Source organism: Camellia sinensis, chromosome 14 (genome assembly GCF_055761805.1).
Source record: "Camellia sinensis isolate YWXY chromosome 14, ASM5576180v1, whole genome shotgun sequence".
NCBI classification, from domain to species: Eukaryota; Viridiplantae; Streptophyta; class Magnoliopsida; order Ericales; family Theaceae; genus Camellia; species Camellia sinensis.
The window spans coordinates 141,717,641-141,789,729 of NC_138974.1; the positions used below are offsets into that span (position 1 = coordinate 141,717,641).

The 72,089-nt window shown below is 37.9% G+C and overlaps 3 long non-coding RNA genes across 3 annotated transcripts; 1 reads left to right on the forward strand and 2 right to left on the reverse strand.

Annotated features, from left to right (window-relative positions):
* Positions 1-21,544: 21,544 nt before the first annotated feature.
* On the reverse strand, positions 21,545-23,678 carry LOC145806752 (uncharacterized). The gene is made up of 3 exons (XR_014350238.1): positions 23,556-23,678; positions 22,569-22,626; positions 21,545-21,803 (listed from the first exon to the last, which is right to left on the reverse strand). It is a non-coding gene; the product is annotated as an uncharacterized LOC145806752 (long non-coding RNA).
* Positions 23,679-27,709: 4,031 nt separating this feature from the next.
* Positions 27,710-29,843, reverse strand: LOC145806753 (uncharacterized). The gene is made up of 3 exons (XR_014350239.1): positions 29,721-29,843; positions 28,734-28,791; positions 27,710-27,968 (listed from the first exon to the last, which is right to left on the reverse strand). It is a non-coding gene; the product is annotated as an uncharacterized LOC145806753 (long non-coding RNA).
* Positions 29,844-34,781: 4,938 nt separating this feature from the next.
* On the forward strand, positions 34,782-37,604 carry LOC114304763 (uncharacterized). The gene is made up of 3 exons (XR_014350240.1): positions 34,782-34,987; positions 35,779-35,823; positions 37,279-37,604. It is a non-coding gene; the product is annotated as an uncharacterized LOC114304763 (long non-coding RNA).
* Positions 37,605-72,089: the final 34,485 nt, after the last annotated feature.

The following is a 72,089-nucleotide window of genomic DNA, read 5'->3' on the forward strand; positions in this document are numbered from 1 at the left end:
GATGCGGGTCAATGGTGGAAGTACGAGAAGGCTCGTGTTAGTGGGACTTGGGAGGCATTTGTGAATGCTTTTCAGGAGAGGTTTTTGTCTGCAGTAGCTAGAGAGAAGCTGAGGGATCAGTTTAGCCGGCTTAATCAGCAGGGCTTGTCAGTGGCCGAGTTTGAGGCTACTTTTACCAGTCTGTCCAGGTTTGCACCGGAACTGGTGGCGTCTGAGGAACGCCGTTGCTATGAGTTTGAGCGGAAGTTGAGGCGGGGCCTCAAGTTGAGAGTTGGTGGGTCCTATATCCGGGAGTATAGACACCTAGTGGACGCTGCAGCTCATATGGAGCTTATGATGCAGGAGGAGGATGAGGGGCAGAGAGGCTCCAAGAGGAGCCAAGATAGTCAGAGTGATGGCAGGAGACAGAGGGGTTCTAACCCTCAGCAGTCGCAGGGTGGTGTTGCTAGATCGACCTTCCCAGTGCCGAGTGTAGGCTCAGGGAGAGGTGGTCAGGGGGATTTCACCTGTTACAAGTGTGGCCAGTTGGGTCACAAGGTTTCTGTTTGCCCGCAGAAGGGTGGGGGTCAGAAAGTTGCTTCTTTTTCAGCTAGACTGCAGAGTCAGAGTTTGGGCAGGGGGCAGCTCTTGACTTGTTATCACTGTGGACAACCTGGGCACATGAAGAGGTTTTGCCCACAGTTGAGTGCCACTTCGGGAGCGTCTGGTTCTAGGCAGACGCAGGGTTTTCAGCCAGCTCAGTCTGTGCAGGCCTCGAGGGCCAATCCGGGAGTTTCGTCATCCCAGTCTGTGCAGCAGTCTTTTGCACCGAGAGGTGAGCAGGTAGACCAGGGGCCTACGGGGCGCGTGTATGCTGTTACCGCGCAGGATTTAGTACCGGCTCCATCGGTGGTGAGAGGTACTTTTCTGTTTTGCAACTCGGTTGCTAGTGTGTTGATAGACACGGGTGCATCTCATTCTTTTGTATCTGCTGCATTTGCATCTGTTTTGGAATTGGAGTTAGCACAGTTAGCATCTCCTATTTGTGTGGTATCGCCTTTGGGTGGTGAGTTGATCCTGAAACAGGGTGTTAGAGGATGTGATATAGAGGTCGCCGACTATAGGCTTCCTTTTCCGTTTGTTGTCATGCCCATGAAGGGTTTTGATGTTATTTTGGGTATGGACTGGCTATCGTCATACCGGGCTGTTATTGATTGCTACCGCCAGAGGGTCACGTTATGTACCTTGAGCGGGGAGTGGTTCCATTTCTTGGGAGACCGGGTTGGTAGTGTTTTGCCACCGGGGTATGATTCGCGAGGGCGAAGTGAGCTTAGTGGTTTACTTGCTAGCTTTGAGAGTAGCGAGTGTGTTGAGACTCAGAGTGTGTTGCCGAGGGTGGTTTGTGAGTATTCGGATGTTTTTCCCGAAGAACTTGTTAGTTTGCCACCTCACCGAGAGATAGAGTTCTCTATTGATTTAGTGCCTGGTACGGCGCCGATTTCTATGGCACCTTACCGTTTTGCTCCAGCAGAGTTGGTTGAGTTGAAAGTTCAGCTCCAGGAATTGCTCGATAAGGGCTTTGTTCGCCCTAGTGTTTCACCGTGGGGAGCGCCGGCCCTCTTTGTTAAAAAGAAAGATGGTGCCTTGAGATTGTGTATTGACTATCGGAAGTTGAATCGGGCTACGGTTAAGAATAAGTATCCTATGCCCCGTATAGATGATTTGTTTGACCAGTTGAAGGGTTCCCGTTGTTTCTCTAAGATAGACTTGAGATCGGGTTACCATCAGTTGAGGGTCAGGGAGGAAGATATTCCGAAAACGGCATTCCGTACGCGGTATGGCCATTATGAGTTTCTGGTGATGCCATTTGGGCTTACCAATGCACCGGCAGTCTTTATGGACTTGATGAACCGGATTTTCCGGGAGTTCTTAGACCGATTTGTGGTTGTCTTCGTGGACGACATTCTTATCTATTTGCCTACTGAGGAGGAGCACGAGGCACACTTGAGAGTGGTGCTTGAGTTACTTAGAGCCCATAGGCTGTATGCCAAGTTTGGGAAGTGTGAGTTCTGGCTGGGGGAAGTCAAGTTCTTAGGCCACGTGGTATCCGGGGAAGGGGTGTCTGTTGATACATCCAAGGTTGAGGCAGTGCAAGATTGGGCACAGCCTAAGAGTGTGTTTGAGATCCGCAGTTTTCTGGGATTAGCAGGGTATTACCGTCGGTTTGTGAAAGATTTCTCCAGGTTAGCGTCACCATTGACTAGACTGACTAGGAAGGGAGTCAAGTTTGCGTGGAGTGAGACTTGTGAAAAGTCGTTCCAAGAGCTGAAAGTTAGATTGACCACCGCTCCGGTGTTGATTATTCCGGAGAGAGGGTTGGGTTATGCGGTTTATTGTGATGCCTCACGAGAGGGTTTGGGTTGTGTGTTGATGCAAGAGGGGAAAGTGGTAGCTTATGGCTCACGTCAGTTGAAAATACACGAGAAGAATTACCCCACACACGACCTAGAATTAGCAGCTGTGATCTTTGCCTTGAAAATCTGGAGGCACTACCTTTATGGTGAGAGGTTCGAGGTATTCTCGGATCACAAGAGTTTGAAGTATCTGTTTACACAGAGAGACTTGAATTTGAGGCAGAGGAGATGGATGGAGTTCATCGAGGATTATGATTTTGAGTTGCATTATCATCCGGGAAAGGCCAATGTTGTGGCCGATGCCCTTAGTAGGAAAACCATTAGTGACGTAGCTTGTATAGCCATCCGGGAATGGGAGATGTTGGGAGCACTTGGCGAGTTTGATTTGCTACTGGGCGAATCTGTCGAGGCTGCGGCCTTGTTTTCTGTTGTTGCGCAGCCTACACTTGTGATTAGAGTGTTAGAGGCACAAAGAGGTGACCTTGAGGTAGAATCCCTCCGAGAGAAGATCTCCAGTGGGAAAGTTGAGAAGGGTTTGACGGTGTATCCCGACCTGAGTGTGAGATACCGAGACCGTTTGTTTGTACCGGAGTCTTGCCGAGAGGAAGTACTCCGAGAGTTTCATCATTCGCGTCTTGCGGTGCATCCGGGAGGTACTAAGATGTATCAGGATTTGGGTCGCCAGTTTTGGTGGCGGGGTATGAAAAGAGATGTGGCTGTTTTCGTATCGAAGTGCCTTACCTGCCAGCAAGTGAAGGCCGAGCATCAGAGGCCAGCGGGTTTGTTGCAACCCTTGCCTATTGCCGAGTGGAAGTGGGAGCATGTCACTATGGACTTCGTTGTGGGTCTTCCGAGGACTCAACGGGGTAGTGATGCTATTTGGGTGGTTGTAGACCGGTTGACTAAGTCGGCACACTTTATTCCTATGCGCGTGAGAGACTCGGTAGATCATCTTGCCGATTTGTATATTCGGGACGTAGTGAGATTGCACGGGGTCCCAGTGACGATCGTCTCAGATAGAGATCCTCGTTTTACTGCTAGGTTGTGGCAGAGTTTGCAGAGTGCCTTGGGCACTAAGTTGACCTTTAGTACGGCTTATCATCCTTAGACTGACGGGCAGTCCGAGCGTACTATTCAGATCCTCGAGGATATGCTTCGGGGTTGTGTCCTGGACTTCAGTGGGACGTGGGAGAGGCACTTGCCATTGGTAGAGTTTGCCTACAACAACAGTTTTCAGTCTAGCATCGGTATGGCACCGTTTGAGGCCTTGTATGGCCGACCGTGTAGGTCTCCAGTTTGTTGGGCCGAGGTGGGTGATGCACCTTTGTTGGGTCCGGAGTTGGTTAGGGAGACGACGGAGAAAGTTGAGCTTATCCGTAGGAGGCTTGTTACAGCCCAGAGTCGGCAGAAATCTTATGCTGACCGTAGGAGGAGACCTTTGGCGTTTGAAGTAGGTGATCATGTCTTTCTGAAGATATCACCTAGGCGAGGTCTGATGAGGTTTGGAAAGAGTGGGAAGTTATCCCCTCGGTTTATTGGTCCTTTTGAGATCCTTGAGAGGATAGGTGAGGTTGCTTATCGGTTAGCCTTACCACCGCAGTTATCCGGAGTGCATGACGTGTTTCATGTGAGTATGCTTCGGAAGTATGAACCAGATCCATCACATGTGCTGGATTGGAGCGATTTAGAGGTAGATGAGGATGCCTCGTATGAGGAGAGACCGGTTCGGGTCTTGGATAGGCGGGATCAGGTCCTGCGTGGCAAGACCATTCCTTTGGTGAAAGTCTTGTGGAAACATCACGGAGTGGAGGAAGCCACTTGGGAACGTGAGTTGGAAGTCCGAGAGAAATATCCGGACTTGTTTGTTGATATGTAATCTTGTATTTAAATTTTGCATGTTGTTGAACTTAAGAGCTTTTATATATGTCTTAAGTTGTGAAAATTGGAAGTATGTTTGGAACTTGCCTCATATGGAAGTTGAATGTGACATTATATGTGTTGAATATATTGTTGAAATTGGAAAGATAGTGCATAATGTTAATGCAAGTTGAAAATACATATGTTGTTTACATATTGTGATATGTCTCTTGTTAAAGGGATGGGATGACCAGTAATGGGTCGAATTGTTGAATGTTAAATTGTAACATTGTTTTAAATGGAGGAAAACCTGTTTTTGAAAACTTGTGCTTAATTTCGGGGGCGAAATTCTTTAAGGGGGGGAGGTTATAGCGATCTCGGGTTTACCCTTGTTGTATAGTGATCCAGACTTGTGTCTGTAGATGTTGGTAGTTGACTATTATCTTGTTTGCATCCTCTTTACTTCATATTTGAGTTATGGGATGTGTTGGGTGGGTTTGTTTCAGGTTGGTTGAGTTTAGAAACCAAAACTAGTTGCCCAGATCTTTGGCCTGTCCGCTCGAGCGGAGATGTTGGCGCTCGAGCGTGGAATACACCCATCCAGTATTTGTTGTGCAGTGTTGTACGCTCGAGCGTAGGGTTGGGAGCTCGAGCGGAGGTCTGGTTCTGCAAAAGTGCTGAGCGAGTGCATTCTGCGCTCGAGCGGGAGGTTGGCCGCTCGAGCGTAAGTCTGTGAGTGGCCGCTCGAGCGGGGTGTTTTACGCTCGAGCGGGAGACTGGGTTTAAGTCCCGAATTTGTGCCTTTTCAAATCACTTTTTGCTTTCTCTTCTCTCTCTTACTTTTCCAAAAAGCCATTTTCAGAGCTTCTCACTCTAAATCGGCCCTTCTCTCTTAGATTTGATCTAGTAAGGATCGTTTACTCACCTTTTGTCTTCACAAAAGTTGTGTTGATCGTCGAGAGCTTCCTTTTGATCAGAAAATTTTGAGGTTTGGAGCATTTTGGTTTTGATCTTCATCTCCTTTGAGGCTCCGGGTTTGAGGTAGGGATATCCTACTCCTCTCTATGGGTTTTGTCTTTAAATTTTGGTATTTTGAGATGTTGGGCTTGGTTTGGTAATTTTGTAAAGGTTTGGGGCTTTTGTGCAATTATACAAAAGTTGGGGTTTTATTCATAATAAACCTAGATGCATGTTTGGCATAGAAAAATGGAATGATTGCTGAATCATTGAAGAAAATGGGACCTAAGGGTTGAAATGGTAATTATGGAAAATGGCCTAATTACATTGTTTAATTAATTGGGATAATTAATTGGTGAGAAATGAGGAAATGAAATGTTGATTGAATATCCATTTGTGCATTTATTTTCTGTTTAGAAATAACTGCTTTGGGCTATCGGTGGAGGATAGTCGTGATTGTTGTAGACAATGTATGTTGATTAGGCAAACTGAAACTAATCAATGGAATGTGTTATGGAACTTGACAGTTGCTGGAATACATTAATTGTTTGTATTGTGTGATTGTATATAGAACCAATGTGTTTATATACGTTATGTGTAGAGGAGGAGATAGGGGATGTACTCCGCGGTTTAGGGGAAGATAGGGGATGGACCTCTAAACCGGATAGGTATTTGGAGGAGATAGGGGATGTACTCCGTAGACAGAGCTCATATGCTTGTCTAGAGAAGTGAAGATAGAGCTCATATGCTTATCTTTGTGAAGTGTGGATACAGCTTGTATGCTTATCTGTGGATATTGTTGATATACATATCTGTTGAGATTGTGGATACAGCTTGTATGCTTACCTGTGGATATTGTTGATATACATATCTGTTGAGATTGTGGATATAGCTTTTATGCTTATCTGAATGTGAGATATAGTTTTTATACATATCTGTGGAAATGATGATAGAGCTAGCATGCTTATCTGTTGAAAAAGGGAAAATGAAAAGTAAATGGGACTTGTAAGTCGTTGACATAAATATGTAATTTATGTGATTGTATCAGTGTTGACCAACTATCAATTGCTAATGTTTTAGTCATTGTCCATGGTTGGTTTAGTGTATTTCTACTGGGCTGTGGCTCACCCTATATGGGAACATCATTTTCAGGTGCAGGAAGCATGCCACCTCCAAGGACATAGCTGGGAGGCTAGTGGCGGGCATAGTTTTGTCGTTTTACTTTTGATGTATTACATGTAATTTCAAGCCAAGGGCTTAATGTGTAAACGAGTTAGACCTCTTTGTTGTAACCAAGTGTTAACTTGGAAAGCTGTAAGCCCGTAGGGCATTTTGTTATGAGATTAACATGTAATACTTATGTAATGGAATTCTAATGAATGATAGAAGGTGGTTAGTTTATCTATCAACGCTTGTCTTATTTGTTGGGTTTAATGTTATTATTTTGAGGGCGTTACAGATTCTATAACTAATGCTGTTGAATATGTATATATAGGAAATAATGTCAATCCATCTCAACTATTATGGTAAACAACCATCAAATTTCATTGTCTATTGTAGCACTCCAGAAATTTCTTCTTCTTTTTCTCATTGCTCAAGCGATAGACTGGTCACGCAAGCGGTCTCATGAAGCTCCCAGTCTTTTGCAAGTCTGAGATTCTGAGAGTTGACGATGTTCGCTCGAGCGGTTTACCTTATCTGGTCTGAACTTTTGGGAGTTCATATTGTTTGCTCGAGTGAAGGATTGGTCGCTTGAGCGAAGTGTCCAAATTCAGCACATTTAAAAGTCACATTTGGTCCACTTTTTCTTTATTCTCTATTGCTTCTTCTCTCTCTTCTTCCTCTTTTCCATCATTGTTGTGGGTTTCAAGCTTTCAATCTTGGGTTTCATTTATTTTCTTTCATTTTCTACCCCACGTTCCTTATATCAAAACGAATAGCATGTCGAGGGCTTTCTATCCATTCGAGTGAATGGCATTTTCATTGAAGTTGGAATTTTGGGTTCTTCCTCTTCTTGCTTAAGGTAGGGATTTTCTTTACTTCTCAATAATATACTCTCATAGATAGATGGATGGTAAATTTCTATTGCATAAAAATCTCATTTTGAAGAGACTTTTCTAAACACATGCAAAGGAAGCTAGGGTTTTCAATTTATGGAGATTACGTGTGGAATTGAAAAGGATGATGAAAGTGTGGAGTAGTTAAAATATGAAATTTAAGATTAAAAGTCCTAAAATTTAGTTTAACCCTAGTTATGGATTTACTTAAATATGAGAAATTTCCTTAATTACCTTTCATTTCATGAAATTGAGAGTATGATTGGAATAAATTAGTACTTGTAATGAGACTAAAATTTTTTCTTGAATAATCATAGGATATAAAGGTTGTGCTTGGAAAATTAAAATCTAGAAATTTAATCAATACAATTTGAGAAGTGTATGAAAATAATTATGTTGCATAATTGAATATTAAAATTTGATGTTAATGTGGAGAAGTATTGAGAAAAATGGAAAACAAGAATAGTGATTGTTTCTAAAGATAACCTTTATGCTTATGGTGGATGTGTTGTTAGATTAATGTGTGATGGAAAATAATGAATGGTGTTGTTGGCCTTGTCGGAATTGTAATAATAAATAACGTGATAAATTGATGGATGGTGATATTGGAATAAGGGTCTGTTTCCTTCCAGCTTATGATCGGTAAAGCGTGGCACTTAATAAAGATTCTGCCTTCCTTCTAGAGTAGCACCTGGTAAAGCGTGTGGTCTGTTGAGATATGTTGAGGGTCCGTTTCCTTCTGGCTCATGACTGGTAAAGCGTGACGCTTAATAGAGGTTCCACCTTCCTTCTAGAGTAGTGCCCAGTAAAGCGTGAGGTTCCACATTCCTTCCAGCTCGTGATGGGTAAAGCATGGTGTTTAACAGAGGTTCCACTTTCCTTCCAAAGTAGCGCTTGGAAAAGTGTGTGGTGTGAGGATGTGGTTTGGTAATGGAGCCAGTTTCTATTTGGATTTATGTGAAACAATTATAATGAGATTATATGTGTGATTGTGATAATGCGAAATGAATAGTTTAATTGTGCAAAGTTGACCAGCTGAGAATGAGTTGATTCATTTTAGGTGGGTTATGATGGGGTGATGGCTTGGTGTGAATTATGGTAGAATGATTGGTTTCTGTATGGTTGACCTGTAACTCATGTTAACAAGGGATTCTTGAAAGAACTTTTGAAAAACCATCCTAGAATGATACTGAAATGAATGAAAGAATTTTCTTTGAAAGTTTTCATGGATTTCTTATGAGAAAAGTATTACCTATATATATTGTATTTTACCAAGGCCATAATAAAATTAGTTTGGAAAGGTTGATCACAACGTCCACAAGAAGAGTTGTCCTTAGGACTTCAAACAAAAGTGAGAAGGTGCAGGTGATCTTCAATGTTAAAGGTGGCTCGATACTTGACATTTGAATACTGATCAACAGGATAGATGCATTTTGTATGAAGATACTAGTCGCAATTTGCCATAGTGATAAAACCAGTATTTTGAGCTAATTTCTTCCTTGAAAATCTCACATCAATACTCATCCTCTGCCTTGTCTTTGATGAGGAAATAAGTGAGGATGAATGGATGTTCGTCTTATCTATGCTTAACCATACCTGGCAAAAGGGTACACCTAATGCATAGATTGAATTTGCAAGGACCACATACAACGAACCCGAATTGAACAAAAAAATCACATGAAAAGGGCGTGCTTGTGAGCTTCATGTCTGATTGTGCATAGTAGGGATGCACATGTAATATCGAGGCAAAAGTTGTACATATTATAATGGAATTTAATCAAATTGCAAACTAATCCACTTTTTAGATGAAAATTTATGACCAATAGAAGTGGGTGCTCTGGATGAAATGGGTGTTGTAGTTTATCGGGTAACTCTGCACACCACTCATGTTGTCACGACCCAAACCCGCCCCTAGAGTTTTAAACCAAGACCAACCAGTAATCCCAGATAACTTGGCCTAAAAAACAAATCAAACAATCATTAATAAATAACGAGGCTTAGCGGAAGCAATAATAAAAATATAATTACGTCCATTGAGCAGTGCATATATGCAAATTTTAATTATAGTTAAGACTTCAACCTTCATACATAGATTCATAAGTACATAGTTATATCACAACATTTTTAAACTCTTATACATAACATTCATTCAAAACAAGTCTCCAAATAACAAAAACAAAATAAAATAGAAGGGTTGACAAGGCTTGGCTCCACTTGAGTCCAAGTATGCCCCATCATGGAGGCACTCCAAAAGTAGCTTCACAAAGAGGGTGGACTCCCGAGGCATCACTAGACTTGACGTTCCAATTGCTCACTTACATATATATATATATATATAAGAGGGGCGAGTTAAAGCCCAGTGAGTAATATCAGTATAAAAGGTTAAATGATTGAAGTATAGCACAGTTCAAAGCATAACTTATAAGTTTTGAAACGAATCATAATCACGCATTTGACATAACAAAAATTCATGAATCAAATCCCATACGTGGTACATCCAATAGACCAAAGCAAAGGGGCCAATCAAGCCTAAATCAAAGGGACCATCACGATCAACGAAGGGACCATGTACTAAATGAATAGACCATATAGGTCAAGCAAAAGGACCACACGGGTTAACATCAGAGATCTTTGTAAACAAATAACGAAGGGCTATGGTATTTTTTCCCCCAGGCAAGGGCCTCACTAAAGGATGCCACGTCTAACGATCTATTTTGGGACACCACTCGAGTGGTATATAGGTCGCTCGAGTGGAGATATGAAGCTCTTAATATCTTTCTATTTGCAAGCGATACCGCTCGAGCAGTGAAATGGTCACTCAAGCGTAGAAATAAGACTCCCAGTATTTTCACTATAGCTTTACAAAACTTCTAAGACCCTGCGTTTGCCGCTTGAGTGGTGTAAAGTTAGCTCGAGCGGTCTGTTCGGGACAGTACACCTAAAAGTCGATCCAAACGCTTTTTTACTCACTTTTTCCATATCTTTTTTTCTCTCTCTCTCTCTCTCTCTCTCTCTCTCTCTCTCTCTCTCTGTCACCCATTTCCGAAACCCTAGTCCCTAAACACTTGATTCCCTTGATTTCAACCAAGATCTGCCTTAGATCTTCAAAGGGGCTTATAGAACAAGCCTAGATCAAAAGTCCTACCGATTGTTTTCTCATTTCTTCAAGTTTGAAGTTAGGTATTCATCTTTTGTCATAAATCATGAGGTAAGGGTACTTTTAACTCATTATATCTTTGATTTGAGATAAATATGTGGTATTTTCATTGTATCTATATAGATATCTTGTTGTGTGAAGAGTGGTGTGTTATTTAATGGGTTTGACCAAAAAGGGGCCATCTCTTATGAAATACTTAAAGAGTTTATATTTTGTGTTGATGATTATGTTATGGGTGATGAGAATTGAATTTTAAATGCTTTGAAATGGAAAAGCCCCAAATTTCTTAAAACCTTAGCTTTCAAATTGGCTCAATAAAGGGGATTTGGTTCAATTGGTCTTCTAATCATGAAATTTGATAGATTGATTTGGTTCTAATGTAGGAACATGAAATGTTGGAAACTTTTATCTCAACATCTTGAAATGATGATGGGTATATATGACTTGGAAAATTACCCTAATTGGAAATGTTTAAATTGTTGGATTGTTGTAAATTGAAACCACCTTAGAGAAATTGAGATTTGTAAAACCATGCATCATATACATTCATTATTTATACAAGGCTTGGAATTGTTGATGTTTGGAACATGTGGAGGGAGTTAAATAGTGTATGAGGCCAAGTCATGAGTCGGGTCTTTGGTTTGAGTTATGTATTTTGGTACCTACGTGGGGAGTCAAGGTGCCTAATTGCCCTGTCTTATGCATATCGCCAAACAAATGTGTGAAGGATTTTTGGGTGCCAATGAGCTAGCCATTTTTAGAGTCGGCAAATGTGGAAAACATGATTTTGGGTGTTCACGAGCCTACTGTTTCTAGAGGAGGCAAATGTGGAGAAATGAGGTCTTGGGTGCCCAACGTCCCACCATGTTTGGAGTCGGCAAATGTGGGATTATATTTTGAGATACTTCTACGTGTATATATATATATATATATTGTACTTGTAGCTTATGGATTTTATTCTGGACATAATGACATATTTAAACCCCGCGATTTTGAAAAGAAATAAATTTTTCATGATTTTTTTTTTTTTAATTTGATCTCCATGGTTTTCATAAAGGATTGGACATGGGTTTTTGCATCTATTGCATAGCATGATCATATGTATCTTAATTAATTATAATTTGTTAATGGAATTTCTTATTGAGCTATTGCTCACCTCAAAACTAACAACCTTTCAGGGAATGATGTGGATGTGCCACCGAAGTGACTAACATTGAGGAGTAATTGTAGATGGGAGTGCGGAGTGTCACAGCCCCAAACCTGCCCCTAAAGGTTTAGGCCATGACCAGCCAGTAATTAGGCCTTCAAGACAAATTTTCAAAAATATTTAATTAATATCGGGGCCTGAAGTGAAAGCAAAACAAAATGATATTGTCCATTGAGCTGTGCGTACATGTTGAACCGAAATATTTAAAACATTCAGACACATTTTTAATATATACATATACAAATCTTAAACATCTCACACACTACATATGAGACTTCTAACAAAATAAAAAGCTTAGCAAGCTTGACAAAATAAATTTAAAGCCTTAACACGAAGGCACTCTTGGGTGGCTTTACGCGAATGGGCAAACTCCGAAGCAAACTCTAATGTTGATCTTCCAATTGCTCGCCTACATATACATAAGGGAGATGGGTGAGTTAAAGCCCAGTGAGTAATACCAAAATAAAGAGGTTAATGAATGAAGTCCATAACAATTTAAAAGCATGTCTTACAATTTCCAAAGTGAATCTTATATCATTTTCAAAACAAAGTATTTGCCATATTTTTACGTTTCCAAATATCATATAACTTCATTTTCAAAACGATCATTTATCGTATCGAAATCCATACTTTTTCAAATGAAACATATATCTAAATCAAACAAAGCCTTTTCTATATCGATTCCATTAACAAAACATTATATGTGGTACATCCAGTCGAATACGAAGGGCCCAAGGGTACAATCAAAGGGACCGTGAAGGTTAACAAAGCAAAGGGCCTGGAAGCGTACATCAAAGGGGCCATTAAGGTCAACAAAGGGACCACATGAGTCTAAGCAAAGGGACCCTATAGGTCAAGCAAAGGGACCACTCGGGCCAACATCAGAGATCTTTGTACTCATATAACAAAGGGCCTTGGTATTATTTCCCCTAGGCAACGGCCTTATCAAATAAAGGGCCATGGTATTGTTTCCTCCAAGCGAAGGCTTTTTAATGGATGCCACAAATACATTTCAAAAAGAGACATTCATTCATTCATATAAAATAACATTTCATAAACATGATTCATGTAACAATTTACAAAATACTTTTCGAACATATCTTTATAGATATATTACTCATAGTGGGATTGACTCGAATATAATTCATCGGACTCCCAACCTACACAAAGTTCACAAACAAACATATCGAAACGCAATATTACTCTCTTGATCACATATAACTTCTCTTATTATTTCTTCCTAAATAAACTGAATTCTTATTTCATGTATTCTTACTTTACTTATTCTTTCTTTTCAAATAAACTGATTTCTTACTTTGCTTCATAATCAATTAACTTATGTTGGTTCTTAACTTATTAATCCTCAATGAGTCATAATTCAATGCCTAGGAATGCTCAAGAAAATATAAGGATGAAAATATGAACAAGATGAAATTTTACAAAAACATGCTGAAGAGGCTTGATTGCTCAAGCCACCACTTGGTCGCTCAAGCGAACTGCACAGTCTGCAAAAATGCTAGGAGCTCGTAAAGTGCGCTTGAGCGGTGACTATATCGCTTGAGCGGTCTAAGAACATATCGAAACACAATATTACTCTCTTGATCACATATAACTTGTCTTATTCGTTTCTTCACAAATAAACCGAATTCTTATTTCACGTATTCTTACTTTACTTATTCTTCTTTTCAAATAAACTGATTTCTTACTTTGCTTCATAATCAATTAACTTATGTTGGTTCTTAACTTATTAATCCTCAGTGAGTCATAATTCAATGCCTAGGAATGCTCAAGAAAAGATAAGGATGAAAATATGAACAAGATGAAATTTTCCAAAAACATGCTGAAGAGGCTTGACTGCTCGAGCCACCACTTGGTCACTCAAGCGGACTGCACAGTCTGCAAAAATGATGGGAGCTCGTAAAGTGTGCTCGAGCGGTGACCATACTGCTCAAGCAGTCTAAAAAATTCTAGGTTTCAAAAATCAACAAAAATAGTTTCCAAACACATTTTCAAAACTTGGGGTCTTGCATGGCTTGATTAAAAATATGAAAACACTTCAGAAAACCTAAATATATGATCAATTTCAAATTATTTACATTGAAACTCCTTTAATTTCAAAATTAAACTTAATGTTCATAAACTTATAATTTTTCCAAACTTTTTTTCTTCTTCCTTTAAAACATGAATTAAATCTTCAAAACCTATTGTGTATGTAAAGATGGAATCCAATTTCATGATAAATAACAAAAATCAAACTTAAATGATGAATTACAAAATCAATCTCTTTCACTCAATTTTTAATCGAAAACTTAATTTATGATCATAGATGTTCCAAAATATGTTTAAATTGATAAATCTTTTAAATTAAATTACATACATGGATTAAAAATCAAAATCAAACTGATTCCTAATTTTCATAATAAAATCAAAACCTTATTTAACTTTACGATTAACTCAAAATTTCATTAAACTTGATTTTTATAATTTTTTTTTTCTTTTTCTCTTCAAAATATGAACTTGAATGGCTCAAATCCTTTCCAAACTCATGGTGTATGCAAATATACATCTTATATATATATATCAAGGTTTCCAAACCCAAGCTCAATTGGAATAATTCTTACAATTATTTCCATGTTTATTAATCTTAACCATGTTCATGAATTAATTCTTTAATTTCTCCAAATTACATGCATGTAAAAATGAGACTCAAACTTATGCATGACTACAAAAATTAAACCCAAAATAATTAATTTCCAAATTTATTCTATAATCTTAAACCTACCTCAATTTTCTTCATCTTCTTACTAATTTCTTTTTAATTACATGAAATTGAATTTAATTACTTCTTAATTTTAGCTTTTAACTAAATTATCTATAAAATTTAAGTTTCAATTTCTTACCTTAAGTTTTCAATGGCTGAATTTCTTGATAAGTTATTGAACTCTTCAATACTTCACTCTTCTTTGTTTTTCTCCTTGAGTCTCCTAGCAAACATGAACTCTCTCTCTCTCTCTCTCTCTCTCTGTTTTTTTCATCACAAATGAATACACAATGCGCACACACTCTCCTTCTAAGTCTTCAATAATAAATAAATGAAACCACTACTTCTCATATATAGGATTTCTCCAACACAACAAAACAACTCCCTACCCAATCTTTCTAGAACTTTCTTAATTTTACTCCATCATTTTATTTTACGATTAAGATTAGATTAAACACTAGCTATCCATTAGCTTAATTAATCATAATTCCCACGTAACTAAATTAACCTGATTAATCCCAATTAAAGCTCAATTAATTATATTTAATTTTTATTAGTTTGAATCAGATTTTTAATTGAACTCTCAAAAGACTCCAAATATCAAATTAAATTTATTGCCATCATCAATTTTGGTTTCCCAAATCATTAAGGCCTTCAATTTCATATCACACCAAAATTCTTGTCAATAAATTACATATTCAAATTGGACATGTCATAAGCAAATTTAATTCATAATAATTAAAATTCTCAATCCTCATAACTACCTCATAACTTAATTAACCCCAACTCGGACCCAATTAATCACATATCAATTTTACTAAACTGAATTGAATATTTAATTAAACTTCCTTATGGTCCAATACTTGAAATTAAACTGATTCAACTCATCAATTTTACCTCTTTAAGCCATTTAGATGTTCAATTTTCAATTCCAATATAAATTCTTAATAGAATCACATACGAATCAGATTCCATAATTCTCATAAATTTCAAATTAAATCAGAATAATGACTAATTAAAATCCAAATCTCTTTAATTAATTAAATGCCAAATATTATATGTGGTGGGATCGTCACACAGAAACTCCTACTTATGTTATGTGATAAATCCTTGGGCTACTTTTATGTAGAGTTGGAGTTCCATCTTTTGTGTACTCAAGGAAAATCTTTCAAAAGATGTAAGCCCATTGGGCATTTTGTTTGTATTATCTCTTAAGCTTTAAACTATTATAATTTTTTTTTTATTTATTAATGTATTAAAACAACGTTGTAATCGCATGAATAGTTCAAGGGGAAAGAGAGAACTTTTGAGTCACATAATTGATTATTAAATGCTTGATTTATGTTGTTGACTCTAAGGTCCTTGTATTAGCATCGAAAATTGTGATGTAATATCAAGGCATTACACCACGATTACCTTTCAAATAAGATATTCAATCATTCACTCAAAATAACATTTCAAAATAACGTTATTGAAGTAATTCAAAATATATTTGAGCATATCTTTACAAATATACTACTCATAGTGGGCTAGTATTGTATAGGCTTCAGGTGACCTACATAAAACACATAACAAAGATACACAATGAAGTACACATAAGTAATCAAGTATTGTATCTTAATTCAATTCTCTTAAGTGTGTTTCTAGCTTATTCCATGACTAAGGATGTCTCAATAATGCCTAAGAATGCCTAAGAGAGTATGATGATGAAAATATACACATGAAAGTGTTTGTCAAAATTTGATGAAAATAGGGTGTTTGCTCGAGCACACCTTTGGTCGCTCCAGTGGTGTGGCCTGACTACAAAAGTATTGAATGGCGTCAAAGTGGACTCGAGCTATCGCTTAGTCGCTTGAGCCAAGTGCAATGCAAAGTTGGGTTAGCTCGAGTGCACACTTGGTCACTCGAGCCAACTTCAAAGGTCTACAAAAATATTGGGAGCATGCAAAGTGCGCTCAAGCGACGACTTCATCGCTTGAGCGAAGTGGTCGAATTCTAGGCTTCCCATAAATGAGTTTTGAGTTTTGAAACACAAATTTCATGCCCAAAAGCTTGCATAGCTGGAGAAAACATAATGAAATCTTTGTAGAACATTAATACTTGACAGTTATCAGATCCTAGTCCAAAATCTCTTTCAATTTTCCCAAAAAAAAAAAAAAAAAAAAAAAAAAAAAAAAAAAACCTAAAACTCTTCAATCTTGCCATACATGTAATGAATTCAACTCTTTCCTTTTCAAAACATGTTCATAGATGATGGCGAGTGTGAAATCATGAAGGATCTCCAAACATAGCACATATAACTTCATGCATGTAATGATTTTGTTGAAAATTAAGTCTAAGGATGATGAATTATGCATACATGTGCACAATTAGCTCATTTCTTCCATAATCAAGTTGATTCTTTCATCTTATTGTCAATTACATGGATATTACTCTTATTATTACATGAACCCAACTCCTACATGAATTATTTGCAAGAATTATGGTTAAATTCCATACCTAGAGCTTGAATTGAAGGTTTGATTGCTTAATCCTCTCAAATTCCCTCTTAACTCCACCATTCTTCTTCTTCTTCTCTCTTAGAAGTTGAGCTCTCAACTCTCTTTATAAATTTTCAGCTCAAGGATGATGAGAAATGAGTTCATTAAGCTTATATGACATATATATAGGCTTGATTAGGCTAGGCTAATTAAATAGGATTAAGGCTAATTAATCTAACTTAAGCCTAATTAATCCAAATCAATTCTAATTATTTTAATGCGAATGAAATTTTAATCAAACTTACCCTATAATTCCATATATTTAGCCTATTGAACTAGTCAATTTTGGTTTCTGTATCTCTATAATTCTAAAGTCGATACTCTAATAGATATTCCATAAACAAATAGATAAGCACAATTTAAACGCATAATTATGCAAATGTACGTCGGGTTCGTCACAATCTCCCCTCCTTAGAAAGTTTGGTCCTCCAAACTTAGTTACCTCCATTTGGAAATAGATGTGGGTACCATTGTTGCATTTCATCATCTTTCTCCCAAGTAGCCTCTTGTTCGTAGTGTTTTTTTTTCCACTCTACCTTTACCATTGGAATTGATCTATTTCTCAGTTGTTTCATTTGTCGATTAATGATCTGTACTGGCCATTCTTCGTATTTCATATCATCATTTAAGGCTATCCGGTGGTTGTCTATCACATAAAATGGATCTTGAAGATAACCGCGAAGCATTAATATGTGAAACACATTATGCACCTGTTCCATTCCTAGTAAAAAGGTGACTCGGTAGGCAACTGGGCCAAGTCTCTCTAGAATCTAAAATGACCTGATGTAGCGTGGAGTCAATTTTCCTTTTCTACTAAATCTCGTTTGCCCTTTCATTGGTGTGACTCTAATAAACATATGATCACCCGCTTCATATTCCAAATCCTTTCTTCTCTGATCTGCATTGCTTTTCTGTCGGCTTTGAGTAGTCTTGAGCCACTGTTAAATGATCTTTATCTTTTTAGTTGTCTTTTGCACAAGTTCATACCCATATAAAGCCCTATCCCCAACCTTTGTCCAACAATTCGGAGACCTATACTTCCTACCATACAATGCCTTACATGATGCCACGTTGATACTAGCTTGGAAACTGTTGTTGTATGCAAACTCAGCCAATGGCAAATAAGTTTCCCAACTGCCTTGAAATTCCAAGACACATATACGAATTATATCTTCTAGTGTTTGGATAGTTCTCTCAATTTGTGGATGAAAGGCAATGTTGAATCTCAACTCTATGCCCATTGCTCTTTGAAGACTTTGCCAAAATCTAGAAACAAATTTAGGATCCCTATATGAAATAATAGATACTAAAATCCCATATAGGCGGATAATCTCATCAACGTAAATAATAGCTAGTCTATAAGCATTGAAAGTAGTCTTTACGGGAAGAAAGTGAGCAATTTTGTTAATCTATTAACAATAACCCATATAGAATTCATACCTCTAGACGTACGAGGTAAGCCAACGATGAAGTCCATGGTTATGTGCTTCCATTTCCATTCTGGAATAAGAAGGGATTGAAGTAAACCTGCCGGTTTTGGTGTTCAGCTTTAACTTGTTGGCACTGGAGGCATTTGGAGATTAAATCGACAATTTCCCTCTTCATGTTGGGCCACCAATACATTTGTTTCAAATCTTGGTATTTCCTGGATGTATAACAAACATTGACTTGTGGGCTTCCTCCAAAATTCTTCTTTTCAATTCTACATCATTAGAAACACAAAAGCTTCCCTAAAACTTCAACACTTGATCTTCAATGGTGAACCCCAGTCTGGTTTTACTCTCAAATTCATCACAGTTTCTTGAAAAAGTGATCTTCTCTTTGTTTTTGTTTGATTTCTTCGATGATTGCCTATTTTGCAGACATTGCAACCAAAAACTATCATGCCCATGAAGCACAACTTCTATGTCGAGTCTGTCTAGATCTCTCCAAAGTTCCCTTCGGTCTACAAGCAAGCATGCCAAAGTCCTCACATTCTTTATACTAAGTGCATCATCTACAATATTAGCCTTACCCGGATGATATTGAATCTGCAAATCATAATATTTGATCAATTCGAGCCACCTCCTTTGACGTATGTTCAATTCTTTCTGTGTAAAGAAATACTTCAAGCTTCTGTGGTTCGTATACACTTCACATTTTGCTCCATAAAGGTAATGGCGTCATATCTTCAATGCAAATATCATGGCAGCAAGTTCTAAATCATGTGTCGGGTAATTATTCTCATGTGGTTTTAGCTGTCAGGACGAGTAAGCTATTACTTTTCCATTCTACATTAAAACACAACCCAAACCTTTGTGAGACACATCACTAAAAATTTCAAACCCTTCAGTACCTGATGGTAAAGTAAGGACTAGGGCAATGGTTAGTCTTATTTTCAATTCTTGGAATGCCAATCCCCTTTGATCCATCCATTCAAATGGCTCTCCCTTTCGAGTTAATTGAGTTAATAATATGGCAATCTTGGAAAAGTCTTTAACAAATCTTCGATAGTAAACCCACGAAACTTCGGACTTCTATTTTATTAGTCAGAGTAAACCAATTAACAATTGTTTCAATTTTATGTGGATCTACAGATATACCATCTTTGTTAATGACATACCATCTTTGTTAATGACATGTCCAAAAAATGTAACTTCATTCAACCAAAACTCACATTTCTTAGATTTCCCATACCATTGTTTCTCCCTGAGTGTTTGAAGAATTACTCCTAGATATTTTGTAATGACCCCAAAATGCGTATAAGAAATCACTTTTATTTATCTATGAGATGATGTGTTTGTATTTAATTATATCTATTAGAATTGGAGCATTATCAGTTGAGTTAAGGACTTAAAATTTGAATTACCGACCTTTATGGGTTCAAAAATCAAAATTGAGTACTTGGGTATGTTAATGGGAATTTTTGGAATTATTTGGGAAAATTAATTTGAAATTTAATTTTTCTGATTCGTTGATGGACGTTGGGTGATTAATTTTATACTGCAAATTAAAGGCCTTAGAAGCTTCAGAAACCAGAACAGGGGACATATTTATGATCAGCATAATTTTTAGAGTTATCTGAAAAGTTTAATTGAAATTTGATTTTTCGCGATTCATAAGGCCACGTTTGGCTCTCTTTATTGTGTTATGTTGGTGTGTGTGTATATTTATATATATTGGGTGCTTTATGAATGGGTGGACTCATTATTTAGAATCAAAATCAAAAATATCTAGAGAAAAGGGGGGAGCCACGTGAGAGAGGGGGAAATTGAGAACTCAACAAGAAGAAAGATGGAGAAATTAGAAAGGATTAAAGATTGAAGGATGTAAGGCTTAAGGTATGTGTAATTCATTCTAATTGGTTCCTCTCCTTGATAATTAAGTAGGAAGTTCTTCATGTTTTACAAATTAGGGTTATGTATGGAACAAGTAAGTGGTGAATGATTAATTAGAATCATGTTTCTTGAGCTTGACTATGTAGCTAAATGATCATGTGTGTATATATATGTCTATGTATGTGTGAAGATGGGAATGTTATGAAATGAAGTTATGTTTGTAAATTAAGATCAAAGATTCAAATTGTAGGAAGTTGATCTATTTTATGGCTTCTAATTACATGATTTTGACCCATGTTTACCAATTAAAAGACCCTATTTTGAGCCTTGAACAAGAGCACCAAAAATTGGATTTTTGCTGAATTTTCGAACAGCTTTCTGCCCAAATCGCCGCACGTGCGGGGCTTCTTGCCGCACGTGCGGAAGACAGCTTGTTCAGCCAACTTTGATCAAGCATATCTTTTGCATTCGGACTCCGTTTTGAGTGATTCTTGAGCCTAAAATCAAGCCCCGGAAGTCTAGTTTCTAATGGCGCCAGTCTCACTCTCAAATTATAAATACAGGAATAGTTATGCCCAAATTAGTGACGACTGGTCACTTTTTATCAACCGATTTTGCCCCTTTTCTTCACTTAAACCATTTCCCATCGATTTCTCCTATTTTCTAAGGCATGGATTACACCTTATTAAAGCATAATGAGTGATACCACCATGACTAATTGATTAAATGACTAAAGAGAATAAGTAAAGGATCGAGTATAACCTCATATTATGTGTTGTGCTTTGTAATTGTAGATCGAGACGAGGACATTGTACCATTACCATCGGGAACCGCTCACTGTGAGTAGTAGTACTGTGGAAGTCCGTTTAATTACTGTTAATGATTATTATGGTTAACGTTCTGTTCCTTACAAGTAAGTATGTTAATATTATATTGATTGGAAATCTAAAGGTATTATTGGGCAGTGCATTCTGTATACTGTTGACAAGAATACTAATATTCTGTTATTTGCAAGATAGCTATAGTGGTTCGTGATGAACAAGTGGAATGTATGAGCATTATAGAAGTATGGTATCCGCGTATCTTTGCACTCATACAATTTGTATACTGTGCTTACCTTTTAGTAATAATTATCAGAATGTTCAGTTAAACTGAAAGTTAACTATGCTAACTCCTATGAATGATGCCACGATTGTCACACCCCAAATCCGGGCATGACCGGCCGTGGCCCACAGGGACTTAGCCCAAGGCACACGTAAGCCTAAACACGAATCCAATCACATTGAACAACTGAACAATAGTCCAATAATAAATAACCAAAACTCAATCCAGACATGCCACAATTATAAACGGCAAAATCAACCGTAATCAAAAGCCATCCAAAATTATGGGATATAAACAACCCACATATCAAAAATAATCCTAAATGAACTTCGATAAGAATAAATATAAATATGCACAAACTTGACATAACACTCTAAACTAAAGGAATGCCCTAGAGGTCCATGCAATTGAGTCCCCACTACGCCATGAGTCTACTCTAAGTCCTTCTAACACCTGGAAATGGTAAACAACTAAGTCAGCTGATAGCTCAGTGAGTAGCAACATGGATAGTAAATACAATTTTGAAAACAGGGTTCAATTCCAAAATAAGATATATATCACAGAAACTAGATTGGCATACAGTTTGGTAAATACAATCTGTTTCAAAAAGAAGGTTCCACAATTCAACACTTAAAATACTCATGTCTCGCAAGAACATGATAAACGACATTTTTCACTTAAAACAGATTATAACATGAACACCAATAATTTTCTGGGTACCAATAAAAACAAATAATCTGCCACACATTTCTCAGGCTATAAGCCCCGTTGGATCCAATACCGAACTAAGAGTCATCCTCAGGGTGGCACCTGGGCCTTTTCTCAAAGACGATCCGATTGAAGGTCACCTAGTTGTTTTTAAAGGTCTGTTCCTTACAATCGTTGAGCACTAGAGTCATCACGGCCCAACCCGGATCTGTTCCCTAGTGGCCAGAGTCACCACACACAGTGGAATAATTTCCCTGGACTAAATACACACATGGTCCCAATAATCAATACACATCAGTTTTGCAAAACATGGTGGTTCATCATTATAAACATGAGACCAAAACAAATAGTTTACAGTATGCCAAGTTCACACATGTTTCAGAAATAATTTGATCCAATTGATAATATAATAATTTATCAAAGCAGTTTAGTCTTGAAACAACAATTTGATTTTCCAACAATTTAGGGTAGGGAAACATTTATAAAAATACGTAGCATGAAACTACTCACCTGAAACGAAATGATATAATCCTTGAATCGAATAGAGTGTAAAAGTCCAACTAGTGGCCTGAACCAAGTATAAAAACTACGCGTCACAACTAATTTAAAAATACTAAAAAAAATAGGAACTAAGTAACCTCAAACTAAAACGCACTAACACGGCTCAACCCAACTCACCGTTACTCTTAAATATTACCTAAGTTCATATTCTTCAAGGTCTAAAATCACCCAAGACATAGATTCCGATCGAAACTTAACTAAAAATAACTTTAAGATGAAGCAGTGTTTTAAACAAGTTTTCCCAATCTATTCGCTAACTTTGAAAATTACAAAACCCACTCCACACTATTCGAAAAATTCCAATAACCTCCAGATATAATCTAATATATCTTAAGTTTCAAACCCAATTGGTTTCACTTGATTTGCTTATCAAAATAATTTTCTACAATTTATTATATCCAAACAGGTTGTTTTCTGCAGCACTTTAAAGAAAATGACGGTTCTCTTAATATACACGAGCAATCAATGTAAGGCTAAAAACCTATGAAACTAGACTCGTAACCGGTTCTAATGACACTAATTTGATAATTTTTGGATTTATACCCAAAGAGAACAACAATCCCGAATTTACTGTTTCGGACTGGTTTCCTGGACAGATTTGAATACCTCAATTTATATGGATTTCGACTCCCAAAAATTATGAAAAAAATCAGATATACAATTCAATATGTAATTAATCTACTGTAAAAATTTCAGATTAAAATTCATCCGTTTGATATGGTTTCTTGATTTTTAAAGTTTGTGATTATGCGCAGAATTTTTAACTAAGAATAATACCCAATCTTTATACATGAATTTAACTCCTCAAATTTCTTAACAGTATATATATATACAAAATATATAAACCTACAACTTCTCCATCAATGATCTAAATAATAATAGAGTAAGAATAAAGAACAAAAACAAAGAAAAAAAAAAGAAGAAAAAGATACCTACCACACCAAAAAATTACTCCTTGCTTGCAATCCCCTTTTTTCTTCTTCTTTTCTCTCAAACTTCTTCCTCCCCGTGGCTGTTGTGGCTGCTGCTATAGAATGTATTAGGAACCTAGGGTTTTTCTTTTCTTTTCTTTGTTATACATAACATAAATGACTCTAGACAAAAATGTCCTTTGTTTTATTTTATTTTATTTTATCTCTCCATTAATTTAAATAAAATACAACTACTATTAGATCAAAATATGCTTACTAATTTGACACTTAATTTTTATTTTATTTATTTATTTATTTATTTTAAATAATAAATCTTGCCTTTAAATTGAAGACTTTCACCATAAATTTATTTTAGGTTTAAAATTAATTAAAAGATCCTCCAATAATATTTAATTTGCACTTAAAGATTCATAATAAAATATTTGAGATTTGTAAAATTATTATTTAATTATTTACTTAATTTTTATATTCGGGTTCTCACATTCTCCCCCACTAAAAAAAAGTTTCGTCCTCGAAACTAACCTGAGTAAATCATGAGAATAGATGTGGGTACTTCTCGCGCATCTCGTCCTCGCATTCCCAAGTCGCCTCTTCAACTAGATGATTACGCCACAGTACCTTAACCAATTTAATGACCTTTGTACGCAACATTTTCTCTTTCGAATCCAAAATCTGAACAGGTATCTCCTCATACGAAAAAAATCCTTTCTAATCTGAAGCGGCTCATAATCTATCACATGCGACGGACTGTGCACATATTTCCTCAGCATAGACACGTGAAACACATTATGCACTCCTGCCAACCTAGGGGGTAAAACAACACGGTACACAACCTCACTAACCTTCTCTAATACCTCAAATGGTCCAATGTATCTAGAACTCAACTTTCCTTCCTTTCCAAACCTGATGACTCCTTTCCATGGTGATACTTTCAAGAATACCATAACCCCAACATGAAACTCTAAATTTCTCCTACGATGATCAGCATTACTTTTTTTGTTTACTCTGAGCAGTCAATAATCTCTCTCTAATGGTGATAATTTTCTGTGTAGCATCCTCCACCAAATCAAGTCCCAACATTCGCCTCTTACCAACCTCATACCAGCATAAATGAGACCTACACTTCCTCACATACAAAGCCTCATAAGGCGTTACTCCCAAACTAGAATGATAACTATTATTATACGCAAACTCCATGAGCGGCAAATAATCATCCCAATTACCTCTCCACTCCAAAGCATAAGCCCTCAACATATCCTCAATGATTTGAATAGTCCTCTCCAATACCCCATCTGTCTAAGGGTGATAAGCTGAACTAAAATTTAACCAAGTACCCATAACTGACTGTAACGCACCCCAAAACTTAGACACAAAACGAGGGTCCCAATCTGACACTATTAACACAGGTGCACCATGCAATCTAACAATCTCTTTCACATAAAACTGTGCAAATCGAGCTAGAGAATAGTTCATCCGAACTGCAATAAAATGTGCTGACTTGGTTAATCTATCAACAACTACCCAAACTGCATCGTGATTACTACTAGTAAGAGGTAATCCACACACGAAGTCCATGGTAACATGATCCCACTTCCACTCCGGTATAGGTAAGGGTTGTAGTTTCCCCGCAGGTTTCTGATGTTCTACTTTAACCTGTTGACACACCAAACACTGAGCCACAAATTCTGCAATATCTCCCTTTATACCATTCCACCAAAAATGTTCATAAAGATCCCGATACATCTTAGTACTTCCAGGATGAATGCTATAACTATAACTAGAACTATGTGCCTCCGTCATAATCTCCTTCCTCAAATCACCACCAACAGGAACAAAAATTCGGCCACAGAATCTAAGCAACCCGTCATCACTAACCACAAAGTCTACATTCTTACCCTCTGCCATCTCTCCTTTAATACGCTCACACTGGGGGTCAATCTCCTGATCTAAACGAATCCGTTCTCTCAAGGTCAGTTGAACTATCAATTGACTATAATAAGCCCTATCACCAGGCATAACAACCTCAAGCCTCAAACGTCTAATGTCTTCCACCAAACAACTCTCAATAGACAAAGCAGCTACATCTCCAACTGCTACTTTCCTACTCAAGGCATCTACCACCACATTTGGCTTTCCCGGATGATACAAAATATTCATATCGTATCTTTTAACAACTCAAGCCATCTTTTTTTTTTTTTTTTTTTTTTTTTTTTTGCCTCAAATTTAGTTCATTCTGTGTGAAAATATACTTCAAACTCTTATGATCAGTGTAAATCTCACACGACTCTCCATACAAATAATGTCGCCAGCTCTTAAGAGCGAAAATCACTATTGCTAACTCCAAGTCGTGCGTAGGATAATTTCTCTCATGTACTTTCAACTGTTGTGACGTATAAGTAATCTCCTTCTTATGCTGCCTGGGCACACATCCTAAACCTTGTCGTGAAGCATCATTATAAATCACAAAACCACCACCATCAGTAGATAAGGCAAGGATTGGAGCTAATATCAACCTTTGTTTAAACTCTTAGAAGCTACACTCACAATCATCATTCCACTCAAACTTTACCTCTTTCCTAGTGAGGCTTATAAATGGCAAAGCAATACAACAGAATCCTTCCACAAACTGTCTATAATATCCACCAAGCCCTAGAAAGCTACGTACCTCTGTCACAGAAATAGGTCGCGGCCAATCAATAATTGCTATCATCTTCGTGCTATCCATAGATACCCCATCTTTACTCACTACATAGCTCAAAAAGGATACACTGCTCAACCAGAATTCACACTTCTTAAATTTTGCATACAGTCTCTTCTCCCTAAGGATCTAAAATACTACCCTCAAATACTGCTCATGCTCCTCTTTACTCCTCGAATAAATTAGGATATCATCAATAAACACTACCACAAATTTTATCTAGTTGGGGTTTAAATACTCAGTTCATTAAATCCATGAATGCGGCTGTTGCATTTGTGAGACCAAAAGGCATCACCAAGAACTCATAATGCTTATAGCGGGTTCTAAAAGCGGTCTTAGGAGCATTCTCATCCCTTACTTTCAACTGGTGATAGCCTGACCTCAAGTCCATCTTAGAGAATATCTAAGCTCCCTGCAATTGGTCAAATAGGTCATCAATACATGGCAAAGGACACCTATTTCTCATTGTGACTTTGTTCGGTTCCCCATAATCAATACACAATCTCATAGACCCATCATTCTTCTTCACAAATAACACAGGTGCTCCCCAAGGTGACATGCTAGGCCTAATAAAACCTTTGTCTAACAACTCCTATAACTGAGTTTGTAACTCCCTCAACTCCAACGGCGCCATTCTATAGGGCACTTTAGAAATAAGTGTTGTGTTAGGGACCAAGTTAATGGAAAATTCTACTTCACGATCTAGAGGAAATCTAGGTAGATCCTTTAGAAAAACATCAACACAATCACTCACTACAGGTAACTCCTCTAACTTCTATTCTGACAGTTGAATACTCACCACACATGCTAAATAATCATTACACCCTTTACTTAACATTCGATTAGCCTAAAAGGAAGAAGTAAAACAGATAAAAGACCCTTTCCTATCCCCCTGGAAGAAAAACTCAAGTTGTCCCAGCATAGCAAAAACTACTCCCATTCTAAAACAATCAATAGAAGCATGATGCTTCGTCAACCAATCCATCCCCGAAATCACATAAAAATCCTTCATCTCTAAAGAAATCAAATCCACTGGAAAAATTCTACCATCCATCTCTATCTCACAAGATCTACAATCATCCCCTAACACCACTGTTTCTCCCAATATTACTATTCCACCTAATGGAGTAGACAAGGTAATACAAACATCAAAGACTCACCAGGAATAGACAATCAGTGTAGATATCTAGGTGCCAACTCTTAACCTTCAAAATGAAATCAAGAACGATTCAACACAAGCTTAAACAAAACTAACTTAACCAAACACTACTAAGGACTATAAGGACTCGGACCTCGTCTAAATGATGAAATGCAATATATGTAACTCGATAAATCTATAGCTCTGATACCACAATTGTCACACCCCAAATCCGGGCATGACCGGCCGTGGCCCACAGGGACTTAGCCCAAGGCACACGTAAGCCTAAACACGAATCCAATCACATTGAACAACTGAACAATAGTCCAATAATAAATAACCAAAACTCAATCCAGACATGCCACAATTATAAACGGCAAAATCAACCGTAATCAAAAGCCATCCAAAATTATGGGATATAAACAACCCACATATCAAAAATAATCCTAAATGAACTTCGATAAGAATAAATATAAATATGCACAAACTTGACATAACACTCTAAACTAAAGGAATGCCCTAGAGGTCCATGCAATTGAGTCCCCACTACGCCATGAGTCTACTCTAAGTCCTTCTAACACCTGGAAATGGTAAACAACTAAGTCAGCTGATAGCTCAGTGAGTAGCAACATGGATAGTAAATACAATTTTGAAAACAGGGTTCAATTCCAAAATAAGATATATATCACAGAAACTAGATTGGCATACAGTTTGGTAAATACAATCTGTTTCAAAAAGAAGGTTCCACAATTCAACACTTAAAATACTCATGTCTCGCAAGAACATGATAAACGACATTTTTCACTTAAAACAGATTATAACATGAACACCAATAATTTTCTGGGTACCAATAAAAACAAATAATCTGCCACACATTTCTCAGGCTATAAGCCCCGTTGGATCCAATACCGAACTAAGAGTCATCCTCAGGGTGGCACCTGGGCCTTTTCTCAAAGACGATCCGATTGAAGGTCACCTAGTTGTTTTTAAAGGTCTGTTCCTTACAATCGTTGAGCACTAGAGTCATCACGGCCCAACCCGGATCTGTTCCCTAGTGGCCAGAGTCACCACACACAGTGGAATAATTTCCCTGGACTAAATACACACATGGTCCCAATAATCAATACACATCAGTTTTGCAAAACATGGTGGTTCATCATTATAAACATGAGACCAAAACAAATAGTTTACAGTATGCCAAGTTCACACATGTTTCAGAAATAATTTGATCCAATTGATAATATAATAATTTATCAAAGCAGTTTAGTCTTGAAACAACAATTTGATTTTCCAACAATTTAGGGTAGGGAAACATTTATAAAAATACGTAGCATGAAACTACTCACCTGAAACGAAATGATATAATCCTTGAATCGAATAGAGTGTAAAAGTCCAACTAGTGGCCTGAACCAAGTATAAAAACTACGCGTCACAACTAATTTAAAAATACTAAAAAAAATAGGAACTAAGTAACCTCAAACTAAAACGCACTAACACGGCTCAACCCAACTCACCGTTACTCTTAAATATTACCTAAGTTCATATTCTTCAAGGTCTAAAATCACCCAAGACATAGATTCCGATCGAAACTTAACTAAAAATAACTTTAAGATGAAGCAGTGTTTTAAACAAGTTTTCCCAATCTATTCGCTAACTTTGAAAATTACAAAACCCACTCCACACTATTCGAAAAATTCCAATAACCTCCAGATATAATCTAATATATCTTAAGTTTCAAACCCAATTGGTTTCACTTGATTTGCTTATCAAAATAATTTTCTACAATTTATTATATCCAAACAGGTTGTTTTCTGCAGCACTTTAAAGAAAATGACGGTTCTCTTAATATACACGAGCAATCAATGCAAGGCTAAAAACCTATGAAACTAGACTCGTAACCGGTTCTAATGACACTAATTTGATAATTTTTGGATTTATACCCAAAGAGAACAACAATCCCGAATTTACTGTTTCGGACTGGTTTCCTGGACAGATTTGAATACCTCAATTTATATGGATTTCGACTCCCAAAAATTATGAAAAAAATCATATATACAATTCAATATATAATTAATCTACTGTAAAAATTTCAGATTAAAATTCATCCGTTTGATATGGTTTCTTGATTTTTAAAGTTTGTGATTATGCGCAGAATTTTTAACTAAGAATAATACCCAATCTTTATACATGAATTTAACTCCTCAAATTTCTTAACAGTATATATAGATACAAAATATATAAACCTACAACTTCTCCATCAATGATCTAAATAATAATAGAGTAAGAATAAAGAACAAAAACAAAGAAAAAAAAAAGAAGAAAAAGATACCTACCACACCAAAAAATTACTCCTTGCTTGCAATCCCCTTTTTTCTTCTTCTTTTCTCTCAAACTTCTTCCTCCCCGTGGCTGTTGTGGCTGCTGCTATAGAATGTATTAGGAACCTAGGGTTTTTCTTTTCTTTTCTTTGTTATACATAACATAAATGACTCTAGACAAAAATGTCCTTTGTTTTATTTTATTTTATTTTATCTCTCCATTAATTTAAATAAAATACAACTACTATTAGATCAAAATATGCTTACTAATTTGACACTTAATTTTTATTTTATTTATTTATTTATTTATTTTAAATAATAAATCTTGCCTTTAAATTGAAGACTTTCACCATAAATTTATTTTAGGTTTAAAATTAATTAAAAGATCCTCCAATAATATTTAATTTGCACTTAAAGATTCATAATAAAATATTTGAGATTTGTAAAATTATTATTTAATTATTTACTTAATTTTTATATTCGGGTTCTCACAACGATTACCATTGACACGCTCTTAATTGTAAACTAACTATGTTAATGTATATGAACACTTACACCATTGTGTTACTTTTGTATGCTACCAAGTGAACTACGTCAAAGGATTTATGTTACTCTTGAAAGATCGGCTTCTATGTAAATATGAGGGTATACTGTTTGTTATTAATGAACCACAGGCCATTCAATTACAAGTTATCAAGTAAGTGTGGTCACCTTCGAAAGATCAGAACAAGTGAAAAGAGCTATGTATACCCATATGAACTTGAAGTTATTTTGATGTGTTACATAAGAATTCTGATTTTGTTATGATTCAAGCTTCATGACTATGTATGACTTTGTTTCCGTTTATATATATGACATGATACGTATGATTTGGTCTGTAAATATATGAAGATCATGAGGCCTATGGCCATTATGTGAAAGATACAATATGTTGGAAGATATAATTTGTGAAGTAAGAACCTCCACTTTGTGAATTTATGAACTTATGGAAACATCAAAAGAGTTTAAGAAGCTACGTGTGCCATGTGAGAAACAATGTAAAATTATGAAGGCTTAAAAGAAATCGTGAAGTTACGAACCTTTGTGGCCCTTGCCCGGGGGTAATAATACCGTGGTTTGTGGCCCTTGCCCGGGGGTAATAATACCGTGGTTTAAGAATACATGATTTTGTGAAATATTGTGAACTTGTGAACTATGAAGCTATGTGGCCAAGGGCCATTTGTGAAATATGTGAAATGTGAATCTATGAGGCCGAGGGCCATTTGTGAAATATGTGAAATGTGAATCTATGAGGCCGAGGGCCATTTGTGAAATATGTGAAAGGTGAATCTATGAGGCCGAGGGCCAATTTGTGAAGCTATGAAGTTATGAATCTGTTAGGCTGGGGGCCAAAGTGCGAATGTGTGAACTCTTTGGGCCGAGGGCCACTCTGTGACTTTGTAACCGACAAGATCAATCTGAACTTAAGACAGAATTAAATTAAGTGCTCTCTTTATTTATATAAGCATTGATATGTTTTATGTTCAAGTTAAGCATTGTTTTATTTAAGTATTGCTATTCACTGAGCTTGGCTCACTTCATGTTACGTATGTTCTGTAGGTATCCTACCTGAAGGTCAGTCTTAACCTGTGGGATCCACTCTTTTTGGTGTCAACCCCGGAGAGTCCAGGCACTTAAGTAAAGACAGCCATTCTATGGAGTTTTATTGAGCTTTTGGTTTATACCTTGATTACCTACCTAAGGTTGAAGTGTATATAATCCTTTTTCTTTTTACTATTCTTGTTGTGCCCAATTATGGGGGCTGAGTCTATATATGTATATGTTTATAACTAAATTTTCCGAGGCATACTACTACGTATTTGTTTGCATTATGTTCAGCTTATGATCCTGGCTTAATTCAGGTCGCTCAATGGATATAGTTTTCTTTTATATGTTCGTTTATATTGTCAAATGCTTCCGTTCAGGCCCCATATGTTATGTATGTCAGGTTAAGAGTTCGGTTGAATAGGTCATGCCCAAACTTTTAGGGGCAAGTCTGGGGTGTGACAAGTGGTATCAGAGCACGAGTTGCTACCTCACACACGAGTCCATTGAGCTTTAGGATGTCTAGAAAATATTTAGGCATCATGCATGACATCCTTAGTGCATATGAAAGAACTTGGTGGCAACGTTAAATGTTCTACCTGCTAACTCTGATGACTACCATCTATATCTGTTTTATGTCCTTTTATTGCCTCTGTTTATCTTGTATAGGCTGGTGAAGAATGCAAGACATGTAATGTGAATATTGCACTGCGGAAGCGTGGTAAGGATTTGAACTGATCGGTAAGAATTAATTGAAATTTATATTATGAGTTCATGGTTATCTGTAGGAATAATGATAGTATGGTTGGGCTTTTCGCATTTGTTTAATTTTAACACTAAGGGAATTATATATAAATTATTTTAATTACCGCCCACTTCTGATAGGAAATTATTGATGGTGCCTAATGAGTATGGTTTAAGCGTAATTGGGATATAATTGTGGGAGTCTGTACTCTGTACTGAACTCCAATATTTATAAGATCGAAAGAAATGCTATATGTATGATACTCGTAGTTATGTTTTCTTGTCATAACCATGTCTAGATTTCGTGATTTTAAGAATTTATTGTGTTTGAATATTTTAATAAGATGTGTTTTGTGTAAGGATTGAAAATATGTTAAGAATGACCGATTCTAAGAAAAAGTCAGGCATGTGGTGACCCCCTAAAGTTGTGCAAGGGATTAAGTGATTGTGACTTTGCTTCTTAATCTTGAAAGCTTGTGTAAGTGATATGATTTTGTGAACTAAGGGAATTACCGAAGACTTCTGATAGGGAAGTATTGATGAGATCTAAGGATTAGTGTTTGTGTGTAACCGAAATTTGATTATGGGAATCTGTAATCATAATTTTGTCTGTACTCTGCCCTCTGTAATCTGTAATCTGTGATTTGAAACCTGAAATCTGAAATTGTACTTTGTTTTGTTTACGTTTCATCTGTAATCTGTAATCGGGATTTCTTATAAGAAATGGCCGAAGAATATGAAGAACCCCACCTATCTTATATGTCTGCTTGTATGACACCCGTAAAAGGGGAGTTAAGGACTACCGTGAAAACAAATCGAATGAGGGGGATCTGATAATTTGCCGTAAGAACGAAAACCCCACCTATGTGTATCAAGAATTGAGAAATCGTCTCTCTAATATATTCCTGATTAATTGAACGTGATTTCGAATTTGATTCTGGCTTTATTTTTGGATGGCTCCCTACACTTGAGAAGATAGTTACCTTATATGTTTTTATGGCTCATATCCAAACTTAGGATATTCTGATTAAGTGTCTCATGGCGCACTTACAGGAAATTTCAAAAGTGTATGATGCATTATATGATAGGAATCTACCCACATAATTGATTTTTGTGACGATGATAGATAGTTTGGGTTACTAGCTTATCCCTAAGTGACTTATAATATGGGATTTATCAAGTAATGGAATTTGTATATGAACATAGTAAAGAACATATGGTGATTCGACTAGAGAAAGCTTGGGTTAGAAAAGGGGTCTGAGAAGAAGGGTAAAGAAGATTCTTCAAGAGGGGGAGGATTAGAAGGTTTGAACTTAAGGTATGTAATTTAATTGTGTTGTCTTGAATAGGAATTTTGGGTGTATGTGTATCATTTCTTTGATATGGGAGGTATATGGATGTGATTGAAATGTGTTGGCGTTAAATTGAGTTAGAGTTCCATTTCTACTTCCTCTCTATACAAAATTATGCTTCTTATTGGTTTTGAATGATCTTATTGGAAACAAATCACCATGTTTATGGACTTGAGTTACACTTTGATATATATGTGTTATGAACTCTTTGGACATGAATTATGTGTTTAGAATTTAATTTATGATTGATCAACTCTTGTTTTCTCTTAAATCACATGATATTTGAAGCATAATTTGAGCAATTATAGATCCATTTTGAAGTTTCATGATGCCACCAAAAAGCCCCATTTTGAAGAATTTCGAACAGATTTTTGGCAGATTCGCCGCACGTGCGGGGCTCACAGCCGCACGTGCGGCCCAAGGCAAAAATGTTGGGATGCTTCCTTTGACCTGTCTGACCCTCTAGGATGTGTGAAATGAGCATTTAAAATTGTTCCATTGTGCCTATCTGACCCTACCTACTGAGGATTTTATATCTTAAATATTCTACGATGGACTCGTGTAATCTTATCTTCCTTCTCGCAATAAGTATGAGATTACCCCGTGAATTGTTCGAACCAAAGTATGTGAATATTTATAAAAGAATTGAACAATAATGTGAGACAGCTCTACTTTAAACATGTAAATCCGTGAAATATGATTTAAGTTGGTATTTGGAGTCTGTTAAAGATTTGATTTGAACTGATAAGTCTAATGCAGATGATGAGCAAAGAGCTCCGAAGGCGTTGCTTTAGCACTTAATTGTTATTATGGGCTTAAATGTTATAATAAGCATATACTTTTGAGGAATTGTGATAAAGGAGGTTACTTGTGGACTTAACAAGTTTGATACATGACGATAGTTTGTGAAATGATTGAGAAATGTTATATGTCCAAAACGGAACTAAACTTGCGACAAGGTGAATCAAGTTTGGAGGACCAAACTTCTTAAGGTGGGGAGAATGTAATGACCCCAAAATGCGTATAAGAAATCACTTTTATTTATCTATGAGATGATGTGTTTGTATTTAATTATATCTATTAGAATTGGAGCATTATCAGTTGAGTTAAGGACTTAAAATTTGAATTACCGACCTTTATGGGTTCAAAAATCAAAATTGAGTACTTGGGTATGTTAATGGGAATTTTTGGAATTATTTGGGAAAATTAATTTGAAATTTAATTTTTCTGATTCGTTGATGGACGTTGGGTGATTAATTTTATACTGCAAATTAAAGGCCTTAGAAGCTTCAGAAACCAGAACAGGGGACATATTTATGATCAGCATAATTTTTAGAGTTATCTAAAAAGTTTAATTGAAATTTGATTTTTCGCGATTCATAAGGCCACGTTTGGCTCTCTTTATTGTGTTATGTTGGTGTGTGTGTATATTTATATATATTGGGTGCTTTATGAATGGGTGGACTCATTATTTAGAATCAAAATCAAAAATATCTAGAGAAAAGGGGGGAGCCACGTGAGAGAGGGGGAAATTGAGAACTCAACAAGAAGAAAGATGGAGAAATTAGAAAGGATTAAAGATTGAAGGATGTAAGGCTTAAGGTATGTGTAATTCATTCTAATTGGTTCCTCTCCTTGATAATTAAGTAGGAAGTTCTTCATGTTTTACAAATTAGGGTTATGTATGGAACAAGTAAGTGGTGAATGATTAATTAGAATCATGTTTCTTGAGCTTGACTATGTAGCTAAATGATCATGTGTGTATATATATGTCTATGTATGTGTGAAGATGGGAATGTTATGAAATGAAGTTATGTTTGTAAATTAAGATCAAAGATTCAAATTGTAGGAAGTTGATCTATTTTATGGCTTCTAATTACATGATTTTGACCCATGTTTACCAATTAAAAGACCCTATTTTGAGCCTTGAACAAGAGCACCAAAAATTGGATTTTTGCTGAATTTTCGAACAGCTTTCTGCCCAAATCGCCGCACGTGCGGGGCTTCTTGCCGCACGTGCGGAAGACAGCTTGTTCAGCCAACTTTGATCAAGCATATCTTTTGCATTCGGACTCCGTTTTGAGTGATTCTTGAGCCTAAAATCAAGCCCCGGAAGTCTAGTTTCTAATGGCGCCAGTCTCACTCTCAAATTATAAATACAGGAATAGTTATGCCCAAATTAGTGACGACTGTTCACTTTTTATCAACCGATTTTGCCCCTTTTCTTCACTTAAACCATTTCCCATCGATTTCTCCTATTTTCTAAGGCATGGATTACACCTTATTAAAGCATAATGAGTGATACCACCATGACTAATTGATTAAATGACTAAAGAGAATAAGTAAAGGATCGAGTATAACCTCATATTATGTGTTGTGCTTTGTAATTGTAGATCGAGACGAGGACATTGTACCATTACCATCGGGAACCGATCACTGTGAGTAGTAGTACTGTGGAAGTCCGTTTAATTACTGTTAATGATTATTATGGTTAACGTTCTGTTCCTTACAAGTAAGTATGTTAATATTATATTGATTGGAAATCTAAAGGTATTATTGGGCAGTGCATTCTGTATACTGTTGACAAGAATACTAATATTCTGTTATTTGCAAGATAGCTATAGTGGTTCGTGATGAACAAGTGGAATGTATGAGCATTATAGAAGTATGGTATCCGCGTATCTTTGAACTCATACAATTTGTATACTGTGCTTACCTTTTAGTAATAATTATCAGAATGTTCAGTTAAACTGAAAGTTAACTATGCTAACTCCTATGAATGATGCCACGATTACCATTAACACGCTCTTAATTGTAAACTAACTATGTTAATGTATATGAACACTTACACCATTGTGTTACTTTTGTATGCTACCAAGTGAACTACGTCAAAGGATTTATGTTACTCTTGAAAGATCGGCTTCTATGTAAATATGAGGGTATACTGTTTGTTATTAATGAACCACAGGCCATTCAATTACAAGTTATCAAGTAAGTGTGGTCACCTTCGAAAGATCAGAACAAGTGAAAAGAGCTATGTATACCCATATGAACTTGAAGTTATTTTGATGTGTTACATAAGAATTCTGATTTTGTTATGATTCAAGCTTCATGACTATGTATGACTTTGTTTCCGTTTATATATATGACATGATACGTATGATTTGGTCTGTAAATATATGAAGATCATGAGGCCTATGGCCATTATGTGAAAGATACAATATGTTGGAAGATATAATTTGTGAAGTAAGAACCTCCACTTTGTGAATTTATGAACTTATGGAAACATCAAAAGAGTTTAAGAAGCTACGTGTGCCATGTGAGAAACAATGTAAAATTATGAAGGCTTAAAAGAAATCGTGAAGTTACGAACCTTTGTGGCCCTTGCCCGGGGGTAATAATACCGTGGTTTGTGGCCCTTGCCCGGGGGTAATAATACCGTGGTTTAAGAATACATGATTTTGTGAAATATTGTGAACTTGTGAACTATGAAGCTATGTGGCCAAGGGCCATTTGTGAAATATGTGAAATGTGAATCTATGAGGCCGAGGGCCATTTGTGAAATATGTGAAATGTGAATCTATGAGGCCGAGGGCCATTTGTGAAATATGTGAAAGGTGAATCTATGAGGCCGAGGGCCAATTTGTGAAGCTATGAAGTTATGAATCTGTTAGGCTGGGGGCCAAAGTGCGAATGTGTGAACTCTTTGGGCCGAGGGCCACTCTGTGACTTTGTAACCGACAAGATCAATCTGAACTTAAGACAGAATTAAATTAAGTGCTCTCTTTATTTATATAAGCATTGATATGTTTTATGTTCAAGTTAAGCATTGTTTTATTTAAGTATTGCTATTCACTGAGCTTGGCTCACTTCATGTTACGTATGTTCTGTAGGTATCCTACCTGAAGGTCAGTCTTAACCTGTGGGATCCACTCTTTTTGGTGTCAACCCCGGAGAGTCCAGGCACTTAAGTAAAGACAGCCATTCTATGGAGTTTTATTGAGCTTTTGGTTTATACCTTGATTACCTACCTAAGGTTGAAGTGTATATAATCCTTTTTCTTTTTACTATTCTTGTTGTGCCCAATTATGGGGGCTGAGTCTATATATGTATATGTTTATAACTAAATTTTCCGAGGCATACTACTACGTATTTGTTTGCATTATGTTCAGCTTATGATCCTGGCTTAATTCAGGTCACTCAATGGATATAGTTTTCTTTTATATGTTCGTTTATATTGTCAAATGCTTCCGTTCAGGCCCCATATGTTATGTATGTCAGGTTAAGAGTTCGGTTGAATAGGTCATGCCCAAACTTTTAGGGGCAAGTCTGGGGTGTGACATATTGTTCATGTTCTTTTTTACTCTTTGAATGAATCAAAATGTCATTGATGAATACAACAACAAATTTATCTAAGAATGGTTTAAAGATGTGATTCATTAAATCCATGAAAGTTGCAGGTGCATTGGTGACTCCAAAAGGCATGACTAAAAATTCATAATGTTTATATCTGGTTCAGAAGGCAGTTTTCTCAATGTCCTCGGTCCTAACTTTCAATTGATTGTATCCCGATCTCAAGTCAAGTTTTGAAAACACCTAGGCCCCCTGTAACTGATCAAACAAATCGTCAATCTGAGGTAAAGGATATTTGTTCTTAATGGTTACCTCATTCAACTCTCGGTAGTCAATGTATAGGCAAAGTGTTCCATCATTCCTTTTCATGAACAATACAGATGCTCCCCACGGTGATATGCTCGGCCAAATGAACCCCTTATCAAGTAATTCTTGCAACTAAACTTTTAATTCTTTTATTTCAGCAGTTGACATGCAACATGGAGTTTTGGATATTGGTTGAGTACTCGGTACCACATCAATCACAAACTCAATCTCCCTATCAATTAATTGTCCTAACAATTCTTTTGGAAACGCATCAGAAAAATATTTTTCTACTGGAATATTATCTAAGGTAGTATCTGTAGTTTGAACACTCAATATGCAATACAAATACCCTTGGCATCCCTTGTTAATCAATTTATGAGCCTTCATTGTAGAAATTAAGTATAGTGGGGGAACTACACTCTTTCTTTCAAAATAAAACTCATTTTGTCCCAGAGGTCGGAATATTACTGGTTTAGAGGCACAGTCAATAGTTGCATAGTATTTGGATAGCCAGTCCATACCCAAAATCATATCAAAATGAGTCATGTCCAGAGGCGATAAATCAACGTACAAGATGGCATTCTCAAGCAAAATTTCACATGCAGGGTAAACAAAAGATCACAACATAGATCCTCCCGATGGCGATGACACATATAACACATATGTCAAAGTTTCCGAAGGTCTATTCAATTTATGAGCAAATAGCATAGAAACAAAAGAATGTGCAGACCTTGAATTGATCAACACATATGCACTTTGTCCATAAGTAGAGAGTGTACCTGAAACCACAGTCTCTGTATTTTGGGTGTCCCCTAGAATGAGTGCAAAAACTCTTCCTTGCCTTTGATTGTCTCTCGTTGCAGTTGGTGTTACGTTAGCCCTTAATGTCAGTACAGATCCAGTTGAACTTGTAGCACCCCAATTACCACCATGTCGTGGTTTTGGATGTTCCCTCACCATGTTTCCCATCTTTCTGCATTGAAAACAAGCCCCTGTAGTCTGATAGCATGCACTTCGGTGATTTCTTCCACAATCTGGACAAGTAGGTGCTGAGTTACCACTTTGGTTTGAGCTACTAGAATATCCCGATTTTGCTTTCTTAGTCATTGCTGATGTTGCCCCTTTGTTCATATTAAAATTATGCCTCTTGTTCTTTCATTCAAAGTTTCAATTACTAGTGGCCATGTTTGTTTTTGACATAAGTGCCCTATCTAGAACATCAACATACTTCGATAGTTTCAACACATTAACCTTTTCTAAAATTGAATCACGAAGGCCTCTTTCAAATTTTTTAGAATTTTTGTAGTCCGTGTCGACCATATGTGGCGCAAACTATGCCAGTTTAGTAATTGAGCCTCATATTCTGCCACTGTCTTGTTTCCTTACTTTAACCCCTCAAATTCCGACACCTTATCCCGAATACACTGTGGAAAGTATTTTTCGTAGAAAATCTCCAAAAATCGAGCCTATCTAATTTCCTTGTTATCATCCCAAATCAACATCCACCATCTCCTTGCCACATCCTCTAAAGTGAATACGGCCAATAGAACTTTCTGCATTTCCATGCATGGGAACACTTCAAACAACTTCTCGATCCCTAAGACTCAAGCTTCAGCCTTAAGCGGTTCCACTCCTCCATAGAATAGGGTGGTCTTTTTGAACTCTTTGGTGAGTGAGATAGTTCGGTCATCTGCTTGGTGATTCTGCACCGGTAGTGGTATAGGCATTAGAGGTGGGGGTGGTTGTTATTGTTGTTGCCATTGTTGTTATTCTCTTAAGCTTTTGGCCATATCATGTATCATTCTCTCCATTCGGTCAAGTCGGGTGAAGGTAGATTCCTCCAGTTCATCCGCTCTTGTTCTCACCGTTATCTATATAAACTTGATATTATAATAAACATAATGTATGAACACATATTCATGTATACAATTTACAAAAGTCACTTTGTTCTTGTACTAAAATGCATATGGATGCAATCTTTAAATCTTTTCTAGACACCTTATTGCTTAAATGGATTAGTGAGTGAGGCATAACTCGTGCCCTGATACCAATCCGTTACGACCCAAACTTGCCCCTAGAGGTTGAGGCCACGACCAACCAATAATCCTAGATTACTCAGCCTCAAAGACAAATCTAACAATCATTAATAAGTAACAAGGCTTAGCAGAAGCAATAATAAAAATATAATTACGTCCATTGAGCAGTGCATATATGCAAATTTTATAAATAGTTAAGACTTCAACCTTCATACGTAGATTCATAAGTACATAGTTGCATCATAACATCTTTAAACTCTTATACATAACATCCATTCAAAACAAGTGTCCAAATAACAAAAACAAAATAAAACAAAAGGGTTGAGAAGGCTTGGCTCCACTTGAGTCCAAGTACGCCTCATCACGAAGGGACTCCAAAAGTAGCTTCACCAAAAGGTGGACTCTCGAGGCATCACTAGACTTGACGTTCCAGTTGCTCACTTACGTATATATATATATATAAGGGAGAAAGGTGAGCTAAAACCCAGTGAGTAATATTAGTGTAAAGAGGTTAAATGATTGAGGTCTAGCATAGTTCAAAGCATAACTTATAAGTTTCGAAACGAATCATAATCACGCATTTGACATAACAAAAATTCATGAATCATATCCCATATGTGGTTCATCCAATAGAGCAAACCAAATGGGCCAATCAAGCCTAAATCAAAGGGGCCATCATGGTCAACGAATGAACCATGTAGTTCTAAACGAATGGACCATATAGGTCAAGCAAAGGGACCACACGGGGTCAACATCAGAGATCTCTACAAACAAATAACGAAAGGCCATGGTATTGTTTCCCCCCAACTGAGGACCTCACTAAAGGATGCCATGATTACCTTTCAAATAAGACATTCAACCATTCACTCAAAATAACATTTCAAAATATTGTTCTATAAGTAATTCAAAATACATTTGAACATATCTTTACAAAGATACTACTCACAGCGGGCTGGTACTGATATAGGCTTTGGGTGACCACCTACACCAAACACATAACAAAGATACACATTGAAGTACACATAAGCAATCAAGTATTGTATCTTAATTCAATTCTCTTAAGTGTGTTTCTAGCTTATTCCATGACTAAAAATGTCTAAACAATGCTTAAGAATGCCTAAGAGAGTATGATGATGAAAATATGCACATGGAAGTGTTTGTCAAAATTTGTTAAAAACAGGGTGTTCGCTCGAGCGCATCTTTGGTCGCTCTATCGGTGTGGCCTGACTGCAAAAGTATTGGATGGTGTCAAAGTGGGCTCGAGCTATCACTCGGTCGCTCAAGCCAAGTGCAATGCAAAGTTAGATTAGGTTAGGTTAGCTCGAGCGCACACTTGGTCACTTGAGCCAACTTCAAAGGTCTGCAAAAATATTGGGAGCATGCAAAGTGCGCTCAAGCGACGACTTCATCGCTTGAGCGAAGTGGTCAAATTCTAGGCTTCCCACAAATGAGTTTTGAGTTTTGAAACACAAATTTCATGCCCAAAAGCTTGCATAGCTGGAGAAAACATAATGAAACTCTTTGTAGAACATTAATACTTGATAGTTATCAGATCATAGTCCAAAATCTCTTTCAATTTTCCCAACAAAAAAAAAAAACCCTAAAACTCTTCAATCTTGCTGTAGACTGCCCTGAACTCCGCTCCGTGTGTGACGGCACAAATTGTTGTTCTAGCTACTACAGTTCGGACTCATGTCACAGTTCTGAATCTAATCTCACAAAGTGCAATGTAAGACTGATAAATCACCAAAGAGTCCAAATCCGGCAAATCGTTTTGGAAAATCAATTTTAATCAAAAAGCGCCAAACATGGACTGCTTTGCCAAATTTCAGAGTCGCCACCTAAATATTTTGTTTTGGATAATTTAAGAAACCCTGACTCGTGCCTAAGGCCATGTGTCTGTAATCACCAAAGTTGCCTCAGCTCAGGAACTTGGGTACGAGAGGGAAAGGTCCTGAAATGAGCACCCCCGCTTGCCCGATCAAAGGATCGGCTTCTACTAACATGATATGTTGTTTTTGAATACACATGTGTTCTTATTCCAATTTATTAACTAGCTTACTATGTGATGCGCACAACATACAAGTATAGACTCAATCGCTCAAGTTGGAACAAAACATCTCATGTTTGTTTGTTTGAAAAATGATTTGAAGTTGCTACTCGCAAGTAGGCTAAGTCGTGGATTTGCCACCCTTAAGTGGGCTTAGAAAACAACGTGATTTTGCCACTCCGCAAAGTGGGCTTAAAACTCACATTTGATGAATTGTTCCAATTCAAGCAATCAAGCCTCCACCCACAGGCATTCATGCAATTATACACTTAAGCAGTTAGCCTCATGGCAAGCATGCTAATCATGGCAACACTTACACACATGCAAGGATGCTAAAGCATAAAAGCTTACCTAGTACTCCGAGCCAAAAAAGAAGCTAGTTAGTAATCAATGCATGATCCTAGTTAAGTTAAGATGCCTAATGCAACACATGCAAAAATGCAACTAAAATAGGCTAGGCTATCTAGAATGTCATGTGAATGCAACTTGATAACACGTATTCAAATTGGTATTGAAATACAATGCAGTTTGTATGATGTGCCGAGCCCGGTGCATGCAAAACAGATGTATGGATGCACGTATGCAAATCATAAGTATGCTAATTGAAACATGACCCTACACTAACCATCGAAGGCGGGTAAGTAAAAGGGAGAAAGAAATGGGGGTTGGAAGACATGCATCACACACACGCACGTTTATTACAATAGTTGGCCCTCTCGATGGAGGGTCCGAATATTGAGCTAACTAGCTAATCTAAGCTAATTAAACTAATTATTACAAGTAAACTAATTAACTAACAAATTAACTAATTATTACAAAACAAGCTAATTAGCTAACTACACTAGCTAATTGAATACAAATGAGTAGCTAAACGCATCAACTACTTAAGTACAAAACCAAGGTATTAGCTATCTAAGAAAAACAGCTAATTAAAGTAGTAAAGAGCTATCCTCAGGGTGAGAAGTGCATGCATGCTCGGTCGCCTCGTTCGGAAATCCATCGCGATGCCCCAACTTGCCTCTGTTTGCAATTGATTTCAGATCACTGCACAAAGCTCCAGATAGCTTCTACTCCAACATGGAGACCTCCAGGAGCATTGTCGACCACTTATTGGTGGTGTAGACCACCTGCCAACCACCTACCTTTGCTACAGACCAGAAAAAGTGATCGGCCAGCCACTTATTGTGGTCTGCCGACCAGAAAATTCTGCACACTTCCAGTTTGCTACAACAAAGAACAAGAAGGGGCACAACAATGTATTTGCAAGGTATGTGTGCACAACCACCCTCCCTATCATTTCATGAGCTAAAGGGAGTGCGGTTCTCGACTCTAGGCCACCAACCGAGCATCACAATGCATGATGGCCGAGAAGCCAAGCTTGCACATTTCAATGTAAATGAATGCACAAATAAACACATAAAGCCTTAACCTCTATCACGCATGATCAAGAGGGTTGGCGACCGAGAAATGAGGCACGTTTCATCACTTCAAGTATGAAACGTCCCTCGTTTCTCGTGTTTGGACTAACACCCTATCCAAACACAATGCAATGCATGCACAAAATTCCAAACATAATGCAAGGCATGCACACACAATGCAATGCAACAAGCATGCAAATATCATGCAATGCAACAAGCATGCAACAACAATGCAAACAACAAGCATGCAACAACATGCAATGCAACAAGCATGCAACAACATTCAAACCACATGCTCAATGGACTTAAACCGAATATGGACAGACCTCAATCATGCCCAAAACAGTGGCCAAAATGCATCAAAACTAAGGCACAAAAGGGCCAAGAACACATGCTCATGTAAGGGCCCATCAACTAAGCATAAGAACAAAACTCTCAAACATAATGAAGAAGTAACAAACATGGAAGTGTGACAACACTATATGCACTGAAATATCATGTGAAATGATGTCATGGCAAGCAAACATCTCAAGTACAGCATGCAAGAACCCTTAATCATGAAAGCTAATGAATGAGACTACACAAGAGGCATGTAATGCATGGCACAAATGGATGAACCAGCCACAAACAGAGCTCAAATAGGTCAAAACAAAGACCAAAACATGTTGAGATAGGAGCTCAAAAGTCTAGGCATGCATGCATACAAGCTAGGTCACAAACAAGGCATTAATGCTCAACTCTCAAACACAAATTAAGAGTAGAAGAAGTAAGAATATGGCAATGCTATATGCTTTGAAATAACATGGTAGATGATCCCAAATCATGCACATGTCACAAATGAAGCATGCTAGGAGGCCCAAAGCTTGAAACTAGCATAGGCACTTCCACTATAGCTATGCAATACATGAAGCATATGGCCAATACAACCCAAAATAGTCCTAGAACATGCCAAAATGATGCTAAAACATGCATGGAGCAAAGCCAAAACAAGCTAGCATGAAGGGCATGATGCATGGAGTATACAAGGCCAATAAGGAGGATTACACTACACCTACCAAAACCAAGAATGAGATGACTTCACCAACAAAAATTAGAGTTATGGCATGTCAAGATAACACCAAAAATGGGTTAATACCAAGTCAACACATGCTAGAATAATAAGCTCACTCATTAGGCATGCAAGGCTAGCAAAGAGGACTTACACTACAAGTGTAAGAAGCAAATGATGGATTCTCTGAACAACCAAAAACAAAGTTGTATCATGGCAAAATAGAACCAAATACATACTGAAATGGTGGCCCAAAAGCCTAGGCAAGATAGCATACACAAAGGCTCATACTTAGGGCATAAAGCACAGCCTCTCCAAAGCATTGAAAGAGTGACATATGAGAGGGTATGACCACACTACATGCACTGAAATAATGTACCAAATGATGCTAAATCATGTGAATAGTCCAAGTAATGCATGCTAGTGGCTTGGAAACTCAAAGCTAGTGAGCATGAATGAACTATGGCTAAACAAAGCATGGCATGCATGACCAAAACAACATAAATCAGACTTTAATCATGGTAAAAAATGGCCAAAAACTTCTTGGAGTTAAGCCAAAACATGCTAGAATGATGGTCCAAAGCATGATGTATGTTAGGCTAGTGAGAGGATTTGCACTACAAGTGCAAGGAGCATGCATGATGTGATCAAACCAAGCCAAAATAGTGTTATATCATGGCAAAAAAAGGCCTAATACATGCTGAAATGGAGCCTCAAAGAGGTAGAAAAATATGCTAACTTGGTGAGCCACAAATACAAGCAAACAAGATAAGAGGAAGGGGGACAACCCCCTCCTATTTAAGACCTCAAAACACACTCTCCACCACTAAAATTCCTCTGGAATTCAGTGGTAGAAAGGTCATGCAAAGGCTAAAACAAAAGCCTAAAGGGATGGCTCAAAAGCTTAGCAAATAAGGCATGCAAGGGAGTAGATCACCCCCAACACCAAAGAGAGCTAAACAAACATGTTAAGTACTAAAAATCAGAGCTTTTTACAGTTGAGAGTTAAGTCAAAATAAGCATGAAAATAGGGTCAAGTAAGCAATGAACACAAAGCTTAAAAGAGTGCTAGTGACTCACCCTTGTAGAACAACTTCAAGAAAGGAACTCCAACAGCTTTTTTGAACCAAAACCAATCCAAAAACACCAAAACCAGCTTCAAGGTGCCTCAGCAACAAGAGTATGTTGTTTCACTATGTGTTTGTGTGCAAAAGTGTGAAGAACAGGCACTTTCAAGCACAAGTTTGAAGAGAAAGAGCAAGATAGAGATAGATGATATATGTATAACTCCAAGCAATTTTTTTGACCCTAGAGAAGGGAGAGAGGGCCTCCCTTTTATAGAAAACCAAGCCTCAAGCTTGTTGAACAAGCTTGAAGCTAGATGCAATCCCTCCATACAGTGTATGGAGGATGGTTTCTGTGCTCCCCAGCTGTCACAGCTGGCACCAAAATATCTGCAGGAAACTGCAGGAAACCTGCCGACCACTTGAAGTGTTCGGCTAGCTACTTCCACTGGTCGGTCAACCACCAAAAGTGGTCTGCAAGAAGACCAGCTGGTCGGCAAGGGGGAGAGGTGGTCTGCACACAAAAAGCAAGGTGGTGGCATAGTTGCCGACCACTTTTGGTGGTCCAATGACCTCCAAGACCAGTTGGCTGACCAGAAAACTGGCTGACGAGGAAGAAAAGTGGTTTTCAGGGAGAGAAACTGATCTACAACCCTTATTCTACCCTCCAAGCAAGGAAAACAAGGTTTGTGCCAAAAACGAACCAAAAAGGATGAAAGACGAAAGTCCGCGGGACAAGGCGCGCAGCCGGAAACCTCGAAAACTAGTCTACGAGCACCAAAAGTGGTCTACGGGAGGGAAAAGTGGTCTACGACCACAAAAAGTGGTCTACAAGACCTCTGTGTCCCTCTAGACCAAGGCAACAAGGCATGGTTCAAAAACCAAGCCAAGAGGAGAACGTTAAGCGGTCCTGAGACAAGGCACGCGGTCGAAGGCTCCAGAAATCGGAAACTAGTCTCCAAGAGGGAAAAGTGGTCTACGACCACAAAAAGTGGTCTATAAGACCTCTCTCTCCCTCCAAGGAAGGTCAACAAGGCTTGGTCCACAAACCGAGCCAAAACACAAAGAGTTCAGAGGCCCGGAGGCAAGGTACTCAACTAAAAACTCTGGAAACTCGAAATGAGCACAAACATGTGCGATCATCGAGTGCTCAATCGATGACGTCTGAGTCTTAAGGTTGGTCAAAAATGGGGTGTCTACACTTGCCATACATGTAATGAATTCAACTCTTTCTTTTTCAAAACATGTTCATAGATGATGATAAATGTGAAATCATGAAGGACCTCCAAAGATAGCAAATATAACTTTATGCTTGTAATGATTTTGTTGAAAGTCAAATCTAGGGATGATGATGAATTATGCATGCATGTGCACAATTAGCTCATTTCTTCTATAATCAAGTTGATTCTTTCTTCTTCTTGTCAATTAAATGGAAATTACTATTATTATTACATGAACCCAACCCCTACATGAATTATTTGCAAGAATTATGGTTAAATTCCATACCTAGAGCTTGAAGTGAAAATTTGATAGTTTAATCCTCTCAAATTCCCTCTTAACTCCACAATTCTTCTTTTTCTCTCTCTAGAAGTTGAGCTCTCAACTCTCTTTACAAATTTTCAGCTCAAAGGATGATAGGAAATGAGTTTTTTTTTTTTTTTTGGGTGGGTGTGAGAAATGAGTTCATTAAGCTTATATCACATATATATAGGCTTGATTAGGCTAAGCTAATTAATCTAACTTAAGCCTAATTAATTTATTCTAATTATGTTGATTTGAATCAAATTTCAATCAAACTTACCCTATAATTCTAAATATTCCAATTAGCCTATTGAACTAGTCAATTTTGGTTTCTGTATCCGTTTGGGCCTTACTTATGATGCCAGACATTGTTGTGGAGCATCTTAAACTAAAATGAAGTTCGCATATGAAACCTGAACTTCAGTTTTTATATTCCAAATGTAACTCTCCACATATGACACCTAATAGCGATGCTGAAAGTTAGGATTTTGCTGAAATAATAGTATTAGCAGTTAAATTTTACTGTTAATGATTTATCCAAAATAATAATAATAATAATAATAATAATAATAATAATAATAATAATAATAATAATAAACTTTTACTGTTAATGATGTGTCATATGCAATTTACTTATAATTTCCTTAGCATCTACACTCTAAGGATCTTTTCTATTGTCTCTTGGCCACAAAGAGTTAGTGTCTCCATTCTCCGTATTGGTTGTCCAAAACAAGCAATGTCCAATGATATGGCCATCCTTTGCATTCCCATTGGAGTTCATTAGAAAGAATAGAAACATATACTTGCTGAGCTATGCCTCCAGACACTTCGCATTCCCATTGGAGTTCATTAGAAAGAATAGAAACATATACTTGCTGAGATATGCCTCTAGGTGTCTGTCTAGTAGATGTTCCCTCGTCTTCCCGTACTTCTATTTCACTAGTGACTGCATATAATCATTTTAATAAGTAAGGTTACTCTGTCTAACAATAACATTTTCTGGTTTTCAAAGTTAAATGTTAAGTTGTTAAGGGATATTCATGGAGGCTTACCCAGCACATATGACTTATGTGGGTGAATTGCATCATGCTCATTCACAAGTATTTTTGCAAAACTATCAATGACCTACAACAACAACAACAACAAAAAAATTAAAAAAATGAAATGTAGTGAGATTAGTAAGATGATTATAGTTAAATAGTACAATTTCACTTTTCAAATTTAATAAATGCCATTAAAGATCACTTACATTATTTGCAACATCAACATCCTTGAGAATTACATGGATATCATGCAGTGTGACAAATATTCCATCTATCCGCTCGGACCATATAATTGCACTGATAATAAAAAAAAGAATATGATTAAATTTAAAATGTTTAAAATTCTATTTTATAAAGCAAATTAAGGTTGTCTTACTCTGATGATTCCAATTTGTAGATCTTCTTCAGTAGACGCATATCCTGTTTGTCAAGGACTTTCACACTTGCAGCCTCAGTGGAGTAGACAATCTAGTCATGTGGTTTTGGTTGACTTAGAGGCATCTTGTCCCCAAATGAGAGATGAGTGATTGGGAGAGAGAGAGAGAGAGAGAGAGAGAGAGAGAGAGAGAAAGAGATCGATAAATCGAGAAAATGAGAGAGAGAGAGAGTAAGAAACGTAAGCACAGTGTGGGAGAGAGAGAGAGAGAGAGAGAGAGAGACATTGGGATTTTTGGTTGAAAAGAGATTAGGGATTTGAGATTTGGGGATTTTTGGTTGAGGGGCAAAAACTAGTGCGAATTAGATTTTGAGATTTTTTTTTTAAGTCAATTATAATCGTCATAAATGAAAATTTTAAGGTAGCGTTTGGTAACATTTATGTTCTTGGTTTATGTTTACAAAAAACTTATAAATTGATTTTTGTATATTTTTAGAAAAACATAAATTACAAACGCGTTTGGTTTGAACAAAATGTTTAAATTTTTTTTAAAATATCAACTAAAAAACATATTTGTCCAGGCCTAAAATATTTATATTTATTTTTTTATTATTTATGACAATGAGATCATACACATTTATAATTGAAAAAAAAAATTGCTTGGAAAAAAATTAATTGAAAAAAATTATTTGAAAAAAAAATTAATTAAAAAAAAATTTGTTAGTCAAATTTTTAAATTTCTGTTTAAAAACCAACGTAAACTCATTTTTTGAGTTTAAAATTTTTTCTCAAATTTATAAATTGAGACAATCATTTATAAACCAAAAAAATTAGCAAACAAGTTTTTATGACAGTTTTGTAAATTTTTGTAAATATAAACTAAAAATTGAAAACGAAATGGTTACCAAACATGCCTTAAACAATGAATCCATGGATCGTTTAGTAATTTTTTTTTATTTGCGATGGGGGTATTGTAGTCGTCGATAACCTGTATTTGCAACGGGGGAAGGTTGTCGTAGCAAAAAAAAAAAACACTTATTTTTTTGCCAAAAACCTCCGTGTCTATTTTGCTGCGCAATGAAAGCTAGGAAGAGAGAGAAACAGAAAATCAGAGAGAAACAAGAGATGATCAGCGAGAGAAAGAGAGAGGAAGAAAAGGAGATGAATGAGAGAGATATAAAGAGAGACATAAAAAAGAGAGCACAGAGATGGGCAAAAGAGACGAGAGAGATAGAGAAGATAGAAGGGTGAGAGAGATAGAGAAGAGAGATGAGCGAGAGAGAAAGAGACAAAAAACGAGAGACCCATTTCATTTTTTGACTTTTTCCTCTTTCAACAACAACAGGCTCAAAGAAAGAGATGAGTGTGATTGAGAGAGAAGAGAGATGAGTGAGAGAAAAAAAGAAAGAAAAAAAAGAGAGAAACAAGATGAGTGAGAGATAGAGAAAGAGAAAGATAGCAAAAAGAGATGAACAAGAGATATAGAGAGATAGAGAGAGAGAGAGAGAGAAGAAGAAAGATGAGCAAGAGAGAGAGAGCGAAGAGAGATGAGAGAGCCAGAGAGAAGAGTGATGAGTGAGAGAAAGAGAGAGAGAGAGAAGAAAAAAGAGAGAGAAACAAGATGAGCGAGAGATAGATAGAGAGAGAGAGAGAGAGAACAAAAAGAGATGAACAAGAGATAGAGAGAGAGAGACATAGAAAAAGAGAGAGAGAGAGAGAGAGAGAGAGAGAGAGAGATGGCAGATAAAGAGAGAGAGAGAAGAGAGATGAGCGAGAGACAGAGAGAGAGGGAGAGGCTTATTTTATTTTTTGGCATTTTTCTCTTACAACAATTGATTAAGAGAAATGAGAGATGTGCGATTGAGAGAGAGAGAGAGAGAGAGAGAGAGAGAGAGAAAGAGAGATCGACAAATCAAGAGGGAGATCGGTAAATCGAGAAGAGGGGAAGGAAAGAGTGAGCAACGCAAGCACAGTGTGGGAGGGAGGGAGAGAGATGGGGATTTTTCGTTGAAAAGATTAGGGATTTGAGATTTGGGGATTTTTGGTTGAGGAGGAAAAACTAGCGCGAATCAGATTTTGAGTTTTTTTTTTTTTTTTTTTTTGGCGGCGTCAAGTATAATCGTCATAAATGACAAAATTTAAGGTAGCGTTTGGTAACGTTTATGTTCTTTGTTTATGTTTACAAAAAATTTATAAATTGATTGTTGTTTATTTTTAGAAAAACATAAATTATAAACGTGTTTGGTTTGAACAAAATGTTTAAAAAACTTTTAAAAATATCAACTAAAAAACATATTTGTCTAGGCGTAAAATATTTATATTTATTTTTTATTATTTATGACAATGGAATCATACACATTATAATTGAAAAAAAAAATTGCTTGGAAAAAAATTGAATGAAAAAAAAATTAATTAAAAATTTTTTTGTTAGTTAAATTTTTAAATTTCTGTTTAAAAACAAACGTAAACTCATTTTTTGAGTTTAAATTTTTTGTCAAATTTATAAAATGAGACAATTATTTATAAATCAAAAAAATTATCAAACAAGTTTTTATGACAGTTTTGTAAATTTTTGTAAATATAAACTAAAAATTGAAAACGAAATGGTTACCAAACAATGAATCCATGGCTCGTTCAGTAATTTTTTTTATTTGTGATGGGGATATTGTAGTCGTCTATAACCTGTATTTGCAACGGGAGAAGGTTATCGTTGCCAAAAAAAAAAAAACTTATTATTTTGCCAAAAACCTCCGTGTCCATTTTGCTGCGCAATGAAAGCTAGGAAGAGAGAGAAACAGAAAATGAGAGAGAAACAAGGGATGATCAGCGAGAGAAAGGGAGAGGAAGAAAAGGAGATGAACGAGAGAGATATAAAGAGAGACATAAAAAATGAGAGAAGAAAGATGGGCAAGAGAGATGAGAGAGATAGAGAAGAGAGATGAACGAAAGACAGAGGGAAAAAAACAAAAGAGCGAGAGACCCATTTCATTTTTTGACTTTTTCCTCTTTCAACAACAATGGGCACAAAGAAAGAGATGAGTGTGATTGAGAGAGAAGAGAGATAGATGAGAGAGAGAGAGAGAGAGAGAGAAAGAAGAAGAAAGATGAGCAAGAGAAAGAGTGCAAAGAGAGATGAGAGAGCCAGAGAGAAGAATAATGAGTGAGAGAGAAAAAGAGAGACAAACAAGATGAGCGAGGGATAAACAAAGAGAGAGAGAGAGAGAAAGACAACAAAAAGAGATGAACAAGAGATAGAGAGAGACATAGAATGAGAGAGAGAGATGGGAGATAAAGAGAGAGAGAGAGAAGAGAGATGAGCGAGAGAGAGAGAGAGAGGCCCATTTCATTTTTTGACTTTTTTTTTCTTTCGACAAGTGATTAACAGAAATGAGAGATGAGCAATTGAAAGAAGAGAAAGAGAGAGAAAAAAAAAGGAGATTGATAAATCGAGAGGGAGATCGGTAAATCGAGAAAAGGGGAGGGAGAGAGTGAGCAGCGCAAGCACAGTATGGAGGAGAGAGAGAGAGAGAGATATATAGGGAATTTTTGGATGAAAAGATTAGGGATTTGAGATTTTGGGATTTTTGGTTGAGGGGGGAAAAACTAGCGCAAATCAGATTTTGACTTTTTTTTTTTTGCGACGTCAAGTATAATCATCACAAATGAAAAATTAAACAATGAATCCCTAGCTCGTTTAGTAATTTTTTTTATTTGCGACGGGGGTATTGTAGTCGTCGATAACCTGTATTTGCAACGGGGGAAGGTTGTCGTAGCATAAAAAAAAACTTATTTTTTTGCCAAAAACATCCGTGTCCATTTTTCTGCGCAAAGAAAGCTAGGAAGAGAGAGAAACAGAAAATGAGAGACAAACAAGAGATGATTAGTGAGAGAAAGAGATAGGAACAAAAGGAGATGAACGAGAGAGATATAAAGAGAGACATAAGAAAAGAGAGAACAGAGATGGGCAAGAGAGATGAGAGAGATAGTGACGAGAGATGGGTGAGAGAGATAGAGAAGAGAGATGAACGAGAGACAAAGAGAGAAAGAGAGAAAGAGCGAGTAACTCATTTCAATTTTTGACTTTTTCCTCTTTTAACAACAATGGGCTCAAAGAAAGAGATGAGTGTGATTGAGAGAGAAGAGAGACGAGTAAGAGAGAGAAAGAGAGATATAGAAAGAAAAAAAAAGAGAGAAACAAGATGAGCAAGAGATAGACAGAGAAGAGAGAGAGAGAGAAAGAGAGAGATAGTAAAAAGAGATGAACAAGAGATATAGAGAGATAGAGAGAAAGAGAAGAAGAAAGATGAGCAAGAGAGAGAGAGCGAAGAAAGATGAGAGAGCTAGAGAGAAGAGTGATGAGTGAAAGAGAGAGACACACACACACACACACACAGATAGAGAAAAAAAAGAAAGAGAAACAAGATGAGCGAGATACAGACAAAGAGAGAGAGAGAGAGAGGGAGCGAGAGAGAAAGACAACAAAAAGAGATGAACAACAGATACAGAGAGACATAAAAAGAGAGAGAGAGAGATGAGCGAGAGACAATGAGAAAGAGAGGCCCATTTCAATTTTTGACTTTTTTCCCTTTCAACAAGTGATTAAGAGAAATGAGAGATGGGCGATTAAAGAGAGAGAGAGAGAGAGAGAGAAGAGATCGATAAATCGAGAAGGAGATCGGTAAATCGAGAAGAGGGGAGTGAGAGAGTGAGCAACGCAAGCACAGTATGGGGGAGAGAGAGAGAGAGAGAGTGAGTGAGATGGGGATTTTTGGTTGAAAATATTAGGGATTTGAGATTTGGGAATTTTTGGTTGAGGCGGAAAAACTAGCGCGAATCAAATTTTGAGTTTTTTTTTTTTTTTTGGCGACGTCAAGTATAATCGTCACAAATGAAAAATTTAAGATAGCGTTTGGTAACGTTTATGTTCTTAGTTTATGTTTACAAAAAAATTATAAATTGATTTTTGTTTATTTTTAGAAAAACTTAAATTACAAACGCATTTGGTTTGAACAAAATGTTTAAATTTTTTTAAAAATATCAACTAAAAGACATGTTTATATAGGCCTAAAATATTTATATTTATTTTTTTATTATTTATGACAATGGGATCATACAAATTATAATTGAAAAAAAAATTAATTAAAAAAATAAATTGCTTGGAAAAAAATTAATTGAATAAAACAATATTTGAAAAAAAAAAATTCTTTGTCAAATTTTTTAATTTCTGTTTAAAAACCAACGTAAACTCATTTTTTGAGTTTAAAATTTTTTCTCACATTTATAAACTGAGACAATCATTTATAAACCAAAAAAATTATCAAACAAGTTTTTATGACAGTTTTGTAAATTTTTGTAAATATAAACAGAAAATTAAAAACGAAATGGTTACCAAATAAAGCACTAAACAATGAATCCATGGATCGTTTAGTAATTTTTTTATTTACGACGGGGGTATTGTAGTTGTCGATAACCTATATTTGCAATGGGGGAAGGTTGTCATAGCAAAAAATAAAAAACACGGATTTTTTTTGCCAAAAACATCCGTGTCCATTTTGCTGTGAAAAGAAAGATAGGAAGAGAGTGAAACAGAAATTAAGAGAGAAACAAGAGATGATCAGTGAGAGAAAGAGAGAGGAATAAAAGGAGATGAACGAGAGAGATATAAAGAGAGACAAAAAAAAAAGAGAAGAGAGATGGGCAAGAGAGATGAGAGAAATAGAGAAGAGAGATGAGCGAGAGACACAGAGAGAAAGAGACAAAGAGCGAGAGACCCATTTCATTTTTTGACTTTTTCCTCTTTCAACAACAATGGGCTCAAAGAAAGGGATGAGTGTGATTGAGAGAGAGAGAGAGTGAGAGAGAAAGAGAGAGATAGAAAGAAAAAAAGATAGAGAAACAAGATGAGCGAGAGATAGAGAGAGAAAGATAGCAAAATGAGATGAAAAAGAGATATAGAGAGAGAGAGAAGAAGAAGAAAGATGAGCAAGAGAGAGGGAGAGTAAAGGGAGATGAGAGAGCCAGAGAGAAGAGTAATGAGTGAGAGAGAGACAGAGAGAGAGAGAAAAAAAAAAGAGAGAAACAAGATGAGCGAGAGATAGACACACACAGAGAGAGAGAAATACAACAAAAAGAGATGAACAAGAGATTGAGAGAGACATAGAAAGAGAGAGAGAGAGAGAGAGAGAGAGAGATGAGAGATAAAGAGAAGAGAGAGAATAGAGATGAGTGAGAGATAGAGAGAGAGACAGAGAGGCCCATTTCATTTTTTTGATTTTTTTCTCTTTCAAGAAGTGATGAAGAGAAATGAGAGATGAGCGATTGAAAGGAGAGAGAGAGAGAGAGAGAAAGAGATCGATAAATCGAGAGGGAGATCGATAAATCGAGAAGAGAGGAGAGAGAGAATGAGCAACGCAAGAACAGTGTGAGAGAGAGAGAGAGATGGGAATTTTTGGTTGAAAAGATTAGGGATTTGAGATTTGGGGAGATAGAGAAGAGAGATGGGTGAAAGAGAGAAGAGAGATGAGAGAGAGAGAGAGAGAAGAAGAAGAAGAAGAAAAAAGAGAGAGAAACAAGATGAGAGAGAGATAGACAAAGAGAGAGCGAGAAAGAGAGAGAGAGAGAGAGAAAGACAACAAAAAGAGATGAACAAGAGATAGAGAGAGACATAGAAAGAGAAAGAGAGAGAGAGAGAGAGAGAGAGAGAAAGAGAAAGAGAACAAAAAGAGATGAACAAGAGATATAGAGAGATAGAGAGAGAGAAGAAGAAAGATGAGAGAGCCAGAGAGAAGATTTATGAGTGAGTGAGACAAAGGGAGAGAGACACAGAGAGAGAGAGAGAGAAAAAAAAAGAGAGAAACAAGATGAGCGAGAGATAGACAAAGAGAGAGAGAGGGAGAACAAAAAGAGATGAACAGGAGACAGAGAGAGACATAGAAAGACAGAGAGATGGGAGATAAAGAGAGAGAGAAGAGAGATGAGTGAGGGACAGAGACAGAGAGAGAGGCCCATTTCATTTTTTGACTTTTTTCTCTTTCGACAAGTGATTAAGAGAAATAAGAGATGAGCGATTGAAAGAAAAGAGGAAGAGAGAGAAAAAAGAGATCGATAAATCGAGAGGGAGATCGGTAAATCGAGAAGAGGAGAGCGAGAGAGTGAGCAACGCAAGCACAGTGTGGGGGAGATATATTTATATCTATATATATGGGGATTTTTGGTTGAAAAGATTAGGGATTTGAGATTTTGGGATTTTTGGTTGACGGGGAAAAACTAGCGCGAATCAGATTTTGATTTCTTTTTTTTTTTTTTTGTGCGATGTCAAGTATAATCATCACAAATGAAAATTTTAAGGTAGCGTTTGGTAACGTTTATGTTCTTGGTTTATGTTTACAAACAATTTATAAATTGATTTTTGTTTATTTTTCGAGAAACATAAATTACAAACGCATTTGGTTTGAACAAAATGTTTAAATTTTTTTAAAAATATCAACTAAAAAACATGTTTGTCCAGGCCTAAAATTTTATTTTTATTTTTTTATTATTTATGACAATCGGATCATACACATTATAATTGAAAAGAAAAATTACTTGAAAAAAACATTGCTTGGAAAAAAATTAATTGAAAAAAAATATTAATTAAAAAAAAATTTGTTAGCCAAATTTTTAAATTTCTGTTTAAAACCAACGTAAACTCATTTTTTGAATTTACAATTTTTTCTCAAATTTATAAACTGAGACAATCATAACAATGAATCCATGGCTCGTTTAGTAATTTTTTTATTTGCGACGGGGGTATTGTAGTTATCAATAACTTGTATTTTCAACGGGGGAAGGTTGTCGTAGCAAAAAAAAAAAAAACTTATTTTTTTGCCAAAAACATCCGCGTCCATTTTGCTGCGCAATGAAAGCTAAGAAGAGAGAGAAACATAAAATGAGAGAGAAACAAGAGATGATCAGCGAGAGAAAGAGAGAGGAAGAAAAGGAGATGAACGAGAGAGATATAATGAGAGACATAAGAAAAGAGAGAAGAGAGATGAGCAAGAGAGGAGAGAGACAGAGAAGAGAGATGGGTGAGAGAGATAGAGAAGAGAGATGAACGAGAGACATAGAGAGAAAGAGACAAAGAGCGAGAGACTCATTTCATTTTTTGATTTTTTCCTTTTTCAACAACAATGGGCTCAAAGAAAGAGATGAGTGTGATTAAGATAGAAAAGAGATGAGTGAGAGAGAGAGAGAGAAAGAGAAATATAGAAAGAAAAAAAAAGTGAGAGAAACAAGATGAGTGAGAGATAGACAGAAAGAGAGAGAGAAAGATAGCAAAAAGAGATGAACAAGAGATGTTGAGAGACAGAGAGAGAGAGAGAAGAAGAAAGATGAGCAAGAGAGAGAGCGAAGAGAGATGAGTGATGACTGAGAGAGAGAGAGAGAAGAAAAAAGAGAGAGAAACAAGATGAGCGAGAGATAGACAAAGAGAGAGTGAGAGAGAGATAAAGACAACAAAAAGAGATGAACAAGAGATACAGAAAGATATAGAAAGAGAGAGAGAGATGGGAGTTAAAGAGAGAGAGAGAGAGAGGCCCGTTTCATTTTTTGACTTTTTTCTCTTTCGACAAGTGATTAAGAGAAATGAGAGATGAGTGATTGAAAGAAGAGAGAGAGAGAGAGAGAAAAAAAAAGAGATCGATAAATCGAGAGGGAGATCGTTAAATCGAGAAGAGGGGAGGGAGAGAGTGAGCAACGCAAGCACAATGTGGGGAAAGAGAGAGAGAGAGAGAGAGAGAGAGAGAGAGAGAGAGAGAGAGAGAGATGGGGATTTTTGGTTGAAAAGATTAGGGATTTGAGATTTGGGAATTTGTGGTTTATGGGGAAAAACTAGCACGACTCAGATTTTGAGTTTTTTTTTGGCGACGTCAACTATAATTGTCACAAATGAAAAATTTAAGGTAGCATTTGGTAACGTTTGTGTTCTTGATTTATGTTTACAAAAAAATTATAAATTGATTTTTATTTATTTTTAGAAAAACATAAATTACAAACGCGTTTGGTTTGAATAAAATGTTTAAATTTTTTTAAAAATATCAACTAAAAAACATGTTTGTACATGCCTAAAATATTTATATTTATTTTTATTATTATTTATGACAATGGGATCATACACATTATAATTGGAAAAAAAAAATAATTGAAAAAAAAAATTGCTTGGAAAAAAATTATTTGAAAAAAAAAGTAATTAAAAAAAATTTGTTAGTCAAATTTTTAAATTTCTGTTTAAAAACCAACGTAAACTCATTTTTTGAGTTTACAATTATTTCTCAAATTTATAAACTGAGACAATCATTTAGAAACCAAAAAAAATCATCAAACAAGTTTTTATGACAGTTTTGTATATTTTTGTCAATATAAACTGATAATTGAAAACGAAATGGTTACCAAACAAACCCTAAACAATGAATCCATGGCTCGTTTAGTAATTTTTTTAATTTGGGACGGGGGTATCGTAGTCGTCGATAACCTGTATTTGCAATGGGGGAAGGTTGTCGTAGGAAAAAAAAAACTTATTGTTGCCAAAAACCTCCGTGTCCATTTTGCTGCGCAATAAAAGCTAAGAAGAGAGAGAAACAGAAAATGAGAGAAAAACAAGAGATGATCAGCGAGAGAAAGAGAGAGGAAGAAAAGGAGATGAACAAGAGAGATATAAAGAGAGACATAAAAAAAGAGAGAAGAGAGATGTACAAGAGAGAAGAGAGAGATAGAGAAGAGATTGAGAAGAAAGATGAGCAAGAGACAAAGAGCGAGAGACCCATTCCATTTTTTGACTTTTTCTCTTTCAACAACAATGGGCTCAAAGAAAGGGATGAGTGTGATTGAGAGAGAAGAGGGATGAGAGAGAGACAAAGAGAGAGAGATAGAAATAAAAAGAGAGAGAAACAAGATGAACAAGAGAGAGAGAGAGAGAGAGAAAGATAGCAAAAAAAGATGAACATGAGATATAGAGAGAGAGAGAGAGAAGAAGAAGAAGAAGAAGAAGAAGAAGAAGAAAGACGAGCAAGAGAGAGAGACAGTGAAGAGAGATGGGAGAGCCATAGAGAACAGTGATGAGTGAGAGAGAGAGAGAGAGAAAGAGATGGGGATTTTTGGTTGAAAAGATTAGGGATTTGAGATTTGGAAATTTTTGGTTGAGGGGGAAAAACTAGCGCGAATCAAATTGAGTTTTTTTTTTTTGGCAATGTCGAGTATAATTGTCACAAATGAAAAATTTAAGTAGCATTTGGTAACGTTTATGTTCTTGGTTTATGTTTATAAAAATTTTATAAATTAATTGTTATTTATTTTTAGAAAAACATAAATTACAAACGCGTTTGGTTTGAAGAAAATTTTTAAATTTTTTTAAAAATATCAACTAAAAAACATGTTTGTACAAGCCTAAAATATTTATATTTATTTTTTTATTATTTGTGACAATGGGATCATACACATTATAATTGAAAAAAAAAATTAATTAAAAAAAAATTGCTTGGAAAAAAATTAATTGAAATTTTTTTTTGAAATAAAAATATTTGAAAAAAAAATTTCTTTTAGTCAAATTTTTAAATTTCAGTTTAAAGACTAATGTAAACTCATTTTTTGAATTTACAATTTTTTCTCAAATTTATAAACTGAGACAATCATTTATAAAACAAAAAGAAATCATCAAACAAGTTTTTATGACAATTTTGTAAATTTTTGTAAATATAAATTGAAAACGAAATGGTTACTAAACAAGCCCTAAACAATGAGTCCATAGCTCGTGTAGTATTTTTTTTTTTTTTTTGCGACGGGGGTATTGTAGTCGTCAATAACCTATATTTGCAATGGGGGAAGGTTGTCGTAGGAAAAAAAAATCTTATATTTTTGCCAAAAACCTCCGTGTCCATTTTGCTAAGCAATGAAAGCTAGGAAGAGAGAGAAATAGAAAATGAGAGAGAAACAAGAGATGATTGGTGAGAGAAAGAAAAGGAGATGAACAACAGAGATATGAAGAGAGACATAAAAAAAGAGAGAAGAGAGATAGGTAAGAGAGAAGAGAGATGGATGAGAGAGATAGAGAAAAGAGATGAGCAAGACACACAGAGAGAAATAGACAAAGAGAGAGAGACCCATTTCATTTTTTGACTTTTTCCTCTTTCAACAACAATGGGCTCAAAGAAAGGGATGAGTGTGATTGAGAGAGAAGAGGGATGAGTGAGAGAGAGAGAGAGACAAAGAAAGAGAGAGATAGACAGAAAAAAAAGAGAGAGAAACAAGATGAGCGAGAGATAGAGAGAGAAAGATAGCAAAAAGAGATGAACAAGAGATATAGAGAGATAGAGAGAGAGAGAGAAAAGAAAAAAGATGAGCAAGAGAGAGAGAGCGAAGAGAGATGAGAGAGCCAGAGAGAAGAGTGATAAGTGAGAGAGAGAGAGAGAGAAAAAAAGGAGAGAGAAACAAGATGAGCGATAGATAGACACAGAGAGAAAGAGAGAGAGAAAGACAACAAAAAGAGATGAACAAGAGATAGACAGACACATAGAAAGAGAGAGAGAGAGAGAGAGAAAGAGATGAGAGATAAAGAGAAGAGAAAGAATAGAGATGAGCGAGAGACAGAGAGAGAGGGGGGCCCAGGCCCATTTCAATTTTTGACTTTTTTCTCTTACGACAAGTGATTAAGAGAAATGAGAGATGAGTGATTGAAAGGAGAGAGAGAGAGAGAGAAAAAAAAAAGAGATCTATAAATCGAGAGGGAGATCGATAAATCAAGAAGTGGGGAGAGAGAGAGTAAACACGCAAGCACAGTGTGGGGGACAGAGAGACAGAGAGAGAGAGAGAGAGAGAGAGATGGGGATTTTTGGTTAAAAAGATTAGGGATTTGAGATATGGGGATTTTTGGTTGAAGGGGAAAAACTAGCGCGAATCAGATTTTTAGTTTTTTTTTTTTTTTTTTTTTGGCGACGTCAAGTATAATCGTCACAAATTAAAAATTTAAGGTAGCATTGGGTGACATTTATGTTCTTGATTTATGTTTACAAAAAAATTCTAAATTGATTTTTGTTTATTTTTAGAAAAATATAAATTACAAACGCGTTTGGTTTGAACAAAATGTTTAAATTTTTTTAAAATATCAATTAAAAAACATGTATGTCCAGGCCTATAATACTTATATTTATTTTTTTGTTATTTATGGCAATGGGATTGTACACATTATAATTGAAAAAAAAAAAAGTTGTTCGGAAAAAAATTAATTCAAAAACTTTACTCGAAAAAAATATATATTTGAAAAAAAATTAATTAAAAAAAAAATTTTGTCAGTCAAATTTTTAAATTTCTGTTTAAAAATCGACGTAAACTCATTTTTTAAGTTTACAATTTTTTTCTCAAATTTATAAACTGAGACAATCATTTATAAACCAAAAAAAATTATCAAACAAGTTTTTATGACAGTTTGGTCAATTTTTGTAAATATAAATTGAAAATTGAAAACGAAATGGTTACCAAACAAACCCTAAAAATGAATCCGTGGCTCATTTAGTAATTTTTTTTATTTGCGACGGGGGTATTGTAGTCGTCGATAATGTGTATTTGCAACGGGGGAAGCTTGTCGTAGCAAAAAAAAAAAACTTATTTTTTTGCCAAAAACCTCCGTGTCCATTTTGCTGCGCAATGAAAGCTAGGAAGAGAGAGAAATAGAAAATGAGAGAGAAACAAGAGACGATCAGCGAGAGAAAGGGAGACGAAGAAAAGGAGATGAACAAGAGAGATATAAAGAGAGACATAAAAAAAGAGAGAAGTGAGATAGGCAAGATAGAAAAGACAGATAAAGAAGAGAGATGGGTGAGAGTGATAGAAAAGAAAGATGAGCGAGAGACACAGAGAGAAAGAGACAAAGAGCAAGAGAGCCATTTCATTTTTTGACTTTTTTCTCTTTCAACAACAATGGGCATAAAGAAAGGGACGAGTGAGAGAGAGAGAGAGAGAGACAAACAGAGAAAGAGAGAGAAACAAGATGAGCGAGCGAGAGAGAGAGAGATAGCAAAAAGAGATGAACAAGAGATATAGAGAGACAGAGAGAGAGAGGGAGAGAGAGAGAAGAAGGAAGATGAGCAAGAGAGAGAGACAGCGAAGAGAGATGAGAGAGCTAGAGAGAAGAGTGTTGAGTGAGAGAGAGAGAGAGAGAGAGAGAGAGACACAGAGACAGAGACAAAGAGAGAGAGAAAGAGAAAGAGATTGGGATTTTTGGTTGAAAAGATTAGGGATTTGAGAATTTTTGGTTGAGGGGGAAAAACTAGCACAAATCCGATATTGAGTTTTTTTTTTTTTTTTGGCAACGTCAAGTATAATCGTCACAAATGAAAATTTTAGCATTTGGTAACGTTTATGTTCTTGGTTTATGTTTACAAAAAATTTATAAACTGATTTTTGTTTATTTTTCGAAAAACATAATGTAGACACCCCATTTTTGACCGTCCTCAAGACTTGGACGTCACCGTTTGAACACTCGGTGATCATCCATGTTTGTGTTCGTTTGGAGTTCCCGGAGGTCTCGGCTACGCGCCTTGCCTCAGGATCTCCGAACTCGACTCTTTAGTGCGTGGTTTTGCACCAAACACTTGTGTTTTGCCTTGGAGGGGCAAGGAATGCCTTGTGAGGCATTCCCACACACCACCGGCAGTGGCTAAAGGTCACCGGCTGGTTTTTGCTTCCATTGGCACTGTTTGTTGCCGGTCGGCACTAAATTTTGTCAAAATGACATTTTTGGGCAGCCGACCACTGTTCATCTACTTTATGGAGATATTTTGTGCCAGCTGTGATAGCTGGCACCAACTCTGCCTCCCTCCATACACGTGTATGGAGGGATGTCCCTCTAAGCAAGCTTGTTGAATAAGCTTTGCAAGAGGGACTCCTATAAGAGGAAGGCTCTCCTCTTTGATCTAGGTTAGAAAATTTAGAGGCAAAAACCAGAGCTTCCATAGATAGATACACCCTATCTCTATATCTCCCTCTCTCTCCTCCTTTGTATGTGTTTCTTGGCCTAAAAGTGTGGTTTTACCTTACTTTTGCACCATTACACACACTATTACACCTTGCTCCGAGATTGAGGGACTTGGGGGGTTGATTCTTGAGTTTTTGGACTGATTTTGATCAAAAGAAGAGGGCTGGACCATTTGTTCTTCAAAGGCTCTTCAAGGGTGAGCACTTTACTTTAGATTCCCCAAACTTGCAATAGTTTTTTACCTATCTCGCTTGCTGATTTAGCTTTTGCGCATAACATAAAAAAATCTTACATTTTCATGCTTTAGAACTTTCATTAAGGTTGTTTTGTGGTTTGAGTGCAAACTCACCTTATTAGGCTTTATTTGGCCCCTTTTGTGCTTCCTTTGTGAGGTCTTGTTTGCTTGAGTGTGTTGGTCTTTTCACCACTAAAAACCAGTTGATTTTCAGTGGTAAGGAAGGTGGTTTGAAGTCTTGCATAGGGGAGGTACACCCCTCTCCCTTCATTGTTTTATTTCCTCGCAATTTGGCTTAAAGGGTAACATGCATGCTTGCTTGATTTTTGCCTTGTTTCAGAACTTTTTTTAGGTGTTTTTAGGTCATATGTAATCTCTGTTTTTGGTCGGATTTATATCTCTTTGCATGCTTGAAGTACTTGCTTTGCATTGCTCCTTTTGGCCTAGAAAGGCATCTTGTGTTTAGGCCATGATTCTTGCGTGTGTAGGCTTAGTTCCATGAAGATGTTGGCATTATTTCACCATGTTTAAGGTCTGTTGGCCCTTCATTTCAGTCATACTTGCATGGTTTGATGTCATCTCTTTGCGTTTTGGCTTGTAAGCTTTGAGCATATTGACCTATAGCATGCATAACTAGGACCATCCTCATGATTTGGCATCATTTAGGACCCTATTTCAGCCCATGAATCATGTTCATATATGTGCATGTGTGACCTCTTTCATGCCTTGAAGGTGTGTCCTTTTGTGCCTAGATATGGACTTTGGTGCATGCATCCCTTTGGAGCCATTCAAGTTGCCATACTAGGAGGGTTTGGAGTCCTATTTTTGCATGTAAAAATTCTGTTTTTTTACTTGTCTTAATCATGCCATGAGTGGTCTTGTTGGTGGGAGTGAAATGCCTCCTTTTTGTGCCTTAACCTTAGGACCTTTGGTTTGCTTGTTGGCATGAGCATCGGTCCACCTTTTGGGCACTTTTGGGTGCTGTTTTAAGGTGAATTAGGGTCTGTCCCTTTACCATTTTAAGTCACCATTGCATGATTGTTTCGTGATTGTTGTATGATCGGTTCATTAATGTGTTGTCCCATGCTAACTTTATGGCACATTGGTCCATGTTTGCATCACATTTGCACCTTGCATGCTTAGCCTTGTATATTTGTCATGGTAGTTGCATGACATTTGCCATGTTTTGCATAATTGGTATCATGTTGCATTTGAGTAATGTTTGCATAACATGCATTGCATTACTTGGTTTGGGGTGTCAAACCAAGTGTGAGTGTCAAGGGGTGTTCATACTATGAGTGATGAAACATGCCTTAACTCTCGGTCACCGGGGCCTTTGACTCCGACATGATAAGGCCTTGGCCCTCATTTGTGTGTCGCATGTATCTTTATATCAAGTGGCAAACTTGATCTCTTGGGCTATCATGCACCATTGATGGCTCGAGGATCGAGGGTCATGCTTCCCTGAGTTCAAAACATGATGGGAAGCATGGCCATGCTCACATATGCCTGAAAACCCCATGCCATACACTGTCTACTCTCTGTTGCTGTCAAAACTGTCTTCTGCAGGAAGCTTCTGCCGACCGGCATAATTTAGTGCCGACCGGCAATATTTGAAATGCCGATGACCCAATCAACAGCCGGTGGAAGTTATGAACTGCCGGTGGGAATTCTATTTAGCTGGTGGTGCTCTTTTTTTATGCATGCAAGGAACTTGTCCTAGGGTTTTGGCAATTTTCAGAGAGACAGGGCAGTATAAACAGAGGTGGCAGGGGTACGGTACGGGTTTTTTTAGGCTAGCCGGGTTTCGAGCATGCATCATTCGCGCGTCCCGAGGCAGAGGCTGCGGCCATCCCCTTCTTTCTTTTGCATTCTTTCTATTAACTAATTAGAAATTCTGTAATAATTTTATTTGCTTATCATTCGGACTGTAATATTTATTTGGTCCCTCCGAGTGAGGGCAATTATGTAATAAGTGTGCGTGAGTGTGTGTATGTCTTCCAACCTCACGTCTTTCTGCCCTTTTATTTACCTGCTTATGATGGTAGATTAGGGCACGTTTAATTTAGCATACCTTATGCTATGCATGCGTGCATTCATGCATTTGTATTGCATGCATTAGGCTCGGTACATCACGCTAACTGCATTTGTACTTCAATTCACAAATTGAATATGTGATAGTTGATCGCATTTTACATGCCATGTTTGGGTTAGCCGAGCCTGTCCAGGTTGCATTTTTGCATGCGATGCATTAGTCATTCTTAACATGAACTAGGACATGCATGTTTGCTAACCAGTTTACTGTTTTGGCACGGAGTACGATGTAAGTATTTATGTTTTAGCATCCCACATGCGTGTGAATGTTGCCATGACAGTATGCTTGCCATGCGGCTAAATGCTTATATGATAAACTGTTTGGATGCCTGTGGGTGAAGGTTGGATTGTTTGAGTTGGGAAACTCGTTGAAATCCGTATTTTAGCCTACCTGCGAGTAGCAAATTCCAAAACATTTTTCCAAAACAAACGGATATGCAATGCTTATTTCCAAATTAGGCAGTCTAGTCTATACTTGTTTGCTGTGCGCATAACATAGTAATTCTAGGCTAATAACCAGAATAAGAGCACATAATGTTTTCAAAATTGAATATCACGGTTAGTAGAGGCCGGTCTTCGGACCGGGCGAAAGGGGGTGCTCATAGTTGACCTTCCCCAATCGTATCCAAGCTCCCGAGCCGAGGTAACTCCGGTGATGACGGACACGTGGCCTTTGGCACCGAGTCAGGGTTTCCTAAATTTCCCCAAAATAAAATATTTAGGTGGCAACTCTGTATCTGGCAAAGCAGTCCATGTTTGGCACTTCTTTCAAAAAAATCTGTTTTTTTTCTCAAAACGATTTGCCAGATTTGGACTCTTTGGTTCAGATTAAGAACCGTGACACAAATCGAGTCCGAACTGTAGTGAGGCCCACGGGCGCGTCTACAGTTTCTGGCGACTCTGCTGGGGAGTTAATTAGAGAGATTGACTCGAACTCGTGATATCCTGTTTTGATTTCGCTTATGTGTTTCTTTGCATTGCATGTGCCTTGGTGCGCCTAGGAACACAGTGTTTGCCATCTGCCATTCCTGAACGGTTTGTCGGAGGCTTGTCTTGTCAAGGCATGACCATAAGGCTGACCGGCTATGGGCTCTGACAGTATGGGAACACAAACCCCGGTTTTACCGGGGCACCCTTTTCGACCATTCGACCTAGTGCATATTCGGATCCATAGTGACCATTCCAAGTTAGGACAGGCTGCTTACCCAATGTTAGGTTGTTTGAAAACTGCTGCGTGCATAGTGGAACCCTAGTTCCTGACAAAATAGGACAGGGAAACCCTACCCCAACATAGGGGTGTTTTGGCTCTTTCTTACTTGCTATGTGCTTTTAGAGTATATCTCTACAGGAATGTGCATACCAGTTTGCAAGTCTGGGGCATCAGGCCTAAGGGCATGGGTATCAGAATTTGAGAATCAGTTATATCCGCGGGTATCAGATTCAGTATTTTGGGAACAGAAATTCGGGGAACAGTGATCAATATCGGGGAACAGTGTGTTCGGCTTATCAAACTGTGCATTGTGAATGCCCAACTGCGTGTTGTATGTGTTTATTTTATGCCATTATGCCGTCCGATTGTTTGTTTATTTACTGCTTTATTTATCTTTTTGCTAGGTAGTTTAGCACCATTGCTTCCAACCCGGTAGACATTCCCCAAGCACTCTGGATTAGAGGTCGTCGGCTCCATCGATCTGAGGATCTGGTAGACGGACAACCAGTGTACCACTCCCTACCCCCGGTTACTAGACGGAGGACAGCTAGGTAGAGGATATCGGTTCAACAGTCAGTTCAGAGGGCCTTATCTACCCCGCCTGAGTTCAGTAGGGATCAGGGTCCTGTTTCACCTACAGAAAGAGAACATATACTAGTAATTCAACCAGAGCAGAATAGTATGGCTAGCTTAGAGGAGATGGTGCGCCAACTCCAAGACAGCATGAAAATGATGCAGCAGGATGCTGTTCGGCAGGCAGAGTTCGCCAAACAGCAAGCTACGGTTGTGAGCGAACAAGCGGATTTAATCGTGAGATTGCAGCAGCAAACTGGGGTGTCAGCTTCACAGCAAGTCCCTCCCCCACTAAGGGTTCTGATACCCGAAGAAACACCGAATACCCGGAATGTCCAGGAGGATACTGACCTTTCAACGGGGCCGGCTCCGCCCCCGATTCTGCCTCAACTATCCAAAGCGCCCACTCCTATCAATCAATCGGATTCTCCCTTCGAGTCCGAGGTGGACCCCATGGCATTAAAAATGAGCAAGCTTGAAAAGCTGTTTAAGAAATCTCAAGGTGTGAAGTCCATTCCAGACATTGGAGACGGATACACCGACGCAGCCGTGACGCTGCCAGATCGGTTTAAGATGCCACAAATTGATCGTTTTGACGGATCTGGGGATCCCATGGTGCACCTGCGACTATTTTCAGACATCCTAAGGCCAATGGGCCTCACTAGACTGCAGAAGCTGTCTTTATTCGGTCGGACCCTGTCGGGTGTAGCGGCCACATGGTATGCCAAATTGGAGGATAACGTTAAGAGAAGTTGGGACGAGATGGCTGAGGCCTTCATCCTGCAGTACTCATACAATACACAAATCGAGATCACGACCCGGGATCTCGAGACAACGAGGCAAGAACCCAAGGAGAGCTTCTCAGAATTCGTAGCCAGGTGGCGGGCTAAGGCTTCGATGATGACCTTAAGGCCCACGGACAAGGACCAAATTCGGATGATTGTGCGCAATCTTCAACCGAAGCTAATGCAGAAAATGATTGTACTCCCCTTTCCTACCTTTTCTGATCTACACGAAATGGGGATGCAAATTGAGGACGCCTTGAAGCAAGGATTGATTGATAATGACCGGGAGCAGCCCCGCAGAACTTTCAATCGTAACACTAATGCAGGCCCGAGTGGCACTACAACTACCAGAACCTCCAAAGTGAGTATGGTCACCACCAACCATTCCCCAAGAAATATGGCAGCCACGCCATTTTCCGGTGCGTCCGGAAGCAGCCCACAAACAACCAAATACCTTCCCAAAAATACCAGAACCTTCGCTCCACTTTATATGCCCCTGTCCAAAGCTTTGGGGGTTTTGATCAGAAAAGGGCATCTGAAGCCCTTAGAGCCGCGGCCCTTACCGGAAAGACTCCCCGCCGCCCACAATCCAGCCAAGTATTGTGCCTTCCACCAGCAACACGGTCACGACACCGACCTGTGTTTTCGATTGCGCCATGAGATTCAAGATCTCATTGATAACGGAGTGATTTTACCTCCTGAGAAACCCAATGTTACTACAAATCCTCTCCCCACACATAACCAAGCTCCACCACCCAAAAGAATCAATTTCATCCATACTGGGGTCGTGCCCTACGATCCTAGTATCTATATCACACCTTCCTACCTGCCTAAGCCATAAGTTTTCCTTCCTGATTGCACCAATTTGTGCATGATGGACGTCTCCGTAACCCAACCCGAACCAGCGGTGGTGACCATCGAGAGCAGGAGAGAGAAGACTCCAAAGGAAAAGGGGGTTGTTGAGCCAGAGTCTGCGAAGTCTGGGAGTGATATGGAGAATGCTTATAGTCCGAGTGACTACATTTCACCGATGGGCCAGAATAGACCAGATGTGATGTTTCCAGCAGAGGGAGAGCTGTGTGCAATCCAAGGGGACAATCCAGGACAGGGAACAGATGATTTGACAACTGTGGAAGAGGATCTCGCCAAGTTCCAGTTTTACAGTAACCAAGATCCAGAAGACTCAGCCGTCAATTGGTTCGACTACGAGGAATCGGTAAAGGCCATGGGATGGTTGGACGATCAGCCAGATGTGGTGGGAGAGTTTCAGTCAGAACAAGGCCCGACAGGGGCAGGAATGTCAGTAACAGCCGGGAACGTCGAAGAACAGAGTACATCGCCGGGGAGCGCCGGTGTCGAGAGTTTCGCTCGGGAATGGAGCATTTTGAGTACAGGGATTATTGAACAATCTACTGCATTGGCACAGTCCGAACAGGAAAGATTCGAAGATTCTGAGAGGATCAGGAAGGTGAAAGCCCACGTGGTGGTTGAGACCGCCGCAAGTACAGAAATGGGGAATGCCGCGAGCACAGGAATAGGAGGTACTGCAAGTATCGGAACAGTCATGCCGGGACCAGACAGGTGCCTGTCGGCCGCGGATGGAATGTGGTGGGAAGATGATGATCTGTGTCTTGCCCACACCGACGAAGATTGGGGGAATAACCAACCAGATGATACCTGGTATATCGGCGAAGTCAATCACATGACCAAGAGTGGACGGTATTTCAAGCCTCCACATCTGGATCAACCAGAGGCGTCTGGAAAGGATAGGGAGGCAGAGAAGCAAAAGGAAAAGCAACTCGAGGATGAGGCCGTATTGAGACAATTAAAGAAGATACAAGCAGGCATCTCCATTTGGGGACTGCTTATGGCTTCTCGAGTGCATAGACAGGCTGTCCTCTCAGCCATGGACAAAGCCAAGCTTGCCATAGACACCACGCCCGAACAGCTGGTAGGCCTAGTTTTTTTGGGAGGAACTGCCCCGATGTTGACTTTTTCTGATAAAGAACTGCCACCTGAGGGTGCGAACCATAACAAGCCACTCTACATCTCCGTGGAGTGCAGAGATAAATAGATACCCGTGGTGCTCGTCGACACAGGGTCCGCCATCAACGTCTGCCCGGCAAGGACAGCCTACGCAATCGGTTTAAAAGTCGCGGATTTTGTACCAGCAGCCCAGGTGATTCGGGCGTATGACAACACAAGCCGGGAAGTAATGGGGACAGTTAAGATTCAAACAAAGGTTGGGCCGGGATAGCACGAGATAGATTTCCATGTCTTGGAGGTTCCTTCAACGTTCAACCTGCTTTTGGGGCGGCCGTGGCTGCATCAGGTAAAGGCGGTCTCCTCTACCCTACATCAAGTGGTGAAATACCCCTACGGGAAGGGAGTAGCCATCGTTTTCGGAAACTCATCAATTCATCTGCCGCCGGAGGTATCTACGCCTGTTCTAGAAATCGAGCACGGTATGGAAGATGTGTTCATATCGGGTTTTACCTTGGCTGAGGCTTGGGTTGTACAGGACATCATGGCAGCTAATGAAGGGGTATATGTCAGTGCCCAAGCAGTCTATCTCATGAACAAACTCCAGCACATCCCCGGGATGGGATTGGGGAAAAGCGGCCGGAAGGGCGTCGCAGCATTGGCCGAAGTGCCACACAACCCTCACACCTTTGGGTTGGGTTACCTACCCACCAAAGAGGACTGGATAAGGAAAGGAAAGGAGATGGCCGGAAGAGCCAGAGCAAAACAGATGGGGAAGCCCTTTGACTTAATGCACCGGCCCATTCAGGGTACCCTAAACGGACGCTTCGTCCGGGAGGGGGAGGACTTTCCGTTCTGTGGCTTCCCAGAGCCGTGGCTGAACACAGAGGGGAAGCGCGTACCGGGGTTTGAGATTTTCTTTGACCTCCAGCTACCTGAGAATGACATCGCCGAAGAGCAGACAGACTCATCAGCTGAGGCTGAACAAAGTAAGGAATTGCAGTCTGAGGACGCTGAAAATGAAATGGGGGTAGCACTGGCGTGTCTACTTTCAGATCCTCCGATCGAACAGAAGTGCTTGGGGGATAACTCCTCGGTATGTATGATCGGGAATGAGATGGCTGCGGGCCTACCATCAGCTATTTTGGATGCATCCATCGCACCTTCTCTCATCTGGCAATATGAAGAAGGATTTTTGTCCAGCAGCACCGGGTCAGGTAGTGAGCCGGAATCTGATTCCACCGAGTCCTGTGAGTCGGAATCAGGTTCCAGCACGACTGAGTCTGAGTCCGGTATTCCTGGGGGTGATAACCCGGATACCACAGTCCTGTCTAGGTCGTCATTTTCTTTCTCTTTTGAGTCTGTTGTAATAGAAGAATCGGACGGCTTGGAAGTATTTAATGAGAATGATATGGATGTGGTTTCTGAGTATTTTTCTGTGCCTATGACTTATTGCTTAAATCAGGATTTTCAAAATTTTGATGAAAACGACGAGGAAGAAATTCCTCCGGTTTTGCAACGACTAATTGATCAAGAGCAGGAAAGATTTGTTAAACCCTTAATGGATGAAATCACTACTGTGAATATTGGTACTGAGAAGGACCCGCGGCTGGTCCAGATCGGGTCCACGTTGTCTTCGGAGGAACGTGAGCGCTTAGTCGCTTTATTAAAAGATTTCAAAGATGTTTTCGCGTGGTCCTACGAAGACATGCCTGGAATCGATCCTGAGATTGTACAGCACCGGATCCCTCTCGACCCCGAGGCTCGGCCGATCAAGAAGAAACTCAGAAGGATCCGTCCTGATTGGGCCATTAAGATCAAAGAAGAAGTCACCAAGCAAATTGATGCAGGCTTCCTGCTGGTATCCGAATACCCGACTTGGTTGGCTAACATTGTTCCAGTGCCGAAGAAGGATGGCAAGATCCGAGTATGTGTGGATTTCAGGGATTTGAATAGAGCTAGTCCGAAGGACGACTTCCCCCTACCGCACACTGATGAGTTGGTGGATTTCACAGTGGGGCATGCTTTGCTTTCGTTCATGGATGGCTTCTCGGAATACAACCAGATAGTGATGGCACCCGAAGACCGGGAGAAGACTGCTTTCACCACCCCGTGGGGGACATACTGTTACAGGGTGATGCCGTTTGGGTTGAAGAATGCTGGAGCCACATATCAACGGGCAGCAACCACGATACTGCATGATATGATCCACAAGGAGGTTGAGGTGTACGTGGATGACATGATTGTCAAGTCCAAAGATAGAGAGGGCAACTACACCGCCTTACAAAAGTTTTTTCAAAGGATCAGAGAGTTTCGGCTACGGCTAAATCCTCAGAAGTGTACATTCGGTGTCAAGGCGGGAAAAATGCTGGGGTTTCTGATTACAAAGAGGGGCATCGAAGTCGACCCTTCCAAAATCAGGGCCATCTTAGAAATGCCACCACCAAGGACTGAAAAGGAGGTGCGAGGCTTTCTAGGTAAAGTGCAATTCATAAGACGGTTTATCTCAAAATTAACCTTGACTTGTGAACCACTCTTTGGTCTCCTGAAGAAAGGAAAGAAATTCCAATGGGACGGCCGATGCCAGGCAGCTTTTGAACAAATCAA